Consider the following 59,516-nt stretch of genomic DNA (forward strand, 5'->3'; position numbering starts at 1 on the left):
TGCGAAAAATCGGGACGGAGGCGGGGGGGTTACTTTATAAGACAGAGCCTCGACTCTTGGGCCTGTCCCTATAAAAGCAGGACGTCTGCTCACCCTACCAAAGTCGCGCTATAAAACCGGTGGTCGGCGCGGTTTCGGTGACTCATGCCCGTCATCAGAATTTGCCCCCGCTCCCGTTCAGTGAAGAAAATCCCTCCCTCTCGCTGCATCCCGCGCCGGAAGATGCTTCAACGGTGCCACGCGGGAACGTCCCACCACGAGGCACTGGAGCCCGCGGCAGGTGGCGAGCGAGAGGGTGACCTCTTTCCTTAACAAGGGAAGTCCGTGAGCGCTTATTATTTTTAATGTGTAACTTCCTGTTGTAGGCAGCAAAGAACTAGAACTACTGAAAAAAAGATAATGGAATTTGTATAACACCCCCCCACACAAATACACACACAACTCATTCCTCTGAGATGGGTTGGGCTTGTTTCAGGCCCCCCCCCTTTTTTTTCTCGTGAGACTTGGAGCTGGGACCCCTGGTTTCGGATCCCAGCTCTGGGAGGGGAGGGGAGGCTAGTGGGTTACAGCAGCGGGGGCTGGGAGCCAGGACTCCTGGGTTCTATCCCCTCAGCCTCTGGCAGGCACATACTCCTGGCAGCTGTGCCCCCCGAGGTTGGGCCCCCACTCCAGCGTGTAAGAAAACTTCAAGTGGCCATGTGCGAGGTGGCAGGTATGTCTGACATCCCTGCTGACCTCGAGGTCGGTGGAGCAGCGGTCCACGAGGTCATCCTCCCACAGGTCACTGTCCCACCCCTCCATTTCCATTTTGGGCCACACCGGCAGCGTCACCCAAAGTCCAGGTCATTGAGTCAGGTGGGGTCATTATCTTCCTCACCGTAGCCCGTCTGCAGCCGCTGGCCTTGGAACAAGAACCTGATGTAGGCGACGGTGGCAGACGTGGGGTCCTCCCACAGGTCTTCGGCCCACAGCAAGTGGACCTTCATTTGGGCCATGCCCTGCTTGTGTGAGCAGCATGTGGAGTCGGTGAGGCGGCTCATGGAGCAGTCGCATTTGCAGGGGTCCCAGGAGTAGGTTTTGCCCCCCTCCGGGAAGCTATGAGGGCATCTCCTCCTCTGTCCCCGCTCAGCCACGTACTTCTTCGCTGCCAGCCTCAGAGCCTCCCGCCTGGGGTCGTCCGGCCCCACCAAGGTGTGGATGGGCGTCAGAGAGTAGGAGACCAGGCTGGGGCTGGTTTTGAGGCTCTCCATCCAAGCCGAGAAGACCCCAGGTCGGCACGGTGCGGTGCTCCATGGAGGCCGCCTGGGAGCCCCACTTGTACCAGTTGCTGCTCCACTCACGGCCCTCAGAGTTTAAGGGAAGTGGCCCCAAGCCCGGGTTCAGTGAGAACTGTGAGACCAGGCACTCCTTGATGTCGGAAGCCGTCAGCCCATCCAGTACCGCCTGGCTAATGTAGTGGGTGCCATACATGGCCAGGAAGGGCCGGTATGCGGCTGAGTCATAGCTCGGTGGGAGGCGGCTCAGGGCCCGGGAGAAGTGGGGTGTCAGTGGGGGAGTCTTGGGGGAGCCTCAACCTGCCCAGAGGGGAAAGAGAGAGGAGTTAGGAGCCAACCAGAGAGACCCCTGGCACCTTCCCCCGGAACAAACTGGCCCCACCTTCCCAAGTGTCCTCCCTGTGGCATCCCTAGCAGTCAGTGCTGACCTTATCGCCTCAATGCAATGCTAGGGGGCGCTGTGCTCCAGAGAGCAGGGCAGGGGGCCGGCAGGGGGCGCTGTGCTGCAGGGAGCAGGGCAGGGGTCCGATAGGGGGCGCTGTGCTGTAGAGAGTAGGGCAGGGGGCTGGCAAGGGGCACTGGGCTGCAGGGAGCAGGGTGTGGGCTAGCAGGGGGCGCTGCAGGAGATTCTCACCTGCAATACACTCAGGACACCTCGTGGCGTATGAACATGTACCTGTCATGCAGCTCCTTCTGGTAGGCATAACCAGCGAGCCGGGATTGGGACACCCCCCCAGGGCCAGGACAGGGGACTCATCCGGCAGCCCCAGCTCCGACTTCCAGTCATTTTTCACATCCGACGTTATTGCCCAGGCCACGTCCATGGCTGACGCTTCCACCGAGCTGCTGAGGTCCCGGTTGCAGGACCCTCCAGTCAACCACGGCCAGAGGCACCCTCTGCAGCTGCCCCCACCCCCGCAGCGGGTTCTGGCACAGGCTGCAGGTGCCGTTTGGGCGGCAGCATAATCTGGTGTCCACCAGGTAGGCCCCCGTCCACTCCAGTGTGGTGCTGTCGGTGCCCTCCCCCACCAGGTTGTGCGCAGGCACAGAGGCCGTGTTCTCACCGCACACCTCAGCTTTGCCTGTGTAGCAGTAGGGGGAGACCCCCTGGAGGAGGAGGAGGAGAGGGATGAAGGCAATGGATCTGGGCTTGGCTAGTGTGATGGGATCCCTCACCTGGTCTCTGAGTCTCCCTGGAGGGAGAAAACAGAGAGAGCCTTCATTAACTACAATCCAGTGGCAGGCAGTTCCACAGGCACATCATATCCTAGCAGCATCACAGCAGCCTCCATGCTGCTACAACCCTCCCTGGATCTGCGATGAGGAGATCTGCAACACACTGTAACCTGCCCCACCTTGCCCTCTGAACCTAAAGGAGAATTGCTGCTGGGTGTGAACAGTATAGGGGCTATGACACACATAGGCTGGCATTTCTGATTCAGTCCACTAGGGTGCACTGGGTTTAGTTGTGTGTAGTAGGGGACCTGAGCCATGTGGGTGGGTAGTTCACATTTCCTCCACCAGATGGAGGTGCAGACATGCACCTGCATGCTTGTGCACACCCCTGGCCCTCCCAAAGATGAATCTCCCCTCATTATGACTGGAACTGAATCTCCCATGTGAGCTGCAGCCACTAGAGGGTGTCATTGCTCTCTCTCTCGCTCTCTCTCTCACACACGCAGTGCCTGATTCCCTCCAGCAGGGGGCAACAGGGACAGACAGACAGACACCCTTGTCCTGAATGCCCTTCACATCTGACATCCTAAATTTCTGTATGTACCAGGATCCCTCGCATGACACTGAGGTGCAGCCAGCTCTGGGGAGGGGCAGCTGGGGAACAGCCAGATTGTGATGCTGCATGGGGATGGCTCACCTGGCACTGAGGTGCAGCCAACTCTGGGGTGGGGCATATGGATAACAGCTGCACAGACAACACCGCACAGGCACGGCTCTCCCGGCACTCAGATGCAGCTACCTCTGGGGTGGGGCAGCTGGATAACAGCCAAACAAAATAGCGCACAGGGATGGCTTGCCCAGTTCTGGGACGCAGCCAGCTCTGGGGCTGGGCATCTGCATAAGAGCTTCACACACAGAACACCGCACAGGGATGGCTCTCCCAGCACTGGGATGCAGCCACCTCTGGGGTGGGGCAGCTGGAGAACAGCCAGACACAATGCTGTATAGGGACGGCTCGCCCGGTGCTGGGATGCAACCCCCCTGGGGCAGGACAGCTGCATAACAGCAGCACACACAACACTGCACAGGGACAGCTCGCCCAGCTCCTGGATGCAGCCACCTCTGGGGTGGGGCACCAGGGAACAGCCACCCAGAGAGCCCTGGGAAGCACCAGCATGGGCACTGGGGTACAGTGCTCCCCCGCCCACCTACACAGACCCCAGCATATCAGCCGCTCCCTCCCCCTGCACCCCAGCCTGGCTCTGGGCCCCCTGCCCATCCTGTCCCCCCGGGCTCTCTGCCCCCAGGTTACCTGTGTGAGCAAAAAGCAGGACTCCCGGCTGGGGATCAGGGCACATTCCCTGGCCACTGGCTGCTGCCTGCCCCCGCTGCTCCCGGTGCCAAGTGCTGGAGCCACAGAGTTTCCAGGGGCCGCCCCACCCATGCCAGGCACAGATGTCAGCACTGGGCTTGGCAACTGGGGAGAAAGAGGGACTTTCCCTGGACTGGAGCAAGGGGAAGATGGCTGGGGGGAAGGGCTGGATCCTGATCTCCCTGATCCCAGTGTCAATCCAAAGTGGGGTCCAGGGGCTGGGAACCAGGACTCCTGGGTTCTCTCCCCAGCTGGGAGTGGGGTTGAGTGGTTAGAGTAGGGGGACCTGGGAGCCAGGACTCCTGGGTTCTATTCAAAGCCAAGGACTTGCTGGGGAGACAGGCTGTCTTTGTGGGTGCTGGGGCACCCCCCAGAGGCAGTGCTGTGGCCCCTGCCCTAGACCCAGGCGGGGAAGTTCCAGGCAGGAATCCGAGCATGACACCAAAGCATCTGACTCATGGCTGCTTCAGCCAAAGACTTGAATTTTATTTCGGGGCCCAGCCTGGGGGAGGGAGGAAGAAAAGAAAATGAATGACACCAGGCGAAGCTCGCCGTGAGGGGCGGGGCCCCCAGTGATGGGCTGGGCTATATGGAGGGGGGGGCCTCAGGACAGATGTGGGGAGGGGCGGGGACACGGGGTAGGGGGAGTGGGAGGGTTTAGGCATTGGGCTGGGCTGAGCCTTTCTCCCGGCCTCTCCCCCACACCCACCTGGCTGTGCCAAGATTGGGAGGGACTGAGTTGTCCCCCCCCCCCCGTGTGTGCCAAGAACTGGGGGGACCTGAGCCCCCCCCTGCGCCCATGTGTGTGCTGGGATGGGTGTGTGGGGTAAACCTGTCTCCTCGCCCTCCATGTGTGGGCTGGGGTCTGGGGTTCAGGAAGGAATTTTTCATTGATGGGGTGGGAGGGCCAGTAGGGATTGGGGGAAGAAATGGGGGAGGGGCACTGGGGGTAAGATAGGGGGTGAAGGAGGGACTCAAGGGTCAGTTGGGGGGCTGAGGGCCCAGTGCTAGGGCGGGGGCAAAGGGGGATCCACAGAGCGAGACACCAGGGCGGCTCAGTCAGCTCTCCATTTCCTTTATTGTGTGGGACGCTCACGCTCTCGCCCCTCCATTGCTACCCCCGGAGCCCCGTCACCCCCCGTGAGAGAGAGCCCGCCCAGCTCCTGGTGAAGTGAGGTCACAGCAGATGCCCCTGGGGGAGAGGGAAGACCCCTGGCTGCGGGGGCGAGGTGGGGCGAATTGCTTGTCCTGGAACATCCCTCTGAGCTAACCCTGGGCTGCCCCATAGTTCCCGGGGCCCTGGGGGACATAGTCCAAGCAGTGGGGCCCGCCCAGGCTGGGACCACACACCAGGCTGTACCGGAAGTCCAGCCGGCCATGGTTCAGGTAGCAGACCTGGTGGTGACTCTCTCCAGAGCGCAGCGGCTCGTCGCATGTCCCTAGTAGGTCGTCGTCATACCTGTTGTCCTCGTCCCAGACCTGGAGGCGGAGCTGGCTGGTCTCCGCCACCCGCACGTGCCCCAGGTCCAGGTGGACGTCCCAGACCGGGTTGTCGGTGTTCCACACGGTTGCCGTCCGCACCTCCCGGTCCTGGAAGGAGACCTTGACGTAGGCGTCGGTGCGGCTGCTGTAGTCGCCCCACAGGCCGCTGGCCCGCTCCACCGTCACCGTCAGCTTCCCCTGACCCCGCTCCCGCGAGCAGCACATGGTGTTGGTGGAGCCATCCCCGGGGCAGATGCAGGAGCAGGAGTCATGGGCGCTGCGCTGGGTCCCCGGAGGGCAGCTGTGGGTGCAATTCCTCCACAGGGCCCTCTCGGCGATGTACTCACTCACCGCCTGCCTCAGCGCCTCCCGCTTGGGGTTGTCCTGCCTCACCAAGTTGTGGATGGGGTGCAGCGAGTAGGACACCAGGCCGGGGCTGGCTTTGAGGCTTTCCATCCAGGCCGAGAACACCTCGGCGTCCTGCCCCTCAGAGAACAGCAGGTCAGCGTGGCTGTGGCCGCCCGTCACCTCGGTGTGACGCTCGCTGTAGGTCTCATGGAAGCTCCGCTTGAAGTTCTTCTTCTTCTTCTGCTCCTCACACTGGCTGAAGGCCGCCTGGGCACTGCCCTTCCCGGCCCCAATGCTGGCAGAGGCCTCCAGGTTCAAACAGTCTTTGACCTCATCAGCTGTCATCCCATCCAGCGCTGCCTCACAGACCCTCACGGCCGTCACGTCCCGCACCCGGCCCCCCAGCTGCAGCTGGGACACATAGTGGGTGCCGTAGGTGTTGATCAGCTCATGGTACTCGAGCCGCGAGCTGTGGGTGTAATCCTCCGGGAGGTCCCTCAAGGCCCGGATGAAATGTCTGGTGAGAGGAGGTTTGTGGGTAACGCGGAACCTGGGAGAGAGAAATGGCCACCATGTGACGTACCGTTGGACATTGGCAACTTGTAGGGGTAGAGCTCAGTGTTATAGATCCACAGACTCTAAGTCCAGAAGGGACCCTTCTGGTCATCTAGTCTGACCTCCTGGATAACACAGGCCAGAGACCTGCCCTGAATTGATTCCCGTTCGAACTAGAGCAGGTCTTCTAAGAAAAAACATCCATCTCAATTTAAAAATTGGCCATGATGGAGAATCCACCGCAGCCCTTGGTAAATCGTTCCAGTGATTAATCCTGTCACTGTTACAAATTCACACCTTATTTCCCGTCTGAATTTGTCTAGCTTCAACTTCCAGCCACGGGATCATGTTAGACCTCCCTCTGCTAGACTGAAGAGCTCATGACCAAGGGTTTGCTTCCCATGGTAATTTAGTCTTATATCTTGCCTGCACCTTTACTGAATTGATGCGAGATTCAATTACTTTTATACAGGTTACACAGGATGCTTGGAGTACATACTAATGTATTTTATGCGCTTGTGATCTCATTGCTTGTATTGCTCATTGCTGCCCCCTTCCCTCCCCCCAGCCCATGGCCTATGATCATTCTCCCGGCAGCCTGACTCAGGTTCCCCTCTTGGACTGTTCAAGATACTCAACGAGCACCTCTGTCCATTCCCATCCCTTCTCCAGTTGGGTTTCAGTCCATGAACAAACATTCAAAATAAAGTTTCAAGTCCATTCAAAAGTCCACACAACCAAGTTTTCTCTTCCTCTTCCCAGGCCCTACCAAGCCAGAATCTGAGCATTCTCCCACTTGCTGTGGCCTCCGGCTTCTCATTATACGACCACCCCCCGATCTCTCCCAGATGTGGCTCCTGCTTTTCTCTGGGTTGGTTTGCCCCAGAGCCAACTGGTTACACCACGTTATTGCCTTATATGAAAGATTTAAGCTGGCTAAACCAATGCCTAGGAGGAATCCTGTCTTCTGTCAACATTACAGACCTCATATGCCAAACTAGATAACACTGTTGGCCATAAAACAGCCCTATGCAGCTTATAACATTAAGAACATAAGAGCGGCCATACTGGGTCAGACCAAAGGTCCATCTAGCCCAGTGTCCTGTCTCCTGACAGTGGCCAATGCCAGGTGCCCCAGAGGGAATGAACAGGGCAATTTTGAGTGATCCATCCCTAGTCGTTTAGTCCCAGCTTCTTGCAGCTGGAGGTTTAGGGACACCCAGAGCATGGGGTTATGTCCCTGCCCATCTTGGCTAATAACCACGGATGGACCTACTCTCCATGAACTTATCTAATATATTTTGAATGCTGTTATGCCTTTGGCCTTCAGAACATCCCCTGGCAATGAGTTCCACAGTACGAGTCCTGTGCATTGCGTGAAGAAGTACTTCCTTTTGTTTGTTTGAAACCTGCTGCCTGTTAATTTCCTCGGGTGACCTCCTGGTTCCTGTATTATGTGAAGGGGCAAATAACCCTTCCCCATTCGCTTTCTCCATGCCTGTCATGATTTTATAGACCACTGTCATATCCCCCCCTCCCTTAGTCATCTCTTTTCTGAGCTGACGAGTCTTTTTAATCCCTCCTCCTATGGAAGCTGTTCCATCCCCCTGGGCCATTTCCGTTTGTAAGAAATCTTTTTTGAGATGGGGCAACCAGAACGACACTCAGCATTCAAGGGATGGGCGTACCATGGATTTATATAGTGGCTTTGGGATATTTTCTGTTTTATTAGCTATTCCTTTCCTAACGGTTCCTGACATCTTAGACTATTTGCTGTTAGTCTACGTTGTGGAAGAAGTAAGTACATTTTTGCAAACGTGCACCCTCACCTTGAGGGCGCCCCCTCATGCCTGGGCACGGTGTTGCAAGGGACTTTGCCTCTGGGGGCTACTTTTTCAGCCGCAGTGATATATCACACCTGGTCTCTTCTCCGGACATCCTCTCTGGGTCTTCTGTGATTCAGCTCTCCGTCCAAATCCCTTTGCAGGGTTCAGCTCTAGGGGCTCCACCTCAGTTCATCCCCCTTGTCCGGGTACTGACTGACACTAGGCTTTTCCCTTCTGGGTGTCCAAGTACCACTTAAACTAGCCTTCTGGCTTTCATGGGCTTCTATCACATGTGGGTACTCACCACCCCTGGCTCAGGGCTCAGCTCAGCTCAGCTCGGCTCAGCTTGGCTCGGCTCCTCTCCTCTCCAAGAGGTAACCCTGCTCCTACAGCTCTGCTTTCTGGCCGCCACCACCACTTCCAAACAACTGGATCTTCTTCCTCATCAGGAACTCACCCTCATTCCTCTATTTTGGGTCTCTCTTTCCACTAGGTTCCCAGCTCTGTTTAAGTAGTGTCCTCCCTGCTTCACCACCACAGTTGAAGTCAGTCCTCCTAATCAAGCCCCAGGACACCCAGCAGGTGTTACTAGCTAGCCCTGATCTTGCCAGCTCATCAGCTGAGGACTAGCTGCTAAATCACAGGCAAAACTGAGCCCAGCTTACTTCAAAGCGCAGGCCAGCTGGTGACAGTACTTTGGGGGTTCATGCTCTGCATAGGAGAGTTGATATAAATCTTTAAGTGCTGGTCGTAAACATGCTCAGAGGTACATTGTAGATCTAAAAGTCTTTTGCTCCATGGGTAAACTAGCCAGCAATTATGTTATCTGTGACTATGCTATGGAGAGCCACAAACAATCTCCTCAAAGTGAAGATTTCTTTAACCTGAAACTTTGCTAGAAAAAAACTTGGTGTCAAACCACACCACAAGGGAATCTAGGAAAGTCCCTATTAAAATAAAAACTTTTAAAAAGCTTGCACCATGGACCTATCTTTGTTGGTTCAGCTTGAAGGAGAACATAGATGGTTGGGAAATGTTCTCCAGAAGATTGGTCACACTTATGTTTCCTGCTGAAAATCTTCCTATTCCTTAAATGCTTAAAGATGGCCAAGGCTGATGTGTATTTGTAAATGTTTTGTTGCTACACCCACACATTTGTGTCATAAGTTCATTACAGAGTTGTTAGGTGAATAGCAAGACAGTTTGAGTAATAATCATGTAACAAGATCCAATGGCTGGAAGTTGAAGCTACACAAATTGAGACTGAAAATAAGGTATATACTTTTGATAGTGAGGGGAAACAATCTTCGGAACTTCTACTAATCACTCTCCGCTGAAACTTCACAAGCAACCAATGACTGACCTTCCTCCTCACTGCCAGCCTTCACCCACACAAACCACTAACCTTGCCCCTCACTCTCAGCCTGCACCGACACTCAACCCCTGACCTTCCCCCTCACCCCCAGCCTTCACCAGCTTCCAAACCCTGACCTTCCCCCTCACCCCCAGCCTTCACCAGCATCAACCCCGGACCTTCCCCCTCACCCCCAGCCTTCACTAGCATCAACCCCGGACCTTCCCCCTCACCCCCAGCCTTCACCAGCACCCAACCCCTGACCTTCCTCCTCACCCCCAGCCTTCACCAGCTTCCAAACCCTGACCTTCCTCCTCACCCCCAGCCTTCACCGACACTCAACCCCTGACCTTCCTCCTCACCCCCAGCCTTCACCAGCACCAACCCCAACCTACCACCTCACCCCCAGCATTCACCAGCACCAACCCCGGACCTTCCCCCTCACCCCCAGCCTTCACCAGCACCCAACCCCGGACCTTCCCCCTCACCCCCAGCCTTCACCAGCACCCAACCCCGGACCTTCCCCCTCACCCCCAGCCTTCACCGACACCCAAGCCCGGACCTTTCCCCTCATCCCCAGTCTTCACTGACACCCAACCCCGGACCTTCCCCCTCACACCCAGCCTTCACCGACACCCAACCCCTGACCTTCCCCCTCACACCCAACCTTCACCAGCACCAACCCCTGACCTTCCCCCTCACCCCCAGCCTTCACCAGCACCAACCCCTGACCTTCCCCCTCACCTCCAGCCTTCACCAGCACCAACCCCTGACCTTCCCCCTCACCCCCAGCCTTCACCAGCACCCAACCCCGGACCTTCCCCCTCACCCCCAGCCTTCACCGACACCCAAGCCCGGACCTTTCCCCTCATCCCCAGTCTTCACTGACACCCAACCCCGGACCTTCCCCCTCACACCCAGCCTTCACCGACACCCAACCCCTGACCTTCCCCCTCACACCCAACCTTCACCAGCACCAACCCCTGACCTTCCCCCTCACCCCCAGCCTTCACCAGCACCAACCCCTGACCTTCCCCCTCACCTCCAGCCTTCACCAGCACCAACCCCGGACCTTCCCCCTCACCCCCAGCCTTCACCAGCACCAACCCCGGACCTTTCCCCTCACCCCCAATCTTCACCGACACCAAACCCCTGACCTTTCTGCTCACCCCCAGTATTCACCAGCACCAACTTCTGACCTTCCTGCTCACCCTCAGCCTTCACCAACATCAACCCCAAACCTTCCTCCTCAGCCCCAGCCTTCACCAGCACCAACCCTGACCTTCCTGCTCACCCCCAGCCTTCACCAGCATCAACCCCTGACCTTCCCCCTCACCCTCAGCTTTCAGCAGCACCCAACTGCTCACCTTCCCCCTCACTCCCAGCCTTCACCAGCACCAACTCCGGACCTTCCACCTCACCCCCAGCCTTCACCAACACCCAACCCCTGACCTTCCCCCTCACCCCCAGCCTTCACCAGCACCCAACCCCTGACTTTCACTCGCACCCCCAGCCTTTTCCAGCACCCAACCCCAACCTTCTCCCTCATCCCCAGCCTTCACCCGCATCCAACCCCTGTGTGACATTGCACCCCATAATGCTTTATAGAAATATGCTTACGAATGTAAATATGACATAACTGGAACATGTTTTATGCTAGATATGCCATGTAACATACGTTTGCAAAGGTTATGATGTACTGGATATATTCATCCTATTCATATGCATGCATCATTTTTATATTTGAAGTTATGAGCGTTGGCTCTATGCTTGTATTTAAAGTGTTTGCTGTAGGAAGCACCTAAGGAAGATTTAGTTGACATAGTGTGAAGGGGTTATTCAAGTAATGGGGAGCATTTAGCTAACAATGGACCTTGAGAGACGCCAATCCACACCTGAGCTTTCCTGGGAATGTTCAAACAAACATGTAAACAATGGCGTCAGCCTGAAAAATTTGAATCATCCATAGACTTGACCAGGTGGCTACAGACTCCAACTTGTTGTTGTGATTTTGCACAGGAGAACAAAGGGGTTTCCACGCACAAGAGAGAGAATATAAAAGGCCCTGGAAACCCCTTTTGTCTTCAGCTGGCTCAAAAGATATCCTCTCCACCCCCAAGAGATACCTGAAAGAACCTGGAACAAAGAACAGTAACTACAGGGGTGTGAGTGATTGCTGGACCCAGACTAGGAAGGAGTCTAGTCTGTGAAATAAGCTTATTGGAACACCTCTGAGGGTGACATTTACCTGCATTTAGTTTCCCACTGTATTAGGCTTAGACTTGCATGTTTTTGTTTTATTTTGATTGGTAATTTACTTTGTTTTGTCTGTTATTACTTGGAACCACTTAAATCCTACTTTTTATATTTAATAAAATCACTCTTTGCTTCTTAATTAAGCCAGAGCAAGTAATTTATACCTGGGGGAGCAAACAGCTGTGCATGTCTCTCTATCAGTGTTATAGAGGGCAAACTATTTATGAGTTTAACCTGTATAAGCTTTATACAGAGTAAAATGGATTTATTTGGGGTTTGGATCCCATTGGGAACTGGGTGTCTTGATGCTAGAGACAGGAGCACTTTTTAAGCCGTTTTTAGTTAACCCTGCAGTTTTTGGGGGACGTGGTTCAGACCAGATGTGTCTGGCTCAAGAAGACAGGATACTGAAGTCCCAAGGTGCCAGGGAAAATGGGCTTAGAAGTACTCTCAGCACATCAGGTGGCTGTCCCAAGGGCGTCTCTTTGACCCAAGCCATCATACCCTGACCTTCCCCCTCACCCCCAGCCTTCAGGAACAACCAACCCCTGACCTTGCCCCTCACCCTCTGACTTTAAAAGCACCAACCCCTGACCTCCCCCCTCACCCCCAGCCTTCACCTGTACCCAACCCCTGACCTTCCCCCTCAGCCCCAGCCTTCACTGGCACCCAACACATAACCTCTAATCTTCATGCTAACCCCTACCTCTAGTCTTCTTCTCCCTCCTGCCCCTCCCCTGCCCCTTACGTATAGTATGCGCAGGACACCTCATGGCTGGTGAAACTGTATTTGTCTTGCTGAGACTTCTCCGTGCTGAACTCTGCCAGTTTGGAGTGCGAGCCGGCCAGCATCACCTGGGTGTTGGCGCTGGGCTTCACCTCCACCTCCAGCCCCACCTTCCAGTCATTCTGTACCACGGCGTTCGCTGCACGGACCATGCCCATGGCCGACTCCTTCACAGCGCTGGAGAGTTTCCTGCGGCATGAGACCTTCTCCCTCCAGTCCGCCACAGCCAGCGGCAGCCTCTGCAGCTGCCCCTCCAGCAGCGAGTTCCGGCACAGGGTGCAGGTCCCATCCGGGCGCTGCCAGTGGCTGGTGTCCACCAAGTAGGCCCCTTTCCTACCCAGTGTGGTGACGTCGATGCCCTCTCCTGCCAGATTGTGCCCAGGCACAAAAGCCGTGTGCTCCTCGCACTCCTCAGCTGTGCCCGTGTGACAATGGGTGGAGACCCCAGGGAGGAGAATGAGTAGGAGGAGGGGGAAGAAGGAGCTGGGTCTGGGCATGGCTGAGAGGGGATGTCAGTCTCTGAATGACGCTGCAGGGAGAATCACGGAGAGATTCTGCATTAACAACAATCCTGTGGCTGGCAGTTCCACACGTTAACATGCTGTTAAAGTTACATCCACACTGGGCTCCTCAAAGCAGGGCCCAAATACCAGTGAAATTGGGAGTCTGGGTGCCTTGTACTTCTCCTATATCCATAGTTAACACCTTTTCTTTTAGGTGCACTGCAGTTAGTTTAGACCCATGGGTCCAGCTAGCCTGCTATCCTGCCCCTCCCTGCCACCCTGGATCAGACCCATGGTCCCATGTAGCCCAGTATCCTGCCCCCTCCCTGCCACCCTGGATCAGACCCATGGGTCCAGCTAGCCTGGTATCCTGCCCTCCCACATACTCTCTACCAGGGGGGTGGGACTATGCCCCGACATGATTTGTGGGTCACAGGGGCTGTTGTTGAAGGTGTGAAAATCTCTCTGACACAGGATGTCTCAGAACATGAAACTGAAACTTAGAGTGAAGCTGGAGAGGGGCGGGGGTGGGATGTCACCCCAGCTTGTTTGTGTGTGTGTTTCCACTCGTCACACACGAGCTGGAGCTCTGACCAGTGGAAGGGAAAGAGGAATCTCCACCCACAGCCCGCTGCTCGCCCTGCCCTGAGCTCCCCACAACCAGCTCTGCTGGTGCCCCTCAACCCCAACCTGCAGCCCCCTGCTAATGCAGAACGGGGTTCCCCCCACCCCCACAGCTCTGCGGGTGCCCATCAATTTTGAAGTTCCTTTCAATGTGATAAACAGTCATATAAGATGATTAGATAAATAGATAGATAGATAGATAGATAGATAGATAGATAGATAGATAGATAGATAGACGAGAGGGGTGTATGGGGATAGATAGATAGATAGATAGAACTTCTTCACATCTTAAACTCTTCCTACCTCTGGAGTCTAGATCTGGTAGAAAGAAACAATCTGACAGATCTCAAAGTGAAGCTTTCTACATCCCCAGTTAGTACTAATGAGAAAGGCTTGATGTTTGGGAGGAAGGGGAGATGGAAGTCAGGACACCTGGGTTCTCGTCCTGGCTGTTGGAGGGGAGTGGGGTCAAGTGGGTTAGAGCCGGGGAGGGGGGAAGACCTGGGAGCCAGGACTCCTGGGTTCTGTCCCCAGCTCCAGGAGGGGCCTGGGAGCCCAGAGATTCTCCCTCCACCATTCACTCACCTGCTGGGGGTGACTGTCCCGGGGCTGGCAGGGCCGATGAGAAAGGCCCAAGCTTGGACGGAGGGGCAGCTCTGACTGGCGCGGCAGCGGGCGTGGCAGGGAGCTCTGGGAACTCCCCCCACTCCCCCATCACTGATGTCGCAGGCGCTCTCTCCCTGCCCCAGCGTCGTGCAGCTGCAGCGAGGGGCGGGGGGAAGCCTGTGGTCAGAACCACTCTTCCTGCCGCTAGAAGAGCAGCGCTGCCCGATGCTGCAGCTTGAGTCTGAGGGGCTACATGTGCGAGGCAGGGGGGCCATCACTCTAGGGGAGGGGGCTACGGGAATTCTGTGCCCGTTCTGCCACATCTCCCAGGCCCCCTTTTCTCCTGGCCTCTGCCCCATGATTCCACCCGACTGCTTCCCAGCAGGAGCATTCTGCTCTGGGGTGGGCTACGCCCCAGCTCCATCCTGGTCTGCACCGCGTGGCTCCCAGTTCCCCAACTGGGCTCTGTGACCTTAGCATTCGGCCACAGTTTGCACCTCCCTCGGAGCAGAAGTAGCTTGCAGGTGGGACCATTCTGCCCTGCGGTCTCCTGCCTCCCAGCCCCATCCTGGCCTGGCCGTTGTGGCTCCCCGCTTCCCGATCCGGGCTCTGGGATGAATGTTTGCACCCCCTTCCACTACCACAACTGGGCCATGGTTCAAGCTACGAGATGCCTGTGTTGGCCCTTGTGTCTCGTAAGTGTCGCCACGTCCTTGATCTCCCCCCCCGCTCCGTAATTTCTGCTCTACCACCAGCCACTGGGCTCCCATTTCCGCCCAGCCCGCTGCCCCCATCAGCTTGTAGTATTGCCCTGGGCACTGCAGAAACTAGCTGATTTATGCTCCTCATCTCCCAGTGTGAAGGCACCAGGGCAGGGGGAGGGCTAGGGGGCAGCAGGATGGAGGTGGGCTGTGCCAGCTAGGACCATGTACCCTGAAGGAGCTTGCTCTGAAGCCACTGGGTGTGTGGTGGGGCGGGAGGAGGCTATGGAAAGATCCTCTTCAGTCCACCATGCGTCTCAACCACACTCCCGCCGGCTCTCCGGAGCTGCCCCATCTCTCAGGTGCTGCACCGTGATCCCAGCCTTCATTCCAGGGGCAGGTCAGGAATTCAGAGCCGCTCCCCACCCCCTGCTAACACCTTCTATGCACTGTAGGAACTGACCTGTAGGTGCGTTTACCTCACAGATGGGCAAACTTTTTGGTCTGAGGGCCACATACGGAAATTGTATGGCGGGCCATGAATACTCATGAAATTCAGGGTTGGGGTGTGGGAGGGGATGAGGGCTCTGGCTTGGGGTGCGGGGCTGGGGTTGAGGGGTTTGGGGTGTAGGAGGGTGCTCTGGGCTGGAACCAAGGGGTTCTGAGTGTGAGAAGGGGATTAGGGCTAGGGCAGGGGTTTGGGGCCCGGGAGGGGATCAGGGGTGCAGGCTTCTGGTGGCGCTTACTGGAAACAGTGACATGTCTCCCCTCAGACTCCTATGCGGAGGCATGGCGCCAGCAAGACGGCTCTGCACGCTGCCACCCCTGCAGGTGCCACCCCTGCAGCTCCCACTGGCCATGGTTCCCAGCCAATGGGAGCTTTGGGGGCCGGCACTTGGGGCGTGCAGATCCCCCTGGCTGCCCCTACGAGTAGGAGCTGGAGAAGGGAGATGCCACCTCTTCTGGGAGCCACACGGAAAGCCCCCAACCCTGCTCCCCAGAAAGAGCTCGAGGGCTGGATTAAAAGGTCTGACATGCTAGTCACAGCCTGCAGGCTGTAGTTTGCCCACCCCTGATTTAGCTGATCAACTGGCTGGGGGCTTTACGAATCCAGGCTGCCAACTGCTGGAGGGAATCAGAGATGCACCATTAGAGGAGGACTATTACTATAATTCCCCAGCCCCCGGAGCCAGCCATGTCGTGGGGCCAGATCAGAACCAGCGCCCCCTAGAGGGGAAAGGCCCCATGTCCCATTCCCCAGCCCCCTGAGCCAGCCAATCCCCCTGCTCAAAAGCCAGATGAGAGCTGAATCCACTTTAAGGGAAAATTCCTCATATCCCCTTGGCAATAGCAGAGTCTTGCTAATATCAGCTAGGGGATATTAATGCCCCTCTAAGAACACTGCCCATCTCCCTGTATCTCTTTCCCACCCCCACTCTGTCCCCGACAGAAGCCATTCGCACTGACTGGCATTAGCCACTTTACACTCTAGCCCCTCTGGCCCAGAGCTCCCCCTAGTGTTCCAAGTGTGTATTGCAGCTACTCATTTCCACTCTACTTCCCGTTCCAGCCCACTGAGGTTGGAAGAATGACAAGGCTTTCTGCTTAGAAATTTGCTTTCACACACATTTATTGAAGCAGGGAGATACATTTGTAAGACATTCAGAGAGCTGGAATCCTCCCAGAAGCAAATAATTTTGCTGTGGAGCTGCAAAGCTGCATGGCAGTTTTCCAGGCAGGAGATATTTAACTTGCAGTCAGTAGGGTTCAGAGCTAACAACCGTCATTCACCAGTTAACTGCACAATGGAGCTATTAATCTAGGCTCTCACAGATGCAGATAGGGGTGAAGCAGTAAAATGCTTTAATCCCCAAATTAGGGGGAATTTGCCCTTCCCAATGTGACCCCAATGCAGTGCCCTCTCCCTGAGCCTGATGACAGCTGGAATCAACAGCCCTGTGGCATGACTTCCTACCAAGAGGAAGTGATATATCTGCATCACTGCTGATCATCTGAGCAGGGATGGTGGGTGGGGCCTGCACATTCAGGATGAGATAATTAACCCCAAAGCTGCTGGGTAGTAGTGGAAAGTAAGATAAATGACAGTTAGGGAACAGCCCCCTAGTGAATGAGGACCCCAGCCCATCCCCTGGGAGTTCAGAACCATGTCCATCCCTGGAGTATCTTCGGGTTTCTGCAGAGGTTTAATCCCTGATGCCACAATAGGACAGGGGCTTAGCTTTGCTCCTGATGGTCTCTTTTCAGCTGGATGCACTAGACCGGTAATTACAGTGGGTGGATGGATACGTGGGCTGAGGGATTAGTTGCATTGCTGGCACATATTGGTTGACTGGATGAACTCGACATTCATTGGTTGGTTGCTTGCACTGGCTACACATGTTGGTTGGACATACATAAGGCATTAGTTTCTTGAATACACCAGATGCACTAGATACATACACTGATTGGTTGATTGGACGGATACATTGGATACTTTGGTTGAATTGGTTGGAAGGTTGGCTGGATACGCTAAATAAATTTGTTGGTTTGCTGGTTACATTGGACAGCCTAAACACCTTCGTTGGCTGGTTGGCTGGTTGGCTTTTTACGTTGGATATGCTAGATAACATTTATTGTTTGTTTGGATGCACTGGCTACATTCATTGGTTGGTGGTTAGCTGGCTGAATATGTTGGATAACATAAATGAAACAATTTGTGGGTTGGTTGGCTGACGGTTGGTTTGATGGGGTGGGGCAGATAGGTTGGCTGCAGTAGATATATATTTTGGTTAGTTGGTTGGATGGATACATTGCATAACTGGAATCACTGGACACACTGGTCTGATGGATCTGGGATATTTTCCCAGAGGGAGCTGTGAGGATGACGGGCCCGCAGGAGCAGATAGTCTCTTGTGGCATAGGAGACACAGATTCCCGAACAGGGGTGACAGCATGAAGCCCAGTAGCATCAGCAGAGCGGGAACTAGGAAATGCTCTGGGGGACAGGGGTGCTATTGACCAATGCACACCCATGCCCCTCTCCGATCCCCTATCTAAGGGGCTCACCAGAAGGCCTCCACCTCCTTCCCCTTGGCTGTGCTCTGCTGGGGTGGCTGGGAGACATAGTCGAAGGAGCTCTGACCCCCGAGGTGGGGCCCACAGCGCAGGCTGTACTGGAACCAGATGCGGCCGTGGTTCAGGTAGCAATCCTTCTGGTGGGGCCCCCCAGCCTCCAGCGAGATGTCGCAGCTTCCCAGCAGGTCATTGTCCCACTTGTCCTCGTCCCAGAGCTGGACTCGGATCTTGCTGGCGCTGGTGATGCGGACGGTACCGAAGTCCAAGGGGACGTTCCAGATGGGACTGTTGTTTTCCCAGATGGTGTCAGTTCGGATCTCCCTTCTCTCAAAGAAGACCTTGACAAAGGCATCCGTAGCGGTAAAGTAGTCCCCACACAGGCCACTGACCGTCTTCACTGTCAGCATCAGCTTCTCCAGGCCGTGCTCCCATGAGCAGCACAAGGTGTTGGTCATGGTATCCCCGGGGCAGAGGCAGGAGCAGGGGTCATCGGCGCTGCGTTGAGTCCCTGAGGGGCAGCTTCGGGTGCAATTCCTCCAAAGGGCCCTCTCACTGATGTACTCACTCACTGCCCGCCTCAGCACCTCCCGCTTGGGATTGTCCGGTGCCAGCAAGGTGTGGATGGGGTGCAGCGAATAGGACACCAGGCTGGGGCTGCCTTCGAGGCTCTCTATCCAGGCTGAGAAGAGTGGTGGTGTCACTCCCGGAAAACAGCATGTCAGTCATGCTCTCTCCTCTCTCCACCTCCACGTGGCGCTCCCGATACGTCTCATGGAAGCTCCCCTGGACCTTCCCCTTCTTCTTCTCCTCCTCGCACTTGCTGTGCCCACCCTTGACTGAGCCCATTCCGATACTCACGGCTGCCTCCATGCTCAAGCAGTCCTTGATCTCGTCGTCACTCAAGCTGCTCATTGACGCTTCGCAGACCCGCACGGCCGTCACGTCCCGTGCCCGGCCCCCGAGTTGCAGTTGGGACATGTAGTGGGTGCCGTAGTTGCTGATTAGCTGCTGGTACTCCAGCTTGGATTTGCTGTCGTACTGGTCGGGGAGGTTCTCCAGCGCCAGAGTGAAATGGCTGGTGAGCGGTGGCGTCTTGCTGACCCGGAACCTGGTCAGGGACACAAGAGGTGGATGGTGCTCAGCCCGGTGAGTCGGCTGAGGTCATTAGCTGCGTGTCCTAAGGCCCCAGCCAACCCACCAGTAAGGATCTAAGCAGGTGGCTCCTACTCAAAGCAACCACCCACGCTGCTGAATCTCACAACCTTGCTGGGGATACTGCCGGCTGCTCGATAGTTATGACAGACTGCCCCCACTCTGGCCACGGCAGGTTGCTGGGCAGTCCTGAGACACAAGAGAAGAAAATCCCCCATAGCTGGCCAGTCACAGGTGGTAGATAGCGCCTTCTAGAGGGGAAAGGCTCCTTGTCCCATTCCCTGCCCCACTGAGCCTGCCAGTCTCTCCCTTCTGGACCTAGATTGGAGCCAGCACCCCCTAAAGGAGAAAGGCCCCGTATCTCTGTGTGGTGTTGCTGTGATCTGAATTCCAGGTGATGCCTCCCGACCCAGGCTGGCTCTCACCTGTAATAGCTGCAAGAGACCTCCTGGCTCACAAAGCTGTATTTGTCCATCCGTGTGTGGTCTACCATGAAAGTCGCCAGTTTGGAGTGCGATCTGGCCAGTGCCACCTGGACCTTAACCTTGGGCTTCACAGGCACGTCCAGCCCCACCTTCCAGTCGTTCTGCACTGTGGACGCCGCGGACTCCATAATGCCCATCACTGACTGCTGCACCGAGCTACTCAGCTTCCGGCGGCACGAGATGTGGACCCTCCAGTCCACTGAGGCCAGAGGCAGCCTCTGCCACTGGCCTCTGCAGTCGGTTCTGGCACAGGATGCAGGTACTGTCCTTTCACTGCCAGTGGTTGTTGTCCACCAGATAAGCCCCCTTCCTGGCCATCGTGGTCACATCGAGGCCCTCCCCAGCCCGGCTGTGCCCGGGCACAAAGGCCGTGTGCTTCTTGAATTCATTGACCATGCCTGTGTGACAATGGGAGGAGGCCCCAGGGAAGATGAAGAGGAGGAGGGGGATGAAGGCACCAAATCTGGGCATGGCTGACATGACGGGTTCCCCCATCCAGGAGGGGCTGTTGGTTCTGAACGTCCCTAGAGGGAGAGACACACAGAGGTCCAGAATTAGTGACAATCCAGTTGCAGTCAGTTCCGTTGTTTAACTTTGTTGTAGAGACAGAGGCATCCACCTACCACCCACGACATCAGCCATGTTCTGTAGCACACCTATGAAAAATTTGAGATCTAGGAAGCCTGGAAGCATTATGCAAATGACGTGATACCTCATTTGCATGTTTGACTTTGGATTACGTAATTTGCATCAATTCCCTCCCCTCCCTCTTTTCTGGGTGTTGTAATCCCAGCATTAACCATGAGGTGGGTATAGTTTCACATTCCCATCTAGAACATGCAATATAATAAGGGGCCACTGAAATTTATCAGTGGAACCAACAGAGGGCAGTGCCATGTGGACAGAATCCGTGGCTGGGTCTGGCCACTAGGAGGAAGTGAGAAGCCACCCACAACCCGTGGCTTGCAAGACATTAGTCCCCCAGATGGTGAGTTTTATAGCCAGCGACACCAGTGGGAGCTTTGTCCATGCTGGCTGTGATTGGTTTCCCTGTAGAAGCCGCTGGGCCCCCTAGTGGCCACACAGAGTTGTGGATTTGATTATGTTTAACGACCACCGAAGGGTCATTTTCTGGAGTTTCTCATGGTCAGAATCAGACCCAGCATACAGTGCTGCATCCTTTACACTGTGGCTGTTGGGGAAAATGGCAGGAAACCCTACCACCCTGCAGGAGATCCCGGGACCACCTAGCCCAGTATCCTGTCCCCACCCTTTTGCCCTGCATCAGGCCCATGGGCCCATCTAGCCTGGTATCCCGCCTCCTCCCTAAAACTCTGGAACAAACCCCAGGCCCATCTACTCTGGTAACCTGTCCCCTTCCTTCTGCCCCAGATGCTTTGGCCACCTCACCCCTCTGTTTGCGTCCCTCTCGTTACTAACCACAAGGAATGCTGGGTTAAATGTAGATTTGAATTGTGTTTCACTTGGGTTGGAACTGTACAGCAATGCTGGCTGTGGGGCAGGAAAGGGTGACAGCTCTGCATCCTGTCAGGGTAGCAGGCTCGGACTGGGAGAGGACAGTAAATGTGTGAATTTGCCCCAGCATCACAGATCAGGAAAATCACATTTGAATATTAACTGCTTGGCTCTGCTGGTGCCTCTCCATCCCCACCCGTAGAAAGGTGACCAGATGTCCCGATTTTATAGGGACAGTCTCGATATTTGGGGATTTTTTTTATATGGGCTCCTATTACTCCCCACCCCCTGTCCCGATTTTTCACACTTGCTGTCTGGTCACCTTAACCCATAGCCCCCTGCTAGCCCAGCCCTGGGGTTCCTCCCCCTTCCCCCCGCTCTGCCAGTGCTCCTCAGTCCCGACCTGCTGCCCCACTGCTTTGTTGAGAATAGAAAATCAAACAGCCTGCAATTGCAAGATGCCTCTGATATGAAAGATATCAACTGTGTAAATTAATTGTCAAAAGCTGAGTGGCAACGTGGTCTAGGGGATAGAGCATTGGATTGAGAGCCAGGACTCATAAGAACATAAGAATGGCCAGACTGGGTCAGACCAAAGGTCCATCCAGCCCAGTATCCTGTCTACCAACAGTGGCCAATGCCAGGTCCCCCAGAGGGCGTGAACCCAACAGGTAATGATCAAGTGATATCTCTCCGGCCATCCATCTCCACCCTCTGACAGACAGAGGCTTCGGACACCATTCCTTACCCATCCTGGCTAATAGCCATTAATGGACTTAACCTCCATGAATTTATCCAGTTCTCTTTTAATCCCTGTTATAGTCCGAGCCTTCACAACCTCCTCAGGCAAGGAGTTCCACAGGTTGACTGTGCGCTGTGCACTTTTATTTGTTTTAAACCTGCTGCCCGTTAATTTCATTTGGTGTCCCCTAGTTCTTCTATTATGGGAACATGTAAATAACTTTTCCTTCTTCACTTTCTCCACATCACTCATGATTTTATAGACCTCTATCATATCCCCACTTCGTCTCCTCTTTTCCAAGCTGAAAAGTCCTAGTCTCTTTAATCTCTCCTCATATGGGACCCATTCTGAACCCCTAATCATTTTAGTTGCCCTTCTCTGAACCTTTTCTCATGCCAGTATAGCCGTTTTGAGATGAGGAGACCACATCTGTATGCAGTATTCAAGATGTGGGCATACCATGGAGTTATTTAAGGGAAATAAGATAGTCTCCGTCTTATTCTCTATCCCTTTTTTAATGATTCCTAACATCCTGTTTGCTTTTTTGACTGCCGCTGCAAACTGCGTGGACGTCTTCAGAGAACTATCCACGATGACTCCAAGATCTCTTTCCTGATTTGTTGTAGCTAAATTAGCCCCCATCGTATTGTAAGTATAGTTGGGGTTATTTTTTCCAATGTGCATCACTTTACATTTATCCACTGTGACGGGGCAAGACCAGATGGCTATAGAAAAGTAGTGGGAGATAGATATATTAGCTCCAGGCTAAACAAATCCCTGGTACCAGGATAAGTGAAATGGCAGCTGCTCCAGGTCAATTAAGACACCTGGGGCCAATTAAGAACTTTCCAGAAGGCAGGGAGAATGCTAGGTTGATTGGGACACCTGAAGCCAATCAGGGGCTGGCTGAAACTAGTTAAAAGCCTCCCAGTTAGTCAGGTGGGTGTGCATGTCAGGAGCTGTGGGAGGAAGTTGTGCTGTTGGAGAGACTGAGCAGTACACACCATATCAGGCACAAGGAAGGAGGCCCTGAGGTAAGGGTGAAGTGGAGCTTGAGGAAGCGAGGGCTGCTGTGGGGGAAGTAGCCCAGGGAATTGTACATGTCATGTTTCTAAAAGTTCAGCTACCATAGCTGATACTATTAGGGTCCCTGGGCTGGAGCCTGGACTAGAGGGTGGGCCTGGGCTCCCCCCCCTTTGCCCCCTGCTTAATCACTGAGACTGGGAGACAACAGAGACTGTGCAAGGAAGGATAACTTCTCCTCACCTCCCTTGCTGGCTTATGATGAAAATGGCTCAGTAGACTGTGACCCTTGTCTCCAGATAGAGAAGGGTTACATGGAGGGTCACAGTGAGCCTCTGAGGCTAGTGAAATCCACCAGGAAACGTGGGACCCATGGAGGCAAGGACAGAGCTTTGTCACACCACATTAAATTTCATTTGCCATTTTGTTGCCCAATCACTTAGTTTTGTGAGATCTTTTTGAAGTTCTTCACAGTCTGCTTTGGCCTTAAATATCTTGAGCAGTTTACTATCATCTGCAAACTTGGCCACCTCACTGTTTACCCCTTTCTCCAGATCATTTATGAATAAGTTGAATAGGATTGGTCCTAGGACTGACCCTTGGGGAACACCACTAGTTACCCCTCCCCATTCTGAAAATTTACCATTTATTCCTACCCTTTGTTCCCTGTCTTTTAACCAGTTCTAAATGCATGAAAGGATCTTCCCTCTTATCCCAGGACAACTTAATTTATGTAAGAGCCTTTGGTGGGCCTTTGTCAAAGGCTTTCTGGAAATCCAAGTACACTATGTCCACTGGATCCCCCTTGTCCACATGTTTGTTGACCCCCTCAAAGAACTCTAATAGATTAGTAAGACAGTAAGATTTGTAAGTTTCTCCCTTTACAGAAACCATGTTGACTTTTGCACAATAATTTATGTTCTTCTACATGTCTGACAATTTTATTCTTTAATATTGTTTCAATTAATTTGCCCAATACTGACGTTAGACTTACCGGTCTGCAATTGCCAGGATCACCTCTAGAGCCCGTTTTAAATATTGGCGTTACATTAGCTGTCTTCCAGTCACTGGGTACAGAAGCTGATTTAAAGGACAGGTTACAAACCATAGTTAATAGTTCCGCAATTTCACATTTGAGTTCTTTTAGAACTCTTGGGCAAATGCCACCTGGTCCCGGTGACTTGTTACTGTTCAGTTTATCAATTAATTCCAAAACCTCCTCTAATGACAGTTCAATCTGTGACAATTCCTCAGATTTGTCACCTACAAAGGACGGCTCAGGTTTGGGAATCTCCCTAACATCCTCAGCCGTGAAGACTGAAGCAAAGAATTCATTGAGTTTCTCCGCAGTGATTTTGTCATCTGTCAAGGTTCCTCCCCCACTCTGAACTCTAGGGTACAGATGTGGGGACCTGCATGAAAAACCTCCTAAGCTTATCTTTACCAGCTTAGGTCAAAACTTCCCCAAGGTACAAAATATTCCACCCTTTGTCCTTGGATTGGCCGTTACCACCACCAAACAAATACTGGTTACTGGGGAAGAGCTGTTTGGACACATCTTTCCCCCCAAAATACTTCCCAAAACCTTGCACCCCACTTCCTGGACAAGGTTTGGTAAAAAAGCCTCACCAATTTGCCTAGGTGACTACAGACCCAGACCCTTGGATCTTAAAAACAATGAACAATCCTCCCAACACTTGCTTCCTCTCTTTTTCCTTCTCCTCCTCCACATGCTTCCTCTCTTTTTCCTTCTCCTCCTTCTTCAGCCGCATGAGTTCTATCTGTCTTTCATGTTCCCTTTGTCTTTCCTCAGCCTGAAATCTGGCTAATTCCAGCTGTAGTCTAGCCGCAGATTTTGTCATTCTAACCTCTCTGTTTTTAACTAACTTTACACCCGAGGTTTAGAAATAAACAAAAAAAACTTGGCTGTAAAATTTTGCTGTGCTGGAATAGAATACCTATTCTCTGATAGTGATTGTCAGCCTACAGAAAAAGACAATTCCCTTGTCTCTGCTCTGGGCCCAAATCAAAGCAAAAACTTCCAACTACTTGGAAACCTGTTTACCCAGCCCAAAGAAAAAAAACAAGTTTCCTTTTTAAACTTGTGCTCCTTGTAAAAACTCAAAATCCAAAAAAAAAAAAACCCTTGCCACTTTTGTCTCCAGGCAAATGGGTAGAACACCCCCCCTTCTATTTACTTTTAGGGGAAAAAAAAAAAACTCTGGGTTGGAAGACTGTGAATTTCCCTGCAGGAGTTAAGTACCCTGCCTCCAGGCAAAGAAAACCTGCAATTCACAAAGATAATCCCCTTTTGTCTCTGCTTGGCCACAAAGCAGAGAAAAAAACAAGCTGCTTTCAGTTTCAGCTGCTTCTGGACTTCCTTTTTTTTTAAAATCTGTATTTCTAGTTCAAAAAAATCTCAACTGGATCTCAAAATGATTTCAGGTTAATCCCACCGCTATGCCACCATCTCAAGGTTCCTCCCCCACTCTGAACTCTAGGGTACAGATGTGGGGACCTGCATGAAAAACCTCCTAAGCTTATCTTTACCAGCTTAGGTCAAAACTTCCCCAAGGTACAAAATATTCCACCCTTTGTCCTTGGATTGGCCGCTACCACCACCAAACAAATACTGGTTACTGGGGAAGAGCTGTTTGGACACATCTTTCCCCCCAAAATACTTCCCACAACCTTGCACCCCACTTCCTGGACAAGGTTTAATAAAAAGCCTCACCAATTTGCCTAGGTGACTACAGACCCAGACCCTTGGATCTTAAGAACAATGAACAATCCTCCCAACACTTGCACCCCCCTTTCCAGGGAAATGTTGGATAAAAAGCCTCACCAATTTGCGTAGGTGACCACAGACCCAAACCCTTGGCTCTGAGAACAATGAAAAAGCATTCAGTTTTCTTACAAAAAGACTTTTAATAGAAATAGAAGTAAATAGAAATAAAAAAAAAATCCCCCCTGTAAAATCAGGATGGTAGATACCTTACAGGGTAGTTAGATTCAAAACATAGAGAATCCCTCTAGGCAAAAACCTTAAATTACAAAAAAGATACACAGACAGAAATAGTTATTCTATTCAGCACAATTCTTTTCTCAGCCATTTAAAGAAATCATAATCTAACACGTACCTAGCTAGATTACTTACTAAAAGTTCTAAGGCTTCATTCCTGGTCTATCTCCGGCAAAGACAAAATATAGACAGACACACAGACCCTTTGTTTCTCTCCCTCCTCCCAGCTTTTGAAAGTATCTTGTCTCCTCATTGGTCATTTTGGTCAGGTGCCAGCGAGGTTACCTTTAGCTTCTTAACCCTTTACAGGTGAGAGGAGATTTCCTCTGGCCAGGAGGGATTTTACAGGGGTTTACCCTTCCCTTTATATTTATGACATCATCTTTAAGTGCTCCTTTTGTATCTCGATTGTCCAGGGGCCCCACTGGTTGTTTAGCAAGCTTCCTGCTTCTGATGTACTTAAAAAACATTTTGTTATTACCTTTTGAGTTTTTGGCTAGCTGTTCTTCAAACTTTGGCTTTTCTTTTTACATGTTGACACTTAATTTGCCAGTGTTTATGCTCTTTTCTATTTACCTCACTAGGATTTGACTTCCACTTTTTAAAAGATGCCTTTTTATCTCTCACTGCTTTTTTTTATGGGGTTGTTAAGCCATGGAGGCTCTTTTTTAGTTCTTTTACTGTGTTTTTTAATTTGGGGTATACATTTAAGTTGGGCCTCTATTATGGTGTCTTTGAAAAGTGCCCATGCAGCTTGCAGGGATTTCACTCTAGTTACTGTTTCAGAGTAGCAGCCATGTTAGTCTGTATCCACAAAAAAACAGGAGTACTTGTGGCACCTTAGAGACTAACAAATTTATTTGAGCATAAGCTTTCATGAGCTACAGCTCACTTCATACCTTTTAATTTCTGTTTAACTAATCTCCTCATTTTTGCAAAGTTCCCCTTTCTGAAATTAAATGCCACAGTGTTAGGCTGCTCAGGTGTTCTTCCCACCACAGGAATGTTAAATGTTAAATGTTATTAAATGTTATTATATTATGGTCACTATTTCCAAGCCAAGTGGGGTCGAGTGGGTTAAAGAGGGGGACCAGGATGCCTGGGTGTGACTCTCTGTATCTCGGGGGAACAGTCTGCACCCCCATATGCAGGCTTATAATATGATTGTGTGGTATCCAATGCAAAATTTGTCATGTCGGGTGTCTTCGGAATGCTCTTGATGCACCGAGCATTGTTGTTATAGGTTTTAATTTCATGTATATAGTTATGAGGCTAAAAATGTGTCCTCATGGCTTAAAACAAGCCCAGTAAAAACTCTCCAGGAACAGAGGGGCAGTTCACACCTCATCAGGGCATGTATGGGACAAACCCAGCCCAGCCTCTCAGGAACAAAGGACACTGGCCTAGGCAGCAAGAAAGGATCTGCTGGACTCTCGAGTGAGTCACCTCCCTTCCCTTGGTCAGTTTGGGACTATGATGAGGTAATGCTCAGCTGACTCTGAAGGGGGGGTGCAAAGCCAAGGGATGAAAGGACATGATAAAAGGGAGAGACGTTTGTCATACTGGCTCTCTCTTCCACCTACATCTACAGGCACCACCACAAAGGGACTGAAGCGCTGATCAAAGGGGAGAGCCTGGCTGAAAAGCAACCAGCCAGCCTGTGGTGAGAAGCATCTAAGTTTATAAGAGCACTGAAAGTGTTAAGATCAGCTTAGAATGCGTTTTGCTTTTATTTCATTTGACCAAATCTGATTTCTTGTGCTTTGACGTTTTATCACATAAAATCTATTTTTTGTAGTTAATAAATTTGTTTGTTTATTCTACCCGAAGCAGTGTGTTTGGTTTGAAGCATGTCAGAGATTCCCCTTGGGATAACAAGACTGGTAAATATCAATTTCTTTGTTAAATTGATGAACTCATATAAACTTGCAGCATCCAGCGGGCATAACTGGACACTGCAAGATGGAGGTTCCTAGGGTTGTGTCTGGGACCGGAGATATTGGCTAGTGCCATTTGGTTGCACAATCCAAGCAGCAGCTGGCCAGAAGTGCTCACTCACATAGCTGGGAGCAGCTTACATGCCAGAGATTGTGTGTCAACAGCCCGGGAGTGGGGGTTCTCACAGCAGAGCAGGGTAAGGCTGGCTCCCAGAGTCGAGGATTGGAGTGACCTAGCAGATCACCAGTCCAGATAACACCAGGGGAATGTCACACCAGGTTCTATCCACAGCCCTGGGAGTAGAGTGGGGTCTGGAGGGTGAGAGCAGTGGGGGGACTGGGAGCCCTGATCTTGGTTGAGGTCTGTGCAATGCCCACTGTGATGGGGACTCCAATCTCAGTTGGGGTCTAATAAGTGCCTGGTGCAATGGGGTCCCCAGTCTTGGTTGGGGTGGGGGCGGGCGGGGGGGGTTGTGCACTGCCTAGAGTGATGGAGGCCCTGATCTCAGTTGGGGTCTAAGCATTGCCCAGAGTGATGGGTTCCCCTGATGATGGCCACAGTCTGAGCACACCCACCCATCACTCACCTGTCTCAGGAGCTGAGCTGTTCTGCCATGACTCCTACCGGCGGCCAGGGCTGGGCTGTGTCTCTGTTCAGAGAGACACACTTTGAAGATGGATCAAGGCACCAAAAAAAGTCTCCTGAGGTTCTTCTCACTGTCTCACCCCAGCTGGGCGTGAAGCTGTGGCTGGCAAATGTTCCACCACCGGGGTGGATCAAACGCGCCTCCCGTGGGTCCCCATCCAGGGTTTGAGGAGATAGACAGGCTGCAGGGAACCCGTAGTGAGAGAAGCCCTGAACAGGGGCATTGGGGGGCAGCACTGTCTGCTGGGGGAAGTTTGCCCCCTGCTGAGCCCCTATCCTGCAGCATAACACCCCCTAGTGCCGCACTGTAGCCAGCACCTAGTGCCTCAGGGACCCCAGTGTAAATGCGGAGCAACCACACTGATGCCAATGGAATCAGGCCTGGATTCTGATCCCTGGGTAAATCTGGATCAAGCCCGATGCCCTGGCCCTGTGGGGCAGGCTGTGGTGGGAGTGGGGACATGGGGCACTGAGGGCAGGGGTGGAAGGGAGATGGCCCTGGGTTGCTGTAGAGCAGGTCTGAGGTTTCCTTCTCTCTCTGTTCTCCCGTGTTTTGTTCTATCCATGCTTTCATCCCCTGGGACTCCAACCCCAGGGTCCCACAGCCCCTATGATAGCCCCTGTGTGCCCCCCATCAGAAGATTCTGTCACTCCATCCCACTGCTGATATGACCCCATCCCCCTGCACCCCCATTATCTTGCCAGAGGTCCACCCACTGCCTAAACTTCACATTTATCTTGCCAGGGGTCACCTCACTGCCTGAACCCCCCACCATTATTCTGCCAGGGGTCCCCCTCACTCCATCCCAGGCTGCCCCCTGCTTTTCTCTCTCCTGATCCCCCATGCATTTACAAGCTGGGGGTGGAGGTATGCTACTCTATACCTCAAAATAACACCTGGGAACCACTGTGTTATGACTGAGAGGTTTTGTACAATGCATGCTTTGTGAGATATCATTGAAGAAGTCGTGATCTGTTGAACATGAATATCCTGTTGAACGGTGAGCGCTATCACTGTAAGTGAGGTTATCAAGTATTGCTATGTTTGCTTTTGAAACGTGGTAAGTGGGAAACGCCTTTCAGTGGCAACAAAGGCATAACAAACAAGACACATTTATATGAGAATGGGCCAGACCCCTGGTGATGGCCCATCAAGAAGAATCCAGACTCCTAGTGACATCACCACTTGGCCTTTCTCCTCCCCCATCTCAACATCGTTGGGAAGACAAAGACTTTGAACTGGGGAGACTGGTCCCAGGCTGAGAAGGGAATCTAGCCTGTGTACAGAGAACTGTCAACTGCCTGGAACACCCAGTGGGGTGAGAAAAGTTCTTGGATTCAAATCTTCTAAATTTAACAGACTAAGCAATTTAGACTGCGATTCTATTTTTATTTATTGTTTAACCAACTTAGACGTCTGTGTCTAACATTTCTAATCACTTAAATCGATCTTTCTGTAGTTAATAAACTGACTTTAACATTTTATCCTTACCAGTGAGTTTGCCTAGAGGGTTTGGGGAATCGGCTCAAGTTACAAAGGCTGGCGCATGTCCACTTTCCTTTGACAAAGTGGTGAACAAATTAATGAGCTTGAATTGTTCAAGAGAATTTCTTGAGCCATGTAAAATGGTACATTTCTGTGGTGCAAGGCTGGGGAGATTTGCTGGTGTCTGCCTCCGTATAATTAGAGCATTCATGCAATTTAGCAGGGTGTCCCCTTGCCTATTGTTGGCAGAGTGAGCTCAGCCTCTGAAGGGGTTTTGCTGCTTGTGACTGGCAAAGTATTGTTAGAGACAGCCCAGGTTGGAGAGTTAAGAGGGCACAGTGGCACCCCAGTTTGAGCTTCTGCCTTGGGGATCCAGTCACAGGAGGCCTATCAGAGGCATGGGGAATAAATTGCTTTGGGGTTTGCTTTCCCTGCCAGCTTAAAGTATGGCCCAGGGCGCTGCAGCAACTAGCTGATTCATACTCTACCTCTCCTAGCCTCAGGGTACTGGGGTATGGGGAAGGGCTAGGGCCAGGGTGCAGTGGGTTGGAGGTGGGCCATGCCAGATAGGGCCATGTACCCTGCAGGGACTTGCTCTGAAGCCACTGGGTGTGCGGCAGGGCAGAAGAAGGCTATGGAAAGATACTCTCCTGTCCACCATGCATCACAGCAGCACTCCCGGAGCCGCCCCATCTCTCAGCCTCTGCACCAGGATCCCAGGCTTCATTCCAGGGGCAGATCAGGAGCTTATCCCCCAGCTCCCTAGCTAACACCTTCCATGCTCTGTCAGAACTGACCTGCAAGATGGATTTAGCTGATCAACTGGCTCGGGGCTGCACGAGTCCAGGCTGCCACCTGCTGGTGGGAATTGGAGGAGGACTATTACTGCACCATTGGAGGAGGACTATTACTCTAATTCCCCAGTCCCCGCAGCCAGCCACGTCATGGGGCCAGATCAGAACCAGCCCGCCTAGAGGGGAAAGGCCCCGTGTCCCATTCCCCAGCCTCCTGAGCCAGCCAATCCCCCTGCCCTAGAGCCAGATCAGAGTAGAATCCCCTTAGAAGGATACTTTCTCATATCCCCTCCTGGATCTCTTGGCAATAGCAGTGTCTTGCAAAAATCATCTGTGGGATATTAATACCCCCTAATAATACTGCCCATCTCCCTGTATCTCTTTTCCACCCACCCCACTCTGTGCCCGACAGAAGCCATTTGCTTTGACTGGAGTTAGCCACATTACACTCTATTCGCTGTATCAGCAAATTCATCCAGCTGTCTAGCTCCCCTGTCTTGCCATACCTCACTCCCCTCTAGCCCAGAGCTCCCCCGACTGTTCCCAAAAGTGTATTGCAGCCACTCATTTCTACTCTACATCTGGGTCCAGCCCACTGGGGTTAGAAGAATGACAAGGCTTTCTGCTTAGAAATTTGCTTTTACAAATGTTTATTGAAGCAGGGAGATACACTTGCAAGAATTCAGAGAGCTGGAATCCTCCCAGAAGCAAATCATTTTGCAGTGGTGCTGCAAATCTGCATGTCAGTTTTCCAGGCTGGAGATATTTAACTTGCAGTCAGTAGGGTTCAGAGTTAACCCCCCCCCCTCCATCAGTGAGGTACAGCATGGAGCTATTGATCTAGGCTCTCAAGAGATGCAGATAGGGGTGAGACAGGAAGAATCTTCAATCCGCAAATTAGGGAGAATTTGCTTAGGAAACAGCCCCCTAATGAATCCTCCCCCCGGGACCCCAGCTCATCTGCTGGGTGTTTAGAACCATGCCCACCCTGGAATATTTTAGGGTTTCTACAGGGGGTTTATCACTGAAGCTGCAATAGGACAGGCCTGAGTTGTGCACCTTATCCCCTCCTGTAGAGACAATCGATTTTCAAATGGATACACTAGGCAGATAAATACAGTTCGTTGATGGACACATGGGACGGTGGATTGGTTTCACTGCCTGCGCATACTAGCTGACTGGTTGGTTGGATGCACTTAGGACATTCATTGGTTGGTTGGCTGGCTGGCTGGCTTTCACATTGCATGCTCTAGATAAATTCATTGATTGTTTGGATGCACTGGATACATTCATTGGTGGGCTAGTTGCATATATTGGAGGTACGAGATTAGTGGTTCTCAAACTTTTGTACTGGTGATCCCTTTCACATAGCAAGCCTCTGAATGAACCCCCCCCCTTATAAATTAAAACCACTTTTAAACTTATTTATCACCATTATAAATGCTGGAGGCAAAGCGGGGTTTGGAGTGAGGCTGACAACTCACGACCGCCCCCCATGTAATAACCTTGTAACCACCTGAGGGGTCCTGACCCCCAGTTTGAGAACCCCTGCACTGGATACATGCTTTAGTTAGTTGGATGGATGGATATGGCGGATGCACTGGATACGTTCTTTGATTGGTTGGCTGGATGGATAAATTGGATACTCTAAATCCAGTTTGTGGTTTACTGGTTGAATACCTTGGATAAACTAAATGCAACCATTTGTTGGTTGGTTGGCTGGATGGGGGAGGGGCAGATAGTTTGGATGCGGTAGGTACATACGTTGATTTGTCGATTAGATGGATACATTGGATGTTTGGAATCATTGGAGACACTGGTCTGATGGATTATAAATGGACAGTGCGTGATGGGATGTTTTCCCGGAGTGGGGATGATGGGCCCACAGGAGCAGATCGTCTCTTATGGGCATAGGAAACACCGATTTCCGAGCAGGAGGGACAGCATGAAGCCCAGTAGCATCAGCAGAGTGGGAACTAGGAAATGCTCTGGGGGACAGGGGTGCTATTGACCAATGCACACCCATGCCCCTCTCAGATCCCCTGTCTAAGGGGCTCACCAGAAGGCCTCCACCTCCTTCCCCTTGGCTGTGCTCTGCTGGGATGGCTGGGAGACATAGTCAAAGCAGGTCCGGCCCCCGAGGTGGGGCCCACAGCGCAGGCTGTACTGGAACCAGATGCGGCCGTGGTTCAGGTAGCAATCCTTCTGGTGGGGCCCCCCAGCCTCCAGCGGGATGTCGCAGCTTCCCAGCAGGTCATCGTTCCACTTGTCCTCGTCCCAGACCTGGACTTGGATCTTGCTGGCGCTGGTGATGCGGATGGTACCAAAGTCCAAGGGGACGTACCAGACGGGACTGTTGTTGTTCCAGATGGTGCCAGTCCGGATCTCCCGTCTCTCAAATAACACCTTGACAAAGGCATCCGTAGCAGTAGATTGGTCCCCCCAGAGGCCACTGGCCTTCTTCACTGTGACCATCAGCTTCCCCAGGCCGCGCTCCCGCGAGCAGCACATGGTGTTGGTCATGGTATCCCCAGGGCAGACGCAGGAGCAGGGGTCATGGGCGCTGCGTTGAGTCCCGGGGGGGCAGCTTCGGGTGCAATTCCTCCACAGGGCCCTCTCACGGATGTACTCACTCACCGCCTGCCTCAGCGCCTCCCGCTTGGGGTCATCCTGCTCCAGCAGGACGTGGATGGGGTGCAGCGAATAGGACACCAGGCCAGGGCTGGTTTTGAGGCTCTCCATCCAGGCCGAGAAGACCTCGGCATCACTGCCAGAGAAGAGCACATCAGTTGTGCTTTCTCCTCCCTCCACCTCCATGTGGCGCTCCCGATACGTCTCGTGGAAGCTCCCCTGGACCTTCCCCTTCTTCTTCTCCTCCTCGCACTTGCTGTGCCCACCCTTGACCGAGCCCATTCCGATACTCACAGCCGCCTCCATGCTCAAGCAGTCCTTGATCTCGTCGTCACTCAAGCTGCTCATTGCCGCTTCGCAGACCCGCACGGCCGTCACGTCCCGTGCCCGGCCCCCCAGCTGCAGCTGGGACAGGTAGTGGGTGCCGTAGTTGCTGATTAGCTGCTGGTACTCCACCTTGGATTTGCTGTCGTACTGGTCGGGGAGGTTCTCCAGCGCCAGAGTGAAATGGCTGGTGAGCGGTGGCGTCTCGCTGACCCGGAACCTGGTCAGGGAGACAAGGGGAGGAGTGTGCTCAGCCCAATGAGTCAGCTGAGATCATTAGCTGTGCATCCTGATCATTAGCATCAGCCATCCAGTCTGCTGAACCTCACAACTTGCTGGGGATACTGCCAGCTGCTTGAGTGTTCTGGCAGACTGCCCCCACTCTGGTCCCGGCAGGTCACCGGGCTGTCCTGAGACATAAGAGAGGAAAATCCCCCTGTCATAAATATAAAGGGAAGGGTAAACACCTTTAAAATCCCTCCTGACCAGAGGAAAAATCCTCTCACCTGGAAAGGGTTAAGAAGCTAAAGGTAACCTTGCTGGCACCTGACCAAAATGACCAATGAGGAGACAAGATACTTTCAAAAGCTGGGAGGCGGGAGAAAAACAAAAGGTCTCTGTCTGTCTGTGTGATGCTTTTGCTGGGGCCAGAACTGGAATGGAGTCTTAGAACTTAGTAAGTAATCTAGCTAGATATGCGTTAGATTCTGATTTCTTTAAATGGCTGAGAAAATAAGTTGTGCTGAATGGAATGGATATTCCTGTCTGTGTGTCTTTTTTGGTAACTTAAGGTTTTGCCTAGAGGGATTCTCTATGTTTTGAATCTAATTACCCTGTAAGGTATTCACCATCCTGATTTTACAGAGGTAATTCTTTTTTACTTCTATTAAAAGTCTTCTTGTAAGGAAACTGAATGCTTTTTCATTGTTCTAAGATCCAAGGGTTTGGGTCTGTGGTCACCTATGGAAATTGGTGGGGATTTTTACCAAACCTTCCCCAGGAAGTGGGGTGCAAGGTTTTGGTGAGGATTTTGGGGGGAAAGATGTTTCCAAACAATGCTTTCCCAGTAACCCAGATAAACGTTTTGTGGTGGCAGTGGAAGTCCAAGGGCAAAGGGTAAAATAGTTTGGACCTTGGGGAAGTTTTAACCTAAGCTGGTAAAAGTAAGCTTGGGGGGTTTTCATGCAGGTCCCCACATCTGTACCCTAGAGTTCAGAGTGGGGAAGGAACCTTGACACCCCCATAGCTGTCCACTCCCAGGTGGGAGCCAGCACCCCCTAGAGGTCAAAAAGGCCCCATAGCACTGTGTGGTGTTGCACTGATACCAGTTCTAGGTGAGCCCTCCTGACCAATGTTCCCTCCAATTATTGACAGGTCGTGTGTGCAAAAAATGTCTTCTGTGCAAATTTTTGTGCTTGTGTGCAAATATTTGTGCACGTGGTGTTTCTCCGTGTACATGGGGTTTAGTATCTGTGTGTGCACTCCCAGGCACACAGCTTAGAGAGAAGAATGCTCTTGACCCAGGCTGGCTCTTACCTGTAATAGCCACAAGAGACCTCGTGGCTCACGAAGCTGTATTTGTCCATCCGTGTGTGATCTACAACAAAACTGGCCAGTTTGGAGTGCGATCCGGCCAGGGCCACCTGCACATTAACCTTGGGCTTCACAGGCACATCCAGCCCCACCTTCCAGTCATTCTGCACCGCGGATGCCGTGGACTCCATCATGCCCATCGCCGACTGCTGCACCGAACTGCTCAGCTTCCGGCGGCACGAGACGCGGACCCTCCAGTCCACCGCAGCCAGCGGCAGCCTCTGCCACTGGCCTCCTTGAAGTCGGTTCCGGCACAGGGTGCAGGTGCCATCCTGGTGTTGCCAGAGGCTGCTGTCAACCAGGTAGGCCCCCTTCCTGCCCATTGTGGTCACATCGATGCCCTCCCCAGCCAGGCTGTGCCCGGGCACAAAGGCCGTGTGCTTCTTGCATTCATTGACAGTGCCTGTGTGACAATGGGAGGAGGCCCCAGGGAAGACGAAGAGGAGGAGGGGGATGAAGGCACCAAATCTGGGCATGGCTGATGTGACGGGTTCCCCCACCCAGGAGGGGTTGTCGGCCTCTGAACCCTCCTGCAGGGAGAGACACACAGAGGTCCAGAATTAGTGACTATCTAGTGGCAGGCATTTCTCTTGGTTAACTCTGTTGTAGAGACAGAGACATCCACTTATCACCCATGACATCTGCCATATTTTATTGCACACCTACAGAAACTCTGGGCTCTAGGAAACCTGGAGGCATTACACAAATGACCTGATTCCTCATTTGCATGTTTGATGACAGATTATCTAATTTTTATCAATTCCCTCTCCTCCTTGTTTTCCAGATGTTGGAATTCCATCACTAACTACGAGGAGGAGGTATAGTTTCACATGCCCATTCTACAGTGTGCAATATAATAATGGGTCATTGCAATTCCTCAATGGGGCCACTAGAGGACGGTGCCACGTGGACAGAGTCCGTGGCTTGTACTTAGTGAGCTGATTCAGTGGCTGGGTCTGGCCGCTAGGGGGAAGTTCAAAGCCAGGCACAACCCGTAGATTGGGAGTGGTGGCTTTCACAACCAGCAAGAGCAGTGGGAGCTTGGGCCACGCTAGCCATGACTGGCCTCACTGTAGAATCTTCTGGGTCCCCCTTCTGGTCAAGCCGAGTGGTGGTTTTGGTAACGTTTAACCACTGACGGAGGGTCATTTTCTGGGGTTTCTCATGGTCAGCATCAGCCCCAGCATCTAGCACTGTCAGCTTTACACTGTGGCTGTTGGGGAAAAATGGAAGGAAATGCCACCGCCCCGGAACAGATCCTGGGCCCATCCAGCCCAGAAACCTGCTCCCTCCCTTTTGCCCTGGATAAGGCCCATGGGCCCATCTAGCCTGGTATCCTGCCCCCTCCCTACCATGCAAGAGCAGATCCATGGGCCCATCTACTCTGGTATCCTGTTCCCTTCCTTTCTCACCAGGTACCTGACCACCTCACCTTTCTCTTTGTGTCCCTCCCCTTACTAACCACAAGGGATGCTGGGTTAAATGTAGATTTGAATTGTGTTCCACTCGGGTTGGAACTGCACAGCAATGCTGGCTATGGGGCAGGAAAGGGTGTCAGCTCTGCATCCTATGATCGTAGCAGGCTCTGACTGGGAGGGGACAGTAAACGTTTGAACTCACCCCAGCAGAACCGGGCAGGAAAAACTCACTTGAATATTGACTGCTTGATTCTGCCCGGCCTGCAGCCCTCTGCAAGTCCTTCCTTGGGGTTCCCTCCCCAACTCTGCTGGTGCTCCTCAGTCCCGACCTGCTGCCCCACTGCTTTATTGCCAATAGAAAATCAAACAGCCTGAAATTGCAAGATGCCCCTGATATGAAAGGTATAAAAGATGTAAATTAATTATCAAAAGCTGAATGGCAATGTGGTCCAGAGCAGTGGTTTTCAAACTTATTTTCTGGTGACCCAGCTGAAGAAAATGGTTGATTCCCATGACCCAACGGCGCTGGTGATCAGGGATTTGGGGTGTGGGAGGGGCTCATGGCTAGGGCAGAGGGTTGGGGTATGGGGGTGAGGGCTGTGGGGTGGGGCTGGAAATGAGGGGTTCAGGGTGTAGGAGGGTGATCTGGGCTGGGGCAGGGGGTTAGGGTGAGGGAGGGGGTCAGGGCTCTGGGCTGGGGGTGCAAGCTTTGGGTGGGGCCAGGGATGAGGGGTTTGGCAGGAAGGGTCTCTAGGTAGGTCCGGCTCCTAGGTGGAGGTACACAAGTGGCTCTGCGTGGCTCTTGCCTGCAGGCACCCCCACCCCCCAAAGCTCCCAGTGGCTGGGAACTGGCCAATGGGAGTGCGGAGCTGGTGGTCGGTGTGAGGGCAGCGCACGGAGCCCTGTGGCCCCCCCGCCTAAGAGCCAGACCTGCTGCTGGCTGCTTCAGGGTCGCAAAGTGGTGTCAGAACAGACAGGGATTAGTCTGTCTTAGCCAGGCAGCACCGCCACCACCTGGACTTTTAACAGCCTAGTCGTCAGTGCTGACCACAGCCGCCACGACCCAGTGCCTTACATTCTGCGACCCAGTACTGGGTTGCCACCCGCAGTTTTATAACCACGGCTCTAGTGGGTAGAGCACGGGATTGACAGTCAGGACTCCTGGGTTCTCTTGTCACACTAGGAGGGGAGTGGGATCCAGTGGGTTAGAGCAGGAGGGAGTGGGGACCATGATCTTGGTTGAGGTCTGTGGAGCACATGGGGTGAACAGGCCCCCAGTCTCAACTGGGGGGATCTGTGCAGTGCCCGGCATTAGTGGGGCCTCAATCTCAGCACAGTCCTCATTTCAGCCAGGATTTGTGCAGCACCCAGTGCAATGGGGTTCCCCATCTCGGCTGAGGTCTGAGCAGCATCCTGCACGATGGGGTCCCCGATCTTGGCCAGGGTCTGAGCAGACCCACCCATCACTTACCTGCTTCAGGAACTGAGCTGAGGTATATTTCGGCCCTGGGGCCTGTCGGCGTCCTGGGCAGGTCTGTGTCTCTGCTGGGAGAGATGAGCTCTGAAGGTGGATCAAGGCACCACAAAGGGGCTCCTGTGTTCTCAGTGTCTCAGACGTCATCACACTCCCCCCAGCCCTGAGTTCCTGCCCCCCTTCACACCCCCAGCCACAGCCAGCTCGACAGGAAGCTGTGGCCAGCAATTGTTCCACCCCTGTGGTGGATCAAACATGGCTCCCATGGGTCTTGACCCAGTGTATGACGAGCTAGAGAGTCTGCAAAGGAAACCACAGTGAGACAAACTCTGCACTGAGTCATTGGGGCCAACACTTCCTCCCGGGGAGAGCGGCCCCCTCCTGAGCACCCCGCCCTGCGGCACAGCACCCCCTAGTGCTACACTGGGGCCAGCACTGCCTTTCGGGGAGAGTGTCCCCCATTGAGCCCCCACCCTGCAGCAGAGAAGCCCCTAATGCCACACTGGGGTATTGGGGCCAGCATTGCCTGCCGAGGGACAGCGCCCCCTGCTGAGCCCCCCACGCTGAAGCACAGCACACCAGTGTGAGGAAGTGGAAAGTGTGAGCACAACCTTGTAAAATTGTTCCCTTGGCACAGTTCGGAAATGAACCGGTTTCAAGGCGCGCAGGTGGCTCGGCCTATGGAGAGTAGGGTGGCCGGCAGTCAGGGGCTTGTGGGATAGTGGCCAGACTAAAAGCTCTGGAGGCCCTGGGGTGAGGGGTGGGTGGGGAGCACCCCCTCGCAGGACCTGCTCAAGGAAAACCTGAGAGGTGGGCAATAAGGCTGCCCCACCTCCTGGAGTACGCACACGGGAGCGGAGGGTGGAGAAGGGTGGAGAGTCCCAGGCACCAAATGAGTGCTCAGGGATCCACCCAGTCCCTCTCGTTGTAGTCCAGGAAGTGTCAGATTCTTGTGGTTTCTGCCAGGACCAGCCTCTGGCTAATCAAGGGTGACTCCGCCACTTACATACTGGGGGTCGTGCAGCAGGGGCTCTGCGAGCAGGTCTGCTCCCTTGGTGGCCACAATGGACCTGGTTGCCTAGAACTGCTTGCAGGTCTGGAGGAGGTCCTGGTAGAAGACTGGCAGCTTGGAGAGATCTTGGAAGACCCCTCGGATAGAGAAAAAAGAGCTGCTGGTCGTATCGGAGCCCTCAGAGGCAGCGGAAGGCGTGTGCCAATGTGCTGCACGCCAGACTACCTACACCGTAAAGGAGTCTCTGCAGGGCCTGGAGGTAGAAGACGTGGACCTGGCTGCAGAGACAGACCAGGTCCTGTTCTCCCTCCTCCAGGGGTAGACTCAGAACCCCCGCAGAGACCATGTGCAGTCCTGGCCAGAAGAACTCCAGAGCCATCCCCTGGAGCCTGGCCAGGATCCCTGGGACTGGGCTCAGGGTGTTGAGTCGGTGCCAAAGCATGGACAGGACCAGCTGGTTGAGCACCAGTGCCCTCTCCCACAGGGAAAGGCAATGGAGCAGTCCTGTCCACCTCCGCAGCCACTCACCCACCCTGGCCTCCAAATCTTGCCAGTTCTCCAGTAGAGAAGGATATATGACAGAAAGGTGACCGCCAAGATAGGGCAGTGGACCCGCACTCCACCGAATGGCTTGAAGCACGGGTGGGAGGGAGTTCATCTGGCACCCATCTCTGACCATCAGAACAGAGCCCTTGACCCAGCTGACCCGGACAAAGGAGGCCACTGAGTAGATCCCCTGGGAGGTCTCCACCCGCACCAGGTCTCCTGGGTCCTGGACCAACCGCAACTCCAGCTCACGAATCACCAACCGTGTCATCCTCCTGTGGAGGAGACAGAGGAAGGGCTTGATTGCAGAGTATACAGCAAGCCTGACAGTGGACAGCCCTGATGGACCCCTGGCTCGAAGCTGACCATTTTGGTCAGGTCCAGTGTAGCCTGACCAAACACTCCACAGAAGCATGCAGCACCTGGAGAAAATCCACAAACTGGGGCCAAAAGCTAAATGCCCATAGAGTACCCAGGAGATACCTGTGGTTTATCCTGTCAAACACCTTGTCCTAGTCCAGGAACAGGAGGACGAATGACAGACCATCTGTACACCCAAGATCCAGGAGGTCCTGGACCAAATACAAATGATCAAAGATGGTGCAGCCTGGGACAGTCTAGGTCTCGTTGAATGGACCACGTCCGCCAGCACAGACCCCAGCTGCAGCAAGATGGCCTTTGCTACGACTTTGTAGTCCATGCTGAGGAGTGAGAGGGGATGCCAATTCTGAAGGTCGCAGAGGTCCCCCTTCTTCGGTAGCAAGGCGAGCACGGCTCGCCTGCACAGCAGAGGGAGGACCCCGCTCTCCAAGGACTAGCCCCAGACAGTGGCAAGGTCCGGGCCGAGGATGTCCCAGAACACACAGAACTCCATTGTCAGCCCATCCATGCTCAGAGATGTATTGGTAGGTGTCAAGGTTCCTTCCCCACTCTGAACTCTAGGGTACAGATGTGGGGACCTGCATGAAAGACCCTCTAAGCTTATTCTTACCAGCTTAGGTTAAAAACTTCCTCAAGGTACAAACTTTGCTTTGTCCTTGAACCCTCTGCTGCCACCACCAAGCGTGTTAAACAAAGAACAGGGAAAGAACCCACTTGGAGACGTCTTCCCCCAAAATATCCCCCCCAGCCTTACACCCCCTTTCCTGGGGAAGGCTTGATAAAAATACTCACCAATTGGTACAGGTGAACACAGACCCAAACCCTTGGATTTTAAGAACAATGAAAAAGCAATCAGGTTCTTAAATGAAGAATATTAATTAAAGAAAAAGTAAAAGAATCAGCTCTGTAAAATCAGGATGGTAAATACCTTACAGGGTAATCCGATTCAAAACATAGAGAATCCCTCTAGGCAAAACCTTAAGTTACAAAAAGACACAAAAACAGGAATATCCATTCCATTCAGCACAGCTTATTTACCAGCCTTTTAAACAAAAGAAAATCTAACGCATTTCTAGCTAGATTACTTACTAACTTAACAGAAGTTCTGAAGAGCATTCCTGACCTGGTCCCGGCAAAAGCATCACACAGACAGACAGACCCTTTGTTCACCGCCCCCTACAGCTTTGAAAGTAACTTGTCTCCTCATTGGTGATCTTGGGTCAGGTGCCAGCAAGGTTATCTTAGCTTCTTAACTCTTTACAGGTGAAAGGGTTTTGCCTCTGGCTAGGAGGGATTTTATAGTTCTGTACACAGAAAGGTGGTTACCCTTCCCTTTATATTTATGACAGTGGGCATGAGATGGAGGGCTACCGAGAACTTGGTGAGAGCGAGAAGTAGCACAAGCCAGTCCCAGTCACCCACGCTGACCATTGAGAGTTCATTACAGAGCACTCATAAAGGCTCATAATGTTTGCCCCCTCCCTCAGTGTGGAGAACAGCCTTTGCCCCTTGAGCTATGAGTCCCATACACTTCCCTCCAACTCACTGGGAGAAAGTTTGGGTACAGAAGAGGTACAGGCTCCGGGACAGAGTTTGGGTTCTGGGTGCTGACTCAGGGGGTTCAGGTGCAGGAGGGGTGTGGGGTGTGGGCTCTGGGAGGTAGTTTGGGTGCAAGAGGTGGTTTGGGGTGCAGGTTCTGGGAGAGAGTTTGGGTGCGAGCTCTGGGAGGGAGTTTGGGTGCTGGGTGTGGGCTCTGGGCTGGTACAGGGGGTTGGGGTACAGGAGGGGGTGCCGGGGGAGTTTGGAGTACTGGGTGCAAGAGGGGGTTTGGGTGCTAGCTGCAGGCTTTCGGAGGGGGTTTGGGTGCTGGCTGCGGGCTCTAGGCTGGGACAAAGAGTTGGGATGTGGGGCATGGGACTTGGCCGGGGATGAAAAGTTTGGGGTGGATCAGGCAGGCTGCCCTGGGGCTGGGGGCCAGAAAGGAGGACTCCCCCGAGCCTCCTCCCTGCCAGCAGCAGTGAGCTCCATTGGAGGGGAGGCCCTCCCTGGACCCCCTGGCCCAACACTCACCCAAGCCCCCCAGGCTGCTACTCAGGAGGTCCAGCCAGGATAAGCCCTACCCCACGGAGTCGACTTGGAGTCGCCTGCTGGGGGGGGCTGCAATTCACCTCCTTCCCTCCTCCCTCGCAGGTGTAGCAGCCGCCTCGGCCTGCCTCTGGCACTGCTCCCTTGTAGCCAGCTGCGCCAGTGGCCGGTAAGGGAGCACAGTGCGGAGCTGCAGGGGGCAGACACCCACTGCCCAGGGCAAGTAGGGGAGGTGCGCGGGGGAAGCAGACAAGGCCCGGGGACACTCCGGGGGAGGTGTGCAGGGGCAGCAGGCAGGGATGGGGGAGAGACCCGGCCCCTAACATTGGTGGATCTGTGCCCTCCAGGCCCTGAATTTGCTAGAGCCCGGGGCCCATGGGCTAATACAACTTGCCACCCCTGTAGAATGACAGGACTTCCTGCTTAGAAATTTGATTTCACACATGTTTATTGAGGCAGGGAGATACATTTGCAAAGATCCAGAGACCTGGAATCCTCCAAGAAACAAATCATTTTGCAGTGGTGTTGCAAAGCTGCATGGCAGTTTTCCAGGCTGGAGATGTTTAACTTGCAGTCAGTAGGGTTCAGAGTTAACCACCCCCACTCCATCAGTGAGGTGCACCATGGAGCTATTGATCTAGACTCTCAACAGATGCAGAGAGGGGTGAGACAGGAAGAAGCTTTAATCCGTGAATTAGGGAGAATTTGCCCTTCCCAATGTGACCCTAATGCAGGGCCATCTCCCTGAGCCTGCTGACAGCCTGAATCAATAGCCCGGTGGCGTGTTCTCCTGTGTATTAACTCTGAAGCCTACTGATGGTGAGTGATACATCACCATCTTTCTTTACAGTCTGAGCAGAGAACATCCAGCTGGATGGTGGGCGGGGCCTATGTATTCATGATGATATAACTAACCCCAAAGCAGCTGAGTAATTGTGGAAAGCAACAGAAACAACACTTAGGGAACAGCCCCCTAATGAATCCTCCCCCCGGGACCCCGGCCCATCAGCTGGGTGTTTAGATCCATGCCCACCCTGGAACATCTTAGGGTTTCTATAGAGGGTTAATCACTGAACCACAATAGAACAGGCCTGAGCTTTGAGCCTTTTCCTTTCCTGTAGAGACAATCTGTTTTCAAGTGGATACACTAGACAGATAAATACCATTGGTGGATGGATACATGGGGCTGTGGATTGGTTTCACTGCCTACACATATTGGTTGACTGGTTGGTTGGATGTACTTAGGACATTCGTGGGTTGGTTGGTTGCACTGGCTACACCTATTGGTTGGCTGGTTGGATGTACTTAAGACTTTAGTTGGTTGGTTGGTTAGTTACACTGGATGCACTAGATCAGTAGTTCTTAACCCGTGGCCCGTGGGCCGCTTGTGCCCCAGTCGGAACACAGCTGTAGCCCGTATCACATCCTGAGGGCCATACAGATAACATATATATATTGTGGATGTGGCCCACATAACACATAAAGAGCTATGTATGCATCCCAGAATGGTAAATAGGTTGAGAATAGATATGCACTAGATACATACACTGGTTAGTTGGCAGGTAGGCTGGATATGCTAAATATATTTGATAGTTGGCTGGTTACACTGGACACACTGGACACCATATTTGTTGGTTGGCTGGCTGGAAATTTTCTATATAATAAACTCATTCACTGGTTGGTTGGCTGTCTGGCTGGCTTTTACATTGCATGCTCAAGATAAATTCATTGGTTCTTTGGATGCACTGGATACTTATGCTCAAGTAAGTGTTCTGATGCCTGGATCCAAACTCTGCATCAGGTCCATTGGGACTTCAGCTTCTCCTGACTGATTGTGCTGGGGGCTCTGCCTGTCTCCCGCACTCCAGACCCTCAGATACTACCACCACCTGGGACCCCCGATCGATTCAAGCTTCATGGAGTGGTGAAAACGGATCTCTCTCTCCCTCTCTCTCTCTGTCTCAGTATAGCCTTCTGACCCTGACTTGTGTGATCAGTTATAGTTTTGTAAACCCGACTTTTATAACCATATTTAAGTTAGATTTAATATTATCACTGCTTTGCTTGTTTGCCTTCCCTGTGGTTATTACCTGGCAATAAATAACTTTATGGTTAAGCTGGTTGCTTCTCTCTCTCTCTCTCCCTCCCCCTTGTGGGTGTTTTTTGGTTTCCTCATTCGCTCTGCAGCAATGCTCCTCTTACCTAAGCTAAAAGATCCCTGCAGCACCCAAAAATCCTGTGAGGTTTTCTCATCAAGTGGGTTACTACCAGAAAAATTGTAATGTGAAAGTGGGTCTAGAGACATGCTGAACCAGGGGCCTATGAGGGTGGCAGATTGAAAGTGCTGCTCGACCCCGCCTGCTGAGCCAAGTGACATATAAGGGGTCAGCTTGGGGCCCCCCAGCCACCAGCGGGATGTCGCAGCTTCCCAGCAGGTCATCGTCCCAATTGTTGTCCTCGTCCCAGACCTGGACTCGCATCTTGCTGGCACTGGTGATGCAGATGGTACCGAAGTCCAAGTGGACATTCCAGATGGGATTGTTGTTGTTCCAGATGGTGCCAGTCCAGATCTCCTTGCTCTCAAAGAAGATCTTGACGAAGGCATCTGTAGCAGTCAAGTGGTCTGCCCAGAGGTCACTGGCCTGCTTCACAATCACCGTCAGCTTCCCCAGGATGTACTCCCGTGATCAGCACATGGTGCTGGTTGTGGCATTCCCAGGGCAGATGCAGGAGCTGCATTAGGTCCCTGGGGGGCAGTGCTGGGTGCCCTATACCACAGGGCCCTCTCGGTGATGTACGCTCTCACCGCCTGCCTCATGCCATGCCAGCGAGGACCATGTACCCTGCAGGGGCTTGCTCTGAAGCCACTGGGTGTGTGGTGGAGCAGAAGGAGGCTATGGAAAGATCCTCTCCTGTCCACCATGCATCACAACCGCACTCCCATCTGCTCTCCAGAGCCTCCCCATCTCTCAGCCTCTGCACCAGGATCCCAGCCTTCATTCCAGGTGCAGGTCAGGAGCTCAGAGCCATTTCCCACCCCCTGATAACACCTTCCATGCACTGTTAGAACTGACGTGCAAGATGTATTTAGCTCGGGGTGGCAACATATCGGAAATTGTATGGCGGGCCATGAATACTGACAAAATTGGAGATTGGGGTGCAGGAGCAGGTGAGGGCTCTGCCTCAGGGTGTGGGATCTGGGGTGGGGCCAGAAATGAGGAGTTCATGGTGTACAAGGGGGTTGAGGTGCAGTGAGGGTGAGGGCTCTGCCTGGGGTTGTGTGCTCTGGGGTGGGGCTGGGGATGAGGGGTTTGGGGTACAGGAGGGTGCTCCGGGCTGGGACCAAGAGGTTCTGAGGGCAGGAGGAGTATTGGGGCTGGGACAGGGGGTTGGGGTCTGGGAAGGGGTCAGGAGTGGTGCTTACCTCAAGCAGCTCCCGGAAGAAGCAGAATGTCCCCCCTTTGGCTCCTACACAGAGGCGTGGCACCGCTCAGATGGCTCTGCACACTCCCGCGTCCGCAGGCACCGCCCCTACCTGTCCCATTGGCGGTGGTTCCCAGCCAATGGGAGCTGTGGAGGGCGGCGTTTGGGGTGTGCAGAGCCTCATGACTGCCCCTATGGGTAGGAGCCAGAGGGGGGACACGCCAATGCTTCCGGGAGCCACACGGAAATCCCCCAGTGGGAGCTTGAGGGCCGGATTAAAAGGTCTGATGGGCCAGATGTGGGCCTTAGTTTGCCTACCCCTGATTTAGTTGATCAACCAGTTGGGGGCTATATGAGAACAGGCTGCCATCTGCTGGCGGGAATCGGAGCTGCACCATTAGAGGAGGACTATTACTTCTAATTCTCCAGTCCCCGGAGCCAGCCATGTCATGGGGCCAGATCAGAACCAGTGCCCCCTAGAGGGGAAAGGCCCCGTGTCCCATTCTCAGCCCGCTGAGCCAGCCAATCCCTCTGCTGAAGAGTCAGCTCAGAGCTGAATCCCCTTAGAGGTAAAAATCCTCATATTCCCTCCTGGATCCCTTGGCAATAGCAGTGTCTTGCTAATATCAGCTTTGGGATATTAATGCACCCCTAAAAACACAGCCCATCTCCCTGTATCTCTTTCCCACCCACCCCACTCTGTCCCCAACAGAAGCCATTCCCTTTGACTGGCTTTAACCACATTACACTGGATTCCCTATACCAGCAAATTTGTCCAGCTTTCTAGCTGCCCTGTCGTTCCATGCCACACTCCCCTCCAGCCCAGAGCTCCCCATACTGTTCCCAAGCATATAGTGCAGCCACTCATTTCTACTCTACATCTGGGTCCAGCCCACTGAGGTTGGAAGAATGACAAGGCTTTCTGCTTAGAAATTTGCTTTCACAAATGTTTATTGAAGCAGGGAGATACATTTGAAAGAATTCAGAGATCTAGAATCCTCCCAGAAGCAAGTAATTTTGACCTGGAGATGCAAAGCAGCATGGTGGTTTTCCAGGCAGAGGAGATATTTAACTTGCAGTTGGTAGGGTTCAGAGTTAACAACCCTCATTCACCAGTTAACTGCACAATGGTGCTATTTATCTAGGATCCCACAGATGCAGATTGGGGTGAACCAGGAAGATGCTTTAATCCCTGCATTAGAGGCAGATGCCCTTCCCAATGCAACCCCAATACCGTGCCCTCTCTGAGCTTGCTGACAGCCGGAATCAACAGTCCTGTGGCACGACTTCCATCATTTAACTCTGATTTCTATGGATGGCAAGTGATATATCAGCATCACTCCTGATCATCTGAAGAATGAACATCCAGCTGGATGGTGGGTGGGGCCTGCACATTCAGGATGAGATAATTAACCCCAGAGCTGCTGGGTAATAGTGGAAAGCAAGAGAAATCACAACCAGGGAACAGCCTCCGAGTGAATCCTCCTTCTGGGAGCCCATCCCATGCCCTGGGTGTTTAGAACTATGCCCATCGCTGGAGTATCATCGGGTTTCTGCAGAGGGTTAATCCCTGATGCCACAATAGGACAGGGGGTGAGCTTTGCTCCTGATGATTTCTTTTCAGCTCAATGCACTAGACAGGTAATGACCGTGGGTGAATGGATACGTGGGCTGGGGGATTAGTCGCACTGCCGGCACATATTGGTTGACTGGATGACCTTGACATTCATGGGTTGGTTGGTTGCACTGGCTACACATGTTGGTTGGACGTACGTAAGGCATTAGTTGGTTGGATACACCAGATGGACGAGGTACATACACTGGTTGGTTGGGTTGCTGGATACATTGGATGCAGTGGATACGTTGGTTGAATAGGTTGGCAGGTTGGCTGGATATGCTCAACACATTTGTTGGTTGGCTGGTTACATCTGACAGCCTGAACATATCCACTGGTTGGTTGGCTGGATGGATACATTGGATGCAGTGGATACGTTGGTTGAATAGGTTGGCAGGTTGGCTGGATATGCTCAACACATTTGTTGGTTGGCTGGTTACATCTGACAGCCTGAACATATCCACTGGTTGGTTAGCTGGCAGGCTGACTTTTTTACATTGGCAGCTCTCGATAAAATGTGTAGGTTGTATGGATGCACTGGATACATTCATTGGTTGATGGCTTGCTGGTTGAATATGTTGGATAAAGTAAATGCAACAATTGGTTGGTTGGCTGGCAGTTGGCTGGATGCGGGGGGCAGATAGGTTGGATGCAGAAGGTAAATACTTTGGTTTGTTGGTTGGATGTATACATTGGATGACTGGAATCATCGGGCACACTGGTCTGAGGGATCTGGAATGGGCAGTTCATGGTGGGATATTTTTCCAGAGGGAGCTGTGAGGATGATGGGCCCACAGGAGCAGGCTGTCTCTTGTGGCATAGGAGACACAGATTCCCGAGCAGGGGTGACAGCATGAAGCCCAGTAGCATCAGCGGAGAGGGGACTAGGAAACGCTCTGGGGAACAGGGAGCACGAATGATCAATGCACACCCATGCCCCTCTCCGATCCCCTGTCTAAGGGGCTCACCAGAAGGCCTCCACCTCCTTCCCCTTGGCTGTGCTCTGCTGGGATGGCTGGGAGACATAGTCGAAGCAGCTCCGGCCCTCGAGGTGGGGCCCACAGCGCAGGCTGTACTGGAACCAGATGCGGCCGTGGTTCAGGTAGCAATCCTTCTGGTGGGGCCCCCCAGACTCCAGCGGGATGTCGCAGCTTCCCAGCAATTCATTCTTCCACTTGTCCTCGTCCCAAACCTGAACACGAATCTTGCTGGCGTTGGTGATGCGGACGGTACCAAAGTCCAAGTGGACGTTCCAGACGGGATTGTTGTTGTCCCAGATGGTGCCAGTCCGCATCTCTCTTCTCTCAAAGAAGACCTTGACAAAGGCATCTGTAGCGGAAAAGTAATCCCCCCACAGGCCGCTGGCCCGCTTCACTGTCACCATGAGCTTCCCCAGGCCACATAGAGAGCCGCATATGCAACCCACAATGCAACCTCCCCTGCATATGCAACGCAAAATGGTAACTAGGTTGAGAACAGGTACAAGATACATTACTTTGTTTACTGGATGGATCCATTGGATGGTTGGAATCATTGGACAGGCTGGTCTGATGGATTTGAAATGGACGGTTCTTGATGGGATGTTTTCCCAGAGGGAGCTGTGAGGATAACGGACCCACAGGAGCAGACGTCTCTTATGGGTATAGAAGACCCCGATTCCCGAACAGGAGGGACAGCATGAAGCTCAGCAGCATCAGCAGAGCAGGAACTAGCAAATGGTTGGACAGGGAGTGCTATTGACCAACGCACACCCATGCCCCTCTCCGATCCCCTATCTAAGGGGCTCACCAGAAGGCCTCCACCTCCTTCCCCTTGGCTGTTCCCAGCTGGGGTGGCTGGGAGACATAGTCAAAGCAGCTCCGGCCCCCGAGGTGGGGCCCACAGCGCAGGCTGTACTGGAACCAGATGCGGCCGTGGTTCAGGTAGCAATCCTTCTGCTGGGGCCCCCCAGCCTCCAGCGGGATGTCGCAGCTTCCCAGCAGGTCATCGTCCCACTTGTTGTCCTCGTCCCAGACCTGGACTCGGATCTTGCTGGTGCTGGTGATGTGGATGGTACCGAAGTCCAAGTGGACGTTCCAGACGGGATTGTTGTTGTTCCAGATGGTGCCAGTCCGCATCTCCCGTCTCTCAAAGAAGACCTTGACGAAGGCATCCGTAGCAGTAAAGTAATCCCCCCACAGGCCGCTGGCCGTCTTCACTGTCACCGTGAGCTTCCCCAGGCCGCGCTCCCGCGAGCAGCACATGGTGTTGGTCATGGTATCCCCGGGGCAGAGGCAGGAGCAGGGGTCATGGGCGCTGCGTTGAGTCCCCGGGGGGCAGCTTCGGGCGCAATTCCTCCACAGGGCCCTCTCACGGATGTACTCACTCACCGCCCGCCTCAGTGCCTCCCGCTTGGGGTTGCCCTGCTCCAGCAGGATGTGGATGGGGTGCAGCGAATAGGACACCAGGCCGGGGCTGGCTTTGAGGCTCTCTATCCAGGCCGAGAAGACCTTGGCATTACTCCCGAAGAGCACATCAGTTGTGCTCTCTCCTCCCTCCACCTCCACGTGACGCTCCCGATACGTCTCGTGGAAGCTCCCCTGGACCTTCCCCTTCTTCTTCTTCTCCTCGCACTTGCTGTGCCCACCCTTGACCGAGCCATTTCCGATACTCACACCCGCCTCCATCCTCAAGCAGTCGTTGATTTCGTTGTCACTCAAGCCGCTCATTGACGCTTCGCAGACCCGCACGGCCGTCACGTCCCGTGCCCGGCCCCCCAGCTGCAGCTGGGACAGGTAGTGGGTGCCGTAGTTGTTGATTAGCTGCTGATACTCCAGCTTGGATTTGCTGTTGTACTGCTCCGGGAGGTTCTTCAGCGCCCGAGTGAAATGGCTGGTGAGCGGGGGCATCTCGCTGACCCGGAACCTGGTCAGGGACACAAGGCAAGGAGTGTGCTTAGCCTAGTGAGACAGCAGTGTATCCTAAGGCCCTAACCAACCCACAAGCAATGATCTAAGCAGGTAGCTCCTACTCAAAGCAGTCACCCAGTCAGCTGAACTTGACCCACATTGCTGGGGATACTGTCAGCTGCTTGATAGTTGAGACAGACGTCCCCCACTCTGGCCACAGCAGGTCGCCAGGCTGTCCTGACACACACGAGAAGAAAATCCCCCATAGCTGTCCAGTCCTAGGTGGGAACCGCCATCTCCTAGAGGGGAAGGGCTCCATGTCCCAATCCCTGCTGCCTTCCTAGCCAGGCAGTCCCCCGCCCTGGGGCCAGATTGAATCTGGCATTCCCTAGAGAGGAAAGGTTCTGTGTCACATTCAATGGACCCCTGAGACAGCCAGCCCCCATCCTGGGCATGGATCAGAGCCAGTACCCCATAGAGGGGAAAGGCCCCGTATCTCTGTTTGGTGTTGCTGTGATTCCAATTCCAGATCAGCCCTCCTGACCCAAGCTGGCTCTCACCTGTAATAGCCGCAGGAGACCTCGTGGCTCATGAAGCTGTATTTGTCCATTCGCGCGTGGTCTACCACGAAACTGGCCAGTTTGGAATGCGATCCAGCCAGGGCCACCTGCACATTAACCTTGGGCTTCACAGGCACGTCCAGCTCCACCTTCCAGTCGTTCTGCACCACGGACGCTGCCGACTCCAACATGCCCATCGCCGACTGCTGCACCGAGCTGCTCGGCTTCCGTCGGCACGAGACATGGACCCTCCAGTCCACCGCAGCCAGTGGCAGCTTCTGCTGCTGCCATCCTTGAAATTGGTTCCGGCACAGGGTGCAGGTGCCGTCCTGGTGTTGCCAGAGGCTGCTGTCTACCAGGTAGGCCCCCTTTCTGGCCATCGTGGTCACATCGATGCCCTCACCAACCAGGCTGTGCCCAGGCACAAAAGCCGTGTGCTTCTTGCATTCATTGGCCGTGGCTTTCTGACAATGGGAGGAGGTCCCAGGGAAGATGAAGAGGAGGATGGGGATGAAGGCACCAAATCTAGGCATGGCTGCTGTGATGGGTTCCCCCACCCAGGAGGTGCCGCCGTCCTCTGAACCCCCCTAGAGGGAGACACACAGAGAGATCCAGAATTAGTGACTATCCAGTGGAAGGCAGTTCTGTAAGTTATCTCTGTTGTAGAGACAGAGACATCCACCTGTCACCCATGACATCAGCCATGTTTTATTGCACACCTAAGAAAGCTCTGGGCTCTAGGAAACCTGGAGGCATTACACAAATGACGTGATGCCTCATTTGCATGTTTGACTACAGGTTATCTAATTTGCATCAATTCCCTCTCCTCCTTGTTTTCCAGATGTTGGAATTCCATCACTAACTACGAGGAGGAGGTATAGTTTCACATGCCCATTCTACAGCATGCAATATAATAATGGATCATTGCAATTCCTCAATGGGGCCACTAGAGGGCGGTGCCACGGTGACAGAGTCCGTGGCTTGTAAATAGTGAGCCGGTGTAGTTGCTGGGTGTGGCCACTAGGGGGCAGTGCAACGCCAAAACAACCCATGGCTTGCAAGTGGTGGCTTTTGTAGCCAGCAAAAGCAGTGGCAGCTTGCAGCATGCTAGGTATTAATGGGCTTGCCGTAGAAACTGCTGAGGCCCCCTTGTGGCCATGCCGATTAGTGGATTCGGTTATGTTTAACCACTGACAAAGGGTCACTTTCCTGGGTTTCTCATGGTCAGCATCAGCCCCTGTGTCTGGAGCTGCCACCTTTACACTGTGGCTGTCGGAGAAAGATGGCAGGAAACCCTAGCGCCCTGAATCAGGCCCCAGGCCCATCTAGCCCAGTATCCTGGCCCTGGATCAGGTCCATGGGCCCATCTAGCCTGGTATCCCGCCTGTTTCCTACGACTGTGGAGCAAACCCCGGGCTCATCTACTCTGGTATCCTGTCCCCTTCCTTCTGCCCCAGATGCTTTGAGCACCTCACACTTCTCTTTGCGTCCCTCCCCCTACTAACCACAAGGGATGCTGTGTTAAATGTCGATTTGAACTATTTTCAACTTGGGTTGGAACTGTACAACAATTCTGGCTGTGGGGCAGGAAAGGGTAACAGCTCTGCATCCTGTCAGGGTAGCAGGCTCGGACTGGGAGGGGACAGTAAATGTTTGAACTCACTCCAGCAGAACCAGGCAGGAAAAACGCATTTGAATATGGACTGCTTGGTTCTGGCCAGGCCCCAGTCCCCCTAGAATCCGAGCCTTGGGGTTCCCTCCCCCCCGACTCTGCCGGTGCTCCTCAGTCCAGATCTGCTGCTCCCCACTGCTTTGTTGCCAATAGAAAATGAAACAGCCTGAAATTGCAAGATGCCCCTGATATGAAAGGTATCAACTACGTAAATTAATGATCAAAAACTGAGTGGCAACATGGGCTAGTGTATAGAGCCCTGGATTGAGTGTCAGGACTCCTGGGTTCTATTTTCGCTCTGGCGGGGGAGTGGGGTGAAGTGGGTTAGAGCAGAAGAGATGAACTTGGTTGAGGTCTGTGCACCCGGTGTGACAGGGTTCCCAATCTCAATGGGGGGGGGGTCTGTGCAGAGCCCGGCATTAGCTGGGGGGGGGGCATCTCAGTTGGGATGGGTCTGTGCAGCACCCAGAGTGATGGGGTCCTCAATCTCGGCCGGGGTTTGTGCAGCACCTGGCGCGATGGGGTCCCTGGTCTTGGTCAAGGTTTGTGCAGTGCCCAGCGCGATGGGGTTTCTGATCTCGGCCGGGGTCTGTGCAGGGCCCGTCGCGATGGGGTTCCTGATCTTGGCAGGGGTCTGTGCAATGCCCGGCGCGAAGGGGTCTCTGATCTCAGTCAGGGTCTGTGCAGAGCCTGGCACAATGGAGTTCCCGATTTCAGCCATTATCTGTGCAGACCCACCCATCACTCACCTGTCTGAGGAGCCAAGCTGAGGTATATTTAGGATCCGGGGCCCATCGGCAGCCAGGGCTGGGATGTGTCTCTGCTGGGAGAGACGCGCTTTGAAGTTGGATCAAGGCACCACAAAAGGGCTCCTGTGTTCTCAGTGTCTCAGCCGTCATCACGCTTCCCACAGCGCTGAGTTCCTGCCCCCCCTTCACACCCCCAGCCACAGCCAGCTGGGAAGGAAGCTGTGGCCACCAATTTTTCCACCCCTGTGGTGGATCAAACGTGCCTCCCGTGAGTCTCGTCCCAGGGTATGAGGAGCTAGAGAGGCTGCAAAGGAAACCACAGTGAGCCGAAACCTGCACCGAGTCATTGGGGCCATTGAGTACCCGAGGAGAATGCCCCCTGCTAAGCCCCGTGCCCAGCAGCACAGCGCCCCCTAGTGCCGCACTGGGGCCAGCACCTGGCGCCTCAGGGACCCCACTGTAAATACAGAGCAACCCCACCGATGCCAATGGAATCAGGCCAGGATTCTGACCCCTGGGTAAATCTGGAGCAAGCCCAATGCCCTGGCCCTGTGGGGCAGGCTGGGGTGGAAGTGGGGAAATTGGGCATTGAGGGAGGAATGCAGCCGGCTCCGAGGGAGCAGCATCAAGGAACCCGCAGCCAGGCAGGAGAGACCCCAGAGATGGAGGTGGGGTCAGTCGCTGGCCCCCGCAGGGCAGGCCGGCAGGGCCACCCCGAGCAGCAACAGCAGCCGGAGCCGGGGATACCTCCAGCCAGCGGAACAGCCAGAGGGAACTCGCCCGCCGCTAGCGTGAGGCCTTCTTGACATCCCGGGAGGTGGGCGGGCTCTTGCCCTTTTTCTTCCCCTGGCCCTTTTTACCAGCCGAGGAGGCTCCCTGGAAACTGGAGGGGGCCGTGGCCATGGCAGCTGCGGAGTCCGGACCCATGTCCAGCGGCGCCCGATGAGGGGCGGAGGCAGAGGGCCCGGTGGTGGTGGTGAAGAGATTAGCCACAGGGAGAAATGGGGGATTTGGCAGGGGTGGGACCACAGGGTCAAAGTGAGGGGCCCCACCCACAGTTTCCCACAGTATTTTGGCACGAGGCAGGAGAGAGAAGGGATGGTTAGGGGAGAGGGGAAAGGTGAACCACTTGTCCCTGCTAGGGTGTGAGCAGGGGAGGGGAAGGATACCAAGCGGGTGGGGCGTGGGAAGGTCTCTCGAGGCGGGGGGGTGTGATCGGCAGCATGGGTTAGGGAGACTGTCTCCTCCGGCTGCACTGGGGAGAGAGAGACTACAATATCAATGGGGGGATAGTGAACAGTGTGGGGGGGCAATGTAAAGGGGGCACAAGCACTTAGGGAGGGGGCGTGGGCGCACAAAGCAAGGTGGCTGAAGAGGGGGGGGGCAATGGAAGATAAGGGGAACGACCTGGAGACAGGCAGGGGGTGGGGCAGGAAAAGCACTGGGACAAACTTTGACTTCCTGGGTCCATGGAAACAGTATGAATATGTGAAGAGGTGGCGGGGAAAATGCAGCCTGAATGGCAGTGGGAGGTTCTGGAGGAGCTGCGATTGGGGCTGCAGGTTCTTAAGGGGCCAGCTGCATTTGCTTTACATCTTGGAAGCCCCAGGTCTTACATACCCAGGCTAAAAATCCCTTTAGCCTGGCTCCAGCACTTCCCCCAGTTTAGTCTTTGTTTCTCAGGTGTTTCCAGGAGTCTTCTTGTGTGGAGAGTGAAGAACCAGATGATGTCACTCTCTGCCTTATATAGCTTTAGCATAGGGTGGGAACTCTTTGTTTCAAAGCTTGGTTCCCAGACCAGTTTGTGGAAAAATACTGACATCCCAAGATGGAGTCCAGAGACCTGTGGTCTGATCACATGCCCTTGCCTTGTTGTAGCAGCCATTGTTTACAAGCTGGCCAAAATGCCCACAGGAAGGTTAAGCTGTTCCACAGTCCGGCTTCGCCATTGTTGTACCAGAAAGTCTAGTTGTGGGTGTCACTCAGAATCAGCACGATTGAAATACAGAGATATAACCAATATTCCTAAATTTAGATACAAAAATGATACATGCATACACATAGGATAATCACATTCAGAAAATCCTAACTTTTCCAATGACACCTCACATGACCTATCTTGTACAAAATGCATCATAATTATGCCATAATCATATCATAATAATATTATGATGACAAATATGGCGTGCAGTGTCACACCCCCGAGGTCAGCTCACCCGGTATCCTACCCCTACCCTGCCACTCCTGATCAGACCCATGGTCACATCGAGCCTGGTATCCTTCTCCCCCTGTGCTACCCTGGATTAGAGCCATGGGCCCCTCTAGCCTGGCATCCTGCTGCCGATCAGATCCATGGAACGATGTAGCCTTGTATTTTGCCCCTCCATGTACTCTGATTCGGGGGGTAGGACTATGCCGCTGACATGCTCTTTGTAGGTGGCAGGGGCTGACGTTGAAGATCTCTTTGACCAAGCACTTTTTCTTGATCAAACTTCTGTCATTCGGGGGTGTGTGTGTGTGTGTGTGTGTTTGTCACACCTCTGAATGACAGAAGTTTTACCCACAAGAGTGCAGTGTAGACAAAGCCAGAGTCATATAAGATGATAGATAGATAGATATGAGGGTGTATGGGGATAGACAGACAGACAGACAGACAGATAGAGAGAGAGGTGGATGGGGATAGTGTGGGGGAGTGTATGGGGATAGATAGCTAGTTACAAGGGTGTATGGGGTTAGATAGAGACATAGATAGACGGACAGATAGAGGGAGGTGGATGGGGATAGAGGGGGGTGTATGGGGATAGATAGCTAGTTACGAGGGTGTATGAGGATAGATAGAGATAGATAGACAGACAGACAGATAGATAGAGGGGGGTGTATGGGGTGTATGCATAAATAGAAAGGGAGTGTATGGAGATAGATAGATAGATAGATCTGTAAATATGTTATGGGGACAGATAGATAGAACTTAAAACATTAAACATTTCATATCTCCGGGTTTTAGATCTGGGAGAAAGAAACAATTCTCCTGATGAGAAAGGCCCAGGCTTGGAAGGAGGGGCAGCTCTGACTGGCGTGGCAGCAGGCGTGGCAGGGAGCTCTGGGATCTCCCCCCACTCCCCCATCCCTGACTCACATGTGCTCTCTCCCTGCCCCAGCGCCGTGCAGCTGCAGAGAGGGGCGGGGGAAGCCTGTGGTCAGAACTGCTCTTCCTGCCTCTAGAAACTCAGATGTGCAGCTCTAGCACTGCCCGATGCTGCAGCTTGAGTCAGAGAGGCTACATGTGCCAGACAGGGGGGCCATGACCAAAGGCGCCAACTTTACCTGGCGCCGGTGGGTGCTCACCCCCCCCCCGGCCCCACCCCAACTCCACCCCTTCCCCGCCCCTGCCCTGCCACCATTCCAACCCCTTCCCTAAAGTCCCTGCCCCAACTCCGCCCCCTCCCTTCCCCATTAGACCCCTCCCCAAATCCCCACCCTGGTCCCGCCTCTTCCCTGAGTGCGCCGTGTTCCTCCTCCCTCCCAGCGTTTGCTGCGCGAAACACCTGTTTCACGGCGGCAAGCGCTGGGAGGGAGGGGGGAGAAGCGGGACGCAGCTCGCTCAGGGGAAGGAGGCGGAGCAGAGGTGGAAGGGAACTGGGGTGGGGGTGCAGGGGGCTGCCAGAGGGTGCAGAGCACCCACCAGTAGCATCAGTAGAGCGGGAACTAGGAAATGCTCTGGGGGACAGGGGTGCTATTGACCAATGCACACCCATGCCCCTCTCTGATCCCCTATCTATGGGACTCACCAGAAGGCCTCCACCTCCTTCCCCTTGGCTGTTCCCAGCTGGGGTGGCTGGGAGACATAATCAGAGCAGCTCGGCCCCCCGAGGTGAGGCCCACAGCACAGGCTGTACTGGAACCAGATGCGGCCATGGTTCAGGTAGCAATCCTTCTGGTGGGGCCCCCAGCCTCCAGAGGGATGTCGCAGCTTCCCAGCAGGTCATCGTCCCACTTGTTGTCCTCGTCCCAGACCTCTATGCACATGTTGCTGGTGCTGGTGATGCGGACTGTACTGAAGTCCAAGTGGACGTTCCAGATGGGATTGTTATTCTTCCAGATGGTGCCAGTCCGCATCTCCCTTCTCTCAAAGAAGACCTTGACGAAGGCATCCGTAGCAGTAAAGTAATCCCCCCACAGGCCACTGGCCCTCTTCACTGTCACCGTGAGCTTCCCCAGGCCGCGCTCCCCCGAGCAGCACATAGTGTTGGTCATGGTATCCGCGGGGCAGACGCAGGAGCAGGGGTCATGGGCGCTGCGTTGAGTCCCTGGGGGGCAGCTTTGGGTGGAATTCCTCCACAGGGCCCCCTCAAGGATATACTCACTGACTGCCCGCATCGGTGCCTGCCACTTGGGGTCATCCTGCTCCAGCAAGTTGTGGATGGGGTGCAGCGAATAGGACACCAGGCCAGGATTGCCTTTGAGGCTCTCCATCCAGGCTGAATAGACCTTGGTATCACTCCTGGAAAAGATCATGTCAGTGGTGCTGTTTTCTCCATCCACCTCCACATGGCACTCTTGATACATCTCATGGAAGCTCCCCTGGACCTTCCCCTTCTCCTCCTCCTCGCACTTGCTGTGCCCACCCTTGACGAGCCCTTTCCGATACTCACGGCTGCCTCCATGCTCAAGCAGTCCTTGATCTCGTCGTCAGTCAAGCTGCTCGTTGCCGCTTCGCAGACCCACACGGCCATCACTTCCCACGCCCGGCCCCCCAGCTGTAGCTCGGACATGTAGTGGGTGCCATAGTTGCTGATTACCTGCTGGTACTCCAGCTTGGATTTTCTGTCCTACTGCTCCGGGAGGTTCTCCAGCGCCAGAGTGAAATGGCTGGTGAGCGGTGGCATCTCGCTGACCAGGAATCTGGTCAGGGACACAGGAGGAGAAGTGTGCTCAGCCCGGTGAGTCAGCTGAGGTCATTAGCTGTGCACCCTAAGGTCCCAGCTAACCCACAGGTAAGGATCTAAGCAGGTGGATCAAAGCAACCACCCAGTCTGCCAAACCTCACAACCTTCGTGGGGATACTGCCGGCTGCTTGATAGCCCTGACAGACTGCCCGTGCTCTGGCCACTGCAGGCCACTGGGCTGTCCTGGCACACAGGACAAGAACATCCTCCATAGCTGACCAGCCCAGATGTGAGCTGGCACCTCCTACAGAGGAAAGGCCCCATGTCTCATTCCCTGCTTCCCTAAACCAGCTAGTCTCCTGTCCTGGGGCCGGATGGGAACCAGAGCCCACTAGAGGGGAAAAGCCCCATGTCCCATTCCCTGTTTCCCTAAAACAAGCTAGTCTCCTGTCCTGGGGCCGGATGGGAACCAGATCCCACTAGAGGGGAAAGGCCCTGTGTCACCTTGTGGTGTTGCTGTGATCCCAACTCCAGATGAGCCTTCCTGACTCATTCTGGCTCTCACCTGTAATAGCCACAGGAGACCTCACGGCTCGTGAAGCTGTATTTGTCCTTCCGCGTGTGATCTAGCAGGAAACTGGCCAGTTTGGAAAGTGATCCGGCGAGCACCACCTGGACATTAACCTTGGGCTTCACCGGCACGTCCAGCCCCACCTTCCAGTCGTTCTGCACCACGGACTCCGCCAACTCCAACATGCCCATGGCCTACTGCTGCACCAAGCTACTCAGCTTCCATCGGCACGAGATGTGGACCCTCCAGTCCACCACAGCCAACGGTAGCCTCTGCCACTGACCTCCCTGCAGTTCGTTCCAGCACGGGGTGCAGGTGCCATTTGGATGCTTCCAGTCGCTACTGTCCACCAGATTGGCCCCCTTCCAGGCCATTGTGGTCACATCGATGATCCTTCCTACCAAGCTGTGCCCTGGGATGAAGGCTGTGTGCTTCTTGCATTCATTTTCCATGCCTGTGTGATAATGGGAAGAGGCCCCGGGGAAGATGAAGAGGAGGAGGGGGATGAAGGCACCAAATCTGGGCATGGCTGATGTGATGGGTTCTACCACCCAGGAGGGGCCGTCTGCTTCTGACCTCCCCTAGAGGAAGAGAGACAGAGAGATCCAGAATTAGTGACAATCCAGTGGCAGGCAGTTCCGTTGGTTAACTCTGTTGTAGCAAAAGAGACATCCACTTACCATCCATGACATCAACCATGTTCTGTAGCACACCTACAAAAAACTCTGGGCTCTAGGAACTCTGGTGGCATTACACAAATGACCTGGTGCCTCATTTGCATGTTTGATTACAGATTATCTAATTTGTATCAATTCCTCCCCTCCCTGTTTCCCAGATGTTGTAATACAGGTACTAACTACGAGGAGGAGGTATAGTTTCACATGCCAACTCTACAGCGTGCAATATAATAATGGGTCATTGCAGTTCCTCAGAGAGGCCATTAAAGGACGGTGCAATGTGGACAGATTCTGTGGTTTATAATTAGT

General features: G+C 53.6%; 4 protein-coding genes and 3 pseudogenes across 6 annotated transcripts; all 7 read right to left on the reverse strand.

The window, feature by feature from the left end:
* Window positions 1–328: 328 nt before the first annotated feature.
* LOC119566309 lies at window positions 329–1,563 on the reverse strand (annotated as a pseudogene).
* On the reverse strand, window positions 1,433–14,291 carry LOC102935641 (perforin-1). Of its 3 annotated transcripts, XM_043549528.1 has the most exons (5): window positions 14,143–14,291; window positions 12,392–12,959; window positions 5,282–6,202; window positions 2,451–2,467; window positions 1,433–1,574 (listed from the first exon to the last, which is right to left on the reverse strand). In XM_043549528.1, exons 2-5 carry the CDS (start codon window positions 12,925–12,927, stop codon window positions 1,570–1,572), a joined length of 1,479 nt encoding a protein of 492 aa, XP_043405463.1. In that variant the 5' UTR covers window positions 12,928–12,959; window positions 14,143–14,291; the 3' UTR covers window positions 1,433–1,569. The 3 variants fall into 3 exon arrangements, with proteins under 3 accessions (XP_043405463.1, XP_037754832.1, XP_007071014.2); XM_037898904.2 differs by lacking the exon at window positions 1,433–1,574 and having other exon boundaries at window positions 1,859–2,467; XM_007070952.4 differs by lacking the exons at window positions 1,433–1,574; window positions 2,451–2,467 and having other exon boundaries at window positions 4,285–6,202.
* Window positions 14,292–16,510: 2,219 nt separating this feature from the next.
* On the reverse strand, window positions 16,511–23,863 carry LOC102934738 (annotated as a pseudogene).
* Window positions 23,864–32,757: 8,894 nt separating this feature from the next.
* LOC102934518 (perforin-1-like) lies at window positions 32,758–53,161 on the reverse strand. The gene is made up of 3 exons (XM_043548082.1): window positions 53,074–53,161; window positions 35,194–35,780; window positions 32,758–33,877 (listed from the first exon to the last, which is right to left on the reverse strand). The coding sequence occupies exons 2-3, from the start codon at window positions 35,724–35,726 to the stop codon at window positions 32,758–32,760; spliced, it is 1,653 nt and encodes a 550-aa protein (XP_043404017.1). The 5' UTR covers window positions 35,727–35,780; window positions 53,074–53,161.
* LOC122466124 (perforin-1-like) lies at window positions 48,169–48,738 on the reverse strand. Its single transcript, XM_043548081.1, has one exon. The coding sequence runs from the start codon at window positions 48,736–48,738 to the stop codon at window positions 48,169–48,171; it is 570 nt and encodes a 189-aa protein (XP_043404016.1).
* LOC102935421 (perforin-1-like) lies at window positions 48,972–53,197 on the reverse strand. The gene is made up of 3 exons (XM_037898908.2): window positions 53,074–53,197; window positions 50,653–51,239; window positions 48,972–50,108 (listed from the first exon to the last, which is right to left on the reverse strand). The coding sequence occupies exons 2-3, from the start codon at window positions 51,183–51,185 to the stop codon at window positions 48,989–48,991; spliced, it is 1,653 nt and encodes a 550-aa protein (XP_037754836.2). The 5' UTR covers window positions 51,186–51,239; window positions 53,074–53,197; the 3' UTR covers window positions 48,972–48,988.
* Window positions 53,198–56,857: 3,660 nt separating this feature from the next.
* On the reverse strand, window positions 56,858–59,057 carry LOC114018200 (annotated as a pseudogene).
* Between the last annotated feature and the right edge of the window lie 459 nt (window positions 59,058–59,516).

This window comes from Chelonia mydas, chromosome 6 (assembly GCF_015237465.2).
Source record: "Chelonia mydas isolate rCheMyd1 chromosome 6, rCheMyd1.pri.v2, whole genome shotgun sequence".
Taxonomy (NCBI): Eukaryota; Metazoa; Chordata; order Testudines; family Cheloniidae; genus Chelonia; species Chelonia mydas.

Excerpts from the sequence above, each read along its gene's own strand:
- LOC102935421 (XM_037898908.2), bottom strand. The coding sequence starts at position 51,185 with ATGCCTAGATTTGGTGCCTTCATCCCCATCCTCCTCTTCATCTTCCCT. Across the intron at positions 50,109-50,652 it reads GTCTCCTGCGGCTATTACAG|GTTCCGGGTCAGCGAGATGC; the intron begins GTGAGAGCCAGC and ends GTCCCTGACCAG.
- LOC122466124 (XM_043548081.1), bottom strand. The coding sequence starts at position 48,738 with ATGATTCCAACCATCCAATGGATCCATCCAGTAAACAAAGTAATGTAT.
- LOC102934518 (XM_043548082.1), bottom strand. The coding sequence starts at position 35,726 with ATGCCCAGATTTGGTGCCTTCATCCCCCTCCTCCTCTTCGTCTTCCCT. Across the intron at positions 33,878-35,193 it reads GTCTCTTGTGGCTATTACAG|GTTCCGGGTCAGCGAGACGC; the intron begins GTAAGAGCCAGC and ends CTCCCTGACCAG.
- LOC102935641 (XM_007070952.4), bottom strand. The coding sequence starts at position 12,927 with ATGCCCAGACCCAGCTCCTTCTTCCCCCTCCTCCTACTCATTCTCCTC. Across the intron at positions 6,203-12,391 it reads GTGTCCTGCGCATACTATAC|GTTCCGCGTTACCCACAAAC; the intron begins GTAAGGGGCAGG and ends TCTCTCTCCCAG.